At 44.7% G+C, this 72,089-nt stretch overlaps 2 protein-coding genes across 2 annotated transcripts; both read left to right on the top strand.

The window, feature by feature from the left end:
* The first annotated feature begins 28,367 nt into the window (after positions 1-28,367).
* On the top strand, positions 28,368-30,537 carry LOC116967741 (probable G-protein coupled receptor 139). Its single transcript, XM_033014349.1, has 2 exons — positions 28,368-28,437; positions 29,636-30,537. The coding sequence occupies exons 1-2, from the start codon at positions 28,368-28,370 to the stop codon at positions 30,535-30,537; spliced, it is 972 nt and encodes a 323-aa protein (XP_032870240.1).
* A 26,115-nt stretch (positions 30,538-56,652) lies between these two features.
* Positions 56,653-59,019, top strand: LOC116967740 (probable G-protein coupled receptor 139). Its single transcript, XM_033014348.1, has 2 exons — positions 56,653-56,722; positions 58,118-59,019. The coding sequence occupies exons 1-2, from the start codon at positions 56,653-56,655 to the stop codon at positions 59,017-59,019; spliced, it is 972 nt and encodes a 323-aa protein (XP_032870239.1).
* Positions 59,020-72,089: the final 13,070 nt, after the last annotated feature.

Genomic DNA, 72,089 nt, shown 5'->3' with positions numbered 1-72,089 from the left:
AAAGCTCAAAAAATGAAGCGGTACAAAAAATGTATTAAGACATATGTGTTGTGTAGTATTGTAACTTACCGTACTTCTAATAAAAATAAAAATAAATAATAATAATAATAAAATTTAGCGCCGACCAGAAACATGGAAACATAGAAACATAGAAAATAAGCACATTGCCTCCTTGAAGGGTTTCATAGAAACATAGAAAATAGGTGCAGGAGTAGGCCATTCAGCCCTTCGAGCCTGCACCGCCATTCAATATGATCATGGCTGATCATCCAACTCAGTATCCCGTACCTGCCTTCTCTCCATACCCCCTGATCCCTTTAGCCACAAGGGCCACATCTAACTCCCTCTTAAATATAGCCAATGAACTGTGGCCTCAACTACCTTCTGCGGCAGATAATTCCACAGATTCACCACTCTCTGTGTGAAAAATGTTTTTCTCATCTCTGTCCTAAAAGACTTCCCTCTTATCCTTAAACTGTGACCCCTTGTTCTGGACTTCCCCAAAATCGGGAATAATCTTCCTGCATCTAGCCTGTCCAACCCCTTAAGAATTTTGTAAGTTTCTATAAGATCCCCCCTCAATCTTCTAAATTCTAGTGAGTACAAGCCGAGTCTATCCAGTCTTTCTTCATATGAAAGTCCTGCCATCCCAGGAATCAGTCTGGTGAACTTTCTCTGTACTCCCTCTATGGCAAGAATGTCTTTCCTCAGATTTGGAGACCAAAACTGTACGCAATACTCGTTAAGACTTTTCATACTTTTCTGGGACGATGTGGAAACATATCCACAATTATTCATCAAAACAACTTTTGGCATCAGCTGGAATAAGGCGCTGGTTTCAATGACTGTAATTAGCGTAAAAACGCAATGATGCCTTCCTGATGTGTTCCCTGGTGAGAGTTATTGGGTATAAATATAACAGACTGTGAATACAGTGTATTTATTGTCCGCTGAAAACCTCTGCACACAATGCACGGACCTCCAAAGATCTTGTTGTTTGCCATCTACTATCCAGTCATTGCAGCCATCGGCATTCCTGGTAACGTATCAACTTTCATTTTCAATCTGCAAAGTGTTGTGAAATACTTGTTCTCTCTTTGGTATTATTAGTTTTGTTTAATTGTAGAATCGTGGCCCATGTTGCTTATGCAGATGCCCCAAAAACCGGCATAGAAACAGGCCCTTCGGCCCAACTTGCCCATGCTGACCAAGATGCCCCATCTACGCTAGTAGTACCACTGGCTTACATTTTGGCCCATATCCCTCTAAACCTTTCCCAAACATGTACCAGAGGATGTAGGTTTAAGGTGAAGGGGAAAAGAAATGAATCATGAAGGAAAAGGTTACCCCTCAGAATCCTATTCATATCTAATAATACCAACATGAGGGGAATAGATCGGGTGGATGCACAGAGTCTCTTGGCCAGAGTAGGGGAATCGAGGACCAGAGGACATAGGTTTAAGATGAAGGGGAAAAGATATGAATAGGATTCTGAGGGGTAACTTTTTCCTTCAAAGGGTGGAGGGTGTATGGAACGAGCTGCCTGAGGAGGTAGTTGATGCTGGGACTATCCCAACGTTTAAGAAACAGTTAGACGGGTACATAGATAGGACAGGATTGGAGGGATATGGACCAAACACAGGCAGGTGGGACTAGTGTAGCTGGGACACCTTGGCCAGTGTGGGCAAGTTGGGCCGAAGGGCCTGTTTCCACTGTATCACTCTATGACTCTAATCTTATTATTCTCCCAGTGTCGTTGATTTATTTTAATTATAAGTTTGTAAGTGAGAGGAGCAGAATTAGGCCCATCATGTCTATTCCACTATTCAATCACGGCTGGTCTCAATCCCATTCTCCTGCCTTCTCCCTATAACCATTGACACCTGGACTAATCAAGAATCTATCTATCTCTGCCTTAAATATATCCACTCACTCTCATTCACTCACTCTCATTCCCTCAAACTCACACTCACTCTCATTCTCTCAAACTCACACTCACTCTCATTCACTCACTCTCATTCACTCACTCTCATTCTCTCACACTCACTCTCATTCCCTCAAACTCACACTCACTCTCATTCTCTCACACACTCACACTCACACTCACTCTCATTCTCATTCTCTCACACACTCACACTCACATTCTCTCACAAACTCACACTCACATTCTCTCACACACTCACACTCACACTCACTAGTATGCCCCGCTGCGTGTGTGGTGTCTTGCAGCTAACGTGGCGGTGATTTGGATCTTGTGCCGCCGCCGGTGTGGGCTATCGGGCTGCATCACCTTGTACCTACTGTCCATGGCAGTGACCGACCTGCTGGTGCTGATCACGGCGGTGGTCCTGAACCGGGTTGTGGCCATGAACTCCCCGGCCAACCCGCTCACCTTCTCCCCGCTGTGCAACGTCAACTTCGTGCTGGTGTACGCGGTGAGGGACTGCTCCGTCTGGACAACCGTGGTCTTCACCTTCGACCGCTTCGTGGCCATTTGTTGCCACAAACTGAAAGCCACGTACTGCAGGGAGCGGATGGCAGCCGCCGTGGTCGCCACTGTCTGTGCTCTCAGCTCATTCAAGAACGCATTCTGGTATTTCATCTTTGAGCCCCTTGCTAAAGGCGAGGCCACACCGTGCAAAATCAAACCCTCCTTTTACACCTCGCCCGCCTGGGTGGCCTTTGACTGGATCGACAGCATCCTAACCCCCTGTCTCCCCTTCGTGTTAATTCTCCTCCTCAATTTCCTGACGGTCCGCCACATTTTAAGGGCGATTTCAACCCGCAGGAGGCTTCGGGGCAACGAGGACAGAGAGGGTCAGAGCGACCCGGAGACTGAGAGCCGCAGGAGGTCCATAGTCCTTCTCTTGAGCATCTCTGGTCTCTTCATCCTCCTGTGGCTCCTGGTGTTCATCACCTTCCTCTACATCCGCATCGCCAGCGTCACCTACTTCTCCGGCTCCAACTTCAATGAGTCCAACTTCCTCCTGGAAGAAAGTGGTTACATGCTACAGTTCCTCTGCTCCTGCGCCAACCCCTTCATCTACGCCGGCACCCAGAATAGGTTCAGGGCAGAGCTGAAACTGGGGTTGAAATATCCACTCTCCCTCATTGGCAAACTGCGGAAATAAACCACTTCGAAAAAGCAAAACGCAAAAGTGCTGGAGGAATCAGCGCTGGAAGTGGCGCAGCGGTCGAGTTGTTGCCTTACTTACGCGACCTTCACAGGCGACTGCCCCCACCCGTGTTAGGTCGTCAAAATGTACAACATGTTGAAAATTCAGCGGCGACCAGAAAGACTACGACTTTGGAGACTTCCCACGACCATAGGAGACCTCTCACAACCATAGGAGACCTCTCATGACCATAGGAGACTTCTCACAACCATAGGAGACCTCTCACAACCATAGGAGACCTCTCATGACCATAGGAGACCTCTCACAACCATAGGAGACCTCTCACGACCATAGGAGACCTCTCATGACCATAGGAGACCTCTCACAGCCATAGGAGACCTCTCACAGCCATAGGAGACCGCTCACAACCATAGGAGACCTTTCACGACCATAGGAGACCTCTCACAACCACAGGAGACCTCTCATGACCATAGGAGACCTCTCACAACCATAGGAGACCTCTCAGGACCATGCAGGCGACCCCCTGGCGATATGTCGCGGGTGACCTCTCACAACCATAGGAGACCTCTCATGACCATACCGCCTGGGTTCGATCCTGACAATGGCTGCTGACTGTACGGAGTTTGTACGTTCTCCCCGACACCTGCGTGGGTTTTCTCCGGAGATCTTCGAATTTCCTCCCACACGCTTGGGTAGTTCACACCCCAGCGATATGAACATTGACTTCTCCAATTTCAGGTAGTCCATGCTTTCTCCCTCTTTCCCCTCCCCTTCCCAGCCCTCCCACATCCCACCATCTCCGCCTCTTCCTTCCTTCTTCCCGCCCCACCACCCTCCACCGACATCAGTCTGAAGAAGGGTGACCTATTTCCTTCGCTCCATAGATGCTGCCCTACCCGCTGAGTTTCTCCAGCATTTTTATCTACCTCCAAAGATGTTACACAGTTTGGTGTAGGTGTAAATTGTCCCTAGTGTGTGTCGGGTAGTGTTAATGTGCGGGGATCGCTGGTCGGCACGGACTCGGTGGGCCGAAGGGACTGTTTCTGTGCTGTATCTCAGAACAGAACTAAAAATGATTCCAGCTAATAAAAATAAAAAGGAATCATAACTTAACCACAGATGCTGCCTGACCTGTTGAGCTCGTGAATTAGTTCGTAAGACAAGTTGGTTTCAACATTCATAGGAAACAAACAAACTTAGTAATCTTGGCCAATTCAGACTTTCTACCTCAGTTCAGTTTAGTTTATTGTCCCGTGTGTCGAGGTACAGTGAAAAGCTTTTAGATACATAGATACATAGAAAATAGGTGCAGGAGTAGGCCATTCGGCCCTTCGAGCCTGCACCGCCATTCAATATGATCATGGCTGATCATCCAACTCAGTATCCCGTACCTGCCTTCTCTCCATACCCCCTGATCCCTTTAGCCACAAGGGCCACATCTAACTCCCTCTTAAATATAGCCAATGAACTGGCCTCAACTACCCTCTGTGGCAGAGAGTTTCGTTGTGTGCTAACCAGTCAGCGGAAAGACAATACATGATTACAATCGAGCCATTCACAGTGTACAGATACATGATAAGGGAATAACATTTAGTGCAAGGTAAAGTCCTATCAAGGATAGTCCGAGGGTCATCAAGGAGGTAGATAATAGTTCAGCACTGCTCCCTGGTTGCTGGAGGAACTATTAAAACTAACAATAATAAAAGGAATAAAAATAATAAAAAGCTCCATAGATGCTGCCTCACCCGCTGAGATTCTCCAGCATTTTTGTCTACCTTCGATTTTTGCAGCATCTGCAGTTCCTTCTTAAACATAATAAAAGGAGTAGTAATTTAAACAAGCATCCCACATTTTAGTTGTAGCAACAATATTGGACAACTCTGGCTTTATAAGTTCTACCTGTCATGTCCCTAGACTACAGAGAGCCACCACCACACACTAGCACTATCCTACACACACTAGGGACAATTCAGAAATGACAGAAGCCAATTAACCTGCAAACCTGCACGTCTTTGGAGTGTGGGAGGAAACCGGAGCACCCGGAGGAAATCCACGCGGTCACAAGGAGAATATGCAAACTCTGTACAGACAGCACCCGTAGTCGGTATAAGGCAGCAACTCTACCTCTTGGAATAGATTAAATGTTTCTTCATGCTCGAAGAGCAGAGAGCAGGAATATACACATCATTTTCTGGTTGGAGACTGGAGTTAGTGTGCAGTGATATGATCTGAATCAATGGATGGGTGGGAAGAAGATGTTTTATATCCATATTTGGCTTGGGTAAATAATTGTAAATTGTCCCTAGTGTGTAGTATAGTGCTCTAGTGTACAGGTTGATCGCTGGTCAGCACGGACTCGGTGGGCCGAAGGGCCTGCTTCCTCGCTATATCTCCAAACTAAACTAACACTAAACAGTAGATAGACACAACAAGCTGGAGTAACTCAGTGGGACAGGCAGCATCTCTGGAGAGAAGGAATGGGTGATGTTTCGTGTTGAGACCCCTCAGTGTCTATCTTCGATTTAAACCAGCATCTATCTGCAGTTCTTTCTTACACATAAAACTAAATAAACAATGTTGGTGGATGTCACAGTGTTTAGGTCCTCGTTGGACTCTCTGGTTTCTGTCTGTGGCTGATGTCAAGTACACTGCTGTCTGCATTAGGAAGTTTAATTTTGCCCATGTGGTGGTCTATCCACAGAGAGTTGCTGGCTGCCTCACAGCGCCAGAGACCCGTGTTCCATCCTGACCACGAGTGCTGTCTGTACGGAGTTTGTACGTTCTCCCCGTGACCTGCGTGGGTTTTCTCCGGGTGCTCCGGTCTCTTCCCACACTCAAAAGACGTGCAGGTTTGTAGGTTAATTGCCTTCTGTAAATTGCCCCCCGATTGAGTAGGATGGAACTAGTGTACGGGTGAATATGCTGGTCGACATGAACTCAGTGTATGACTTTGATTCCTGGTTGCCTGGTTTTGGAGTAGCATGGATAAATGTATCTCTTACAATGTCTTGACTGCTACGTTTGAGCTGAAACATTTATTTTAGTCAAAGCGATTAGAATAATTTAACAGTAAAATGGTCTTGTTCATCTCTAATCGACAGTTTACAATCTTTGTTCTTATTTCAGATTTTCAGCATCTGCGTTAGACACGGAAACAGGCCCTTCGGCCCAATGAGTCTGTGCCGACCAGCGATCACCCCGTACACTCGCACCATCCTATGCACTAGGGACAAACCTACAATTTACAGAAGCCAATTAACCTACAAACCTGCGCGTCTTTGATGTGTGGGAGGAAACCGGAGCACCCGGAGAAAACCCACACGGTCAGAGGGAGACTGTATAAACTCTGCACAGACAGCACCCGTAGTCAGGATTGAACCCGGGTCTCCGGCGCTGTGAGGCAGCAACTCTCCCGCTGTGCCACTGTGCCACCGCTTCTGCTGAATTAATTTTGGTTTGCAGTTTAGGGGCACTGACGGGCCTATAAACAAAAGGTTGAAAGGGTGGGTACACCAACAGATTCAACCACAGCTTCTTCCCTATCAGATTTGTGAATGTTCCTCTCACAGGCCCCCGACCGCAGGAGAACAAAGAAGGGAAGAGACCAAACTTTTTTTTCGCCTTCCATCACAGTGAGGAATGTGGAGGAGTCACTGTGGTGGATGTTTATGTTAAAATGTGTATTGTGTGTCTTGTTGCTTTTTAATGGTATTATTGTATGGCAGATTAAATTTCTCGTATGTTGCAAAATATACTTGGCTAATAAAGTATGATTATGATTATTATGATAAGTTAAAGATGAATTTCCAGGATCTTCCAATCTACCTCATTGTGACCTTGCACTTTTTTAAAATTGCACTTTCTCTGCAGATACAACACAATATTCTGCTCTCCATTACTTTTCTCTTTTTGCACTACCTGATGTACCAATGTATAGTTTGATTGTAATCATGTATGGATGATTTTTATTATAGCACGCAAAATAAAGGTTTTCATTGTATTTCGGCACACCTGAATAACAAACTAATACCAATACTGTTACATCTATAATCTATTGGTTATTCTCACAGTACCAGATCCTCATGGCTCCATCTCGGGCGATGAAGATAAATTGCCTGGACCCAAAGTGTTGCCACACAGGGTGGCACGTTGGCACAGCGGTAGAGCTACTGCCTTACAATGGCCATTCGGCCCATCAAGTCTATTCAATCATGGCCGATCAATTGGATAAATGAGATGGTCACTAGGCAGCAGCTCCCCCCCCGTCCCGACCCCCCGGGAAACTGAAGGGAGCGACAATCAACTGCCACGGATACAAATAATGTCATACACAAGAAAGGGCAAAGATGCTGGTTGACAAAAAGTGAACACTCAGTGCTGGAGTAACACAAAGACGCAGCAGAATTTTGGAAACGTCATCTCGTCACCCATTTCTTTTCTCCAGAGATGCTGCCTGCCCGCTGAGTTAAAGAATGCCCACCATAAACTCACGGGCTACTTACGTTCTTACAACGAGTTTAAAAGTTTAAAATGTTTACTTCAAGAGTAAATTTGACTCGTAGAAATTTTTCATCGTGTTGAAAGATTTTTACGAGTTAACAAGTTTCCCGAGTACCTGCCGTTAGCGTTACGAGTGGCTAAGGAAACCTGAACGGAAACCTCTGGAGACTTTGCGCCCCACCCAAGGTTTCCGTGCGGTTCCCGGAGGTTGCAGGTTGTTGCCAGAGGTTGCAGGTAGTGGAAGCAGGTAGGGAGACTGACAAAAACCTCCGGGTACCGCACGGAAACCTTGGGTAGGGGGCGCAAAGTCTCCAGAGGTTTCCGTTCAGGTTTCCTAAGTGGGACAGGGGCATTAGTTGTCCACGAGTTCCGACGTTCCCGCTACGTTAAGTCTACGTGATTACCACGAGTTTGATTTGTTTTAAAGTCAGGATCACTCGTGGGTGGACTCGCACCGTGAGACAGGGGTTTAAGGCAGCAACTCTACTGCTGCCCTCAACCCTCAAATCCTAGTCTTGTTGTAACGATATCAAGAAATGAGCAGAGCCAAGCACAGGCAAGACACAGGGGTAAACTCAAAAGGCTTTCATTAAAAGCTGGGGTAACTCAACGGGTCAGGCAGCATCTCTGGAGAAAAGGACGTTTCGGGTCGAGACCCTTCCTCAGACTGAGTCAGGGGAAAGGGAAACGAGAGAGATTGACGGTGATGTAGGGAGATGTAGAACAAATGAATGAAAGATATGCAAAAACAGATGGGCTTTCACCTAGCGCACAGTAAACAATGGCCTGCTGCCTTTACCATCATTACTGTTTGCATATCTTTCATTCATTTATTCTATATCTCGCTACTGGAGTTTAGAAGGAAGAGGGGGGATCTTATAGAAACATATAAAATTATAAAAGGACTGGACAAGCTAGATGCAGGAAAAATGTTCCCAATGTTGGGCGAGTCCAGAACCAGAGGCCACACAGTCTTAGAATAAAGGGGAGGCCATTTAAGACTGAGGTGAGAAAAAAATGTTTTCACCCAGAGAGTTGTGAATTTATGGAATTTGTGGAATTCCCTGCCACAGAGGGCAGTGGAGGCCAAATCACTGGATGGATTTAGGAGAGAGTTAGATAGAGCTCTAGGGCGTTGCAGAATCAAGGGATATGGGGAGAAGGCAGGCACGGGTTATTGATAGGGGACGATCAGCCATGGTCACAATGAATGGCGGTGCTGGCTCGAAGGGCCGAATGCCCTCCTCCTGCACCTATTTTCTATGTTTCTATGTTTCTTACATCACCGTCTATATCTCTCGTTTCCCTTTCCCCTGACTCCCCGTCTGAAGAAGGGTCTCGACCCGAAACGTCACCCATTCCTTATCTCCAGAGATGCTGCCTGACCCGCTGAGTTACCCCAGCTTTTAGTGCCATCTCCCAGATCTCATCCTCCAGGTTTTACTTTTCACCCCTCCTCTGCCAATTTCCAATTTAATTCGAATTTTCTAATTAGCACAAGAGGGATTTAACTTCCCTGTTGCAATATATTCCGTTTTTTTAAATGCAATGATTCAGGCAGTGTTGCAACCTCGACACCCCCCCGGAGATCAGCAGTGTGTGTATAAATGAAACGTTCGGTGACTGTGTGAGATCCAAGTGATCGAGTCCAACACAAGGTCTCTCGTCTCCCCACACGGAACATGCATTTCCCAGTTCAATTCGCTGCGAAAGTCTGGTACACAGTCATCGCTTTTCTTGGTGTCCCTGGTAAGTGGCTTTCAGTGAGTCTGTGGATGGGAACAATTTGTGTTTTTTTACATCACCCTGCAGAATCTACATATAATTCTTCGTTTATGTTTCTAGTGAGTTTGTACGAGTCTGTGTGGCTGTGATGCTGTTGCTACCAAGATTTCCATTGTACCTGCACCTCACATACTTGTGCATTGGACTATAAACTCAACTTGTCTTCACAGATGCTGTTTGATCTGCTGAGTACATCCAGCGCTCTGTTTGTGTCCTAGATTGCAGCATCTTCAGTTACTTCAATCTCTTGGACAATATATCATTGAGTAGACAATAGACAATAGACAATAGGTGCAGGAGTAGAGGCCGTTTGGCCCATCGAGCCAGCATCGCCATTCAATGTGATCATGGCTGATCATCCCCAATCAGTACCCCGTTCCTGCCTCCTCCCCATATCCCCTGACTCTGCTAACTTTAAGAGCCCTATCTAGCTCTCTCTTGAAAGCATCCAGAGAACTGGCCTCCACCGCCCTCTGAGGCAGAGAATTCCACAGACTCACCTCTCTCTGTGTGAGAAAAAGTGTTTCCTCATCTCCGTTCTAAATGGCTTACTCCTTATTCTTAAACTGTGGCCCCTGGTTCTGGACTCCCCCAACCATTCATTTTTATTTTTTTTGTTTTTTTTATTAGAAGTTAATACAATACAAAACAATACAGTGGCACCTAATTTTAGGTGCCAACTATGTCATACCGTAATCCATTCCATGTACAACCTCTGGTTTTATGTTATGAGAAGGAAGTAAGCAAGACAAGAAAAAGAAAACAATAGAAAGGGGAATGAGTGGAAAAATAGATGGTAGAGAGTAGAAAAATGTGAAGTGTGGATATAAAAAATAAAAATAAAAAAATAAAATAAAAAAGAAAAGGTGGAAAGTGGAAATAGAAGAGAAGGCCCCTTAAAAGAGAATTTTTCAAATCTATATTCGGAGATGTAGATCTATCCACGTCATGAACTGAAATCAGCAATCCTTATGGTACCGCTGCATCACATGATTCCAAAAAGTCGATGAAAGGAGACCAACTCCTTAAGAATTGGTCATATTTATCTATTAGTCGGAGTCTCATTTCTTCAAGGCGTGCTATGTCCATCATATTCCTAATCCACATTTTAACAATTTAAGTATCAATTTCTTTCCAATTATTAACCCATAATTAAAAAAAACATTTTGGTCTTTATTTAAATTGGTATCTTCTCCTATTATTCCAAATATAATCCATTCCATTTTGGGTTCTATTCTTGACTTGAAGAGCTTTGTAAATATATCAAATATATCACTCCAAAATTTATTCAACTTTGTACATCCTACAAATGAATGTGTTATATTAGCGTTTTGAAACAAACATTTATCGCATCTGGGAGAGACGTTTGGATAAAATTTATTCAACCTCGTTTTTGAATAATATAGTCTATGTAATAATTTGAATTGAATTAAATTATGTCTTGTATTAATAGAACAGTTATGTGTATTCATCAAATACTTTTCCCATCTATCCTTCGAGATCTTTATCATTAGCTCATGTTCCCAATCTTCCCTTAGTGCTTCTGTTGAGGGTGATTCTCTATATAATATATTATTATAAAAGTATGATATTAATTTTTGTGAATCAGCCTTAATATTCATTGCTTCTTCCAAAGGGTCTAAAAAAATAGTTTGAAATCTATGTGTATATTTCTTCATAGTCACATACCTGTATATATTTAAAATATTGATTATCCTTCAATTTAAATTTAAATTTTAATTGTTGAAATGATAACAGTTTACCCAATTCATACATATCCCTTACTTTCCTAATCCCCAGTCTATCCCATTGTTGATATGTGTTGTCGATGAGAGAAGGTTTGAATGCGGGGTTGTTCAATAGTGGGGTTAGTACTGATAAATTATTTAATTTCAAGGATACTTTTATTTGTTTCCAAATTCTTATTATATTGTGAATAATTGGGTTCTTCTTATATATTATACTATTCAATTTTATCGGTGAGAGCAGGATCGTTCCTATATCGTGCGGATAGCACTCCTCTTTCTCCATTCTTATCCACTCCAACTGCTGAGTGGAACTATCCAGCCAGTACATTATGTTCTTAATATGCACTGCCCAGTAGTAATACATAAAATTAGGTAATGATAAACCCCCAACTTCTTTAGATTTGCACAAATGCTTTCGTTGAATTCTATGTGTTCTGTAATCCCATATAAAATTTGTGATAGTGGAATCTAGTTTTTTGAAAAAATATTTTGGAATATATATTGGGATCGCTTGAAACAAATATATTAATTGTGGTAAGAAAGTCATTTTTATAGCGTTAATTCTACCTATCAATGAGAGCGGAAGTGTTTTCCAAAATTTAATCATATCATTCAGTTTATTTAATAGTGGTATAAAATTGGCACTAAATAATGATTTGTGTCTTCTCGTAATTTGAATACCCAGATACTTGAATTTTTCTGTTGCAATTTTGAAGGGGAATTTTAGTAAATGTCTCGAATCCTGTGGTTTTAAAGACATAATTTCGCTTTTATTCCAATTTATTCTATATCCTGAAAAAGAGCCGAATTCCTCAATTAGTGTTAATAAGGTGGGTATACTCGTTTGTGTATTAGTAATATATAAAAGAATATCATCAGCATATAGTGAAATTTTATTCTTTGAATCCTTAGTGTTTTATCCGTGAATATTCGGGTGATTTCGAATCTTTTCGGCCAACGGTTCTATCATAAGGGCAAATAGCAATGGCTATTGGCTAGATTTAATACGTTCATTGGCTAGATTTAAGAGGGAGTTAGATGTGGCCCCTGTGGCTAAAGGGATCAGGTGGTATGGAGAGAGGCAGGTATGGGATATTGATCTGGATGATCAGCCATGATCATATTGAATGGCGGTGCAGGCTCGAAGGGCCGAATGGCCTACTCCTGCACCTATTTTCTATGTTTCTATGATAAGGGAATAACCTCGATTGAAATCATGTATTGTCTTTCGGCTGACTGGATAACACGCAACAAAAGCTTTTCACGTTTCTATGTTTCTATGTGTGACTTCTCCCTCTCTTGTCTTGCTCCACAGTGAACTTGGTGGCGATCGTGATCCTATCCCGTGGCAAGTGTGGCCTCTCCACCTGCACCACCCTCTACCTGGTGGCCATGGCAACAGCGGACCTGTTGACCATCATCACCCAGGTGATACTGATGCGCATCAACATTTATTACTTCCCCTGGAATTTCCTGCGCACCTTCCCCGTGTGCCGGGTGCTGTATGTCCTTCGGCACATGGCCAGGGGCTGCTCTGTCTGGTTCACCGTCACCTTCACCTTTGATCGCTACGTGGCCATTTGTTGCCAGAAGCTAAAGACTCAATACTGCAGCAGGAAAACCGCCACGGTGGTTCTGACAGCAACGGGCATTCTGGTCACAGCAAAGAACATCCCCAAGTACTTCATACTGAAACCCGGGGTCATCATCGACGGCACTCCTTGGCTGTGCATCTTCAAGGCGGGCTATTTCTCCGAGCCTGAATGGGTGGCATTTGACTGGTTTGATTCCATTTCTACCCCATTGCTTCCATTCGGGTTGATCTTGATGTTCAACTTTCTGACAGTCAAGCACATCTTGGTCGCCAGCCGGGTGCGGAAGGCGCTGAGAGGTCAGAGCAGTGGAGACAAAGGCAGTGACCCTGAGATGGAGAGCCGTAGGAGGTCTATAATCTTGCTCTTCACATTGTCTGGCAGCTTCATCCTCTTGTGGCTCTTCTATGTCATAGATTCCTTCTTTTATTCCATTGCAGGGATCGCCACCAGCCAGTATAATGATGCCCAGTACATCTTTCGTTACATCAGTGTTATGCTGTTACACTTGAATTGTTGTACCAACACATTTATCTACGCTGTGACTCAGTCCAACTTCAGAGAACAGGTGAAGACCATGGTGACATATCCTGTAACTTCAATTATTCGATTCATTAAACAAAACAAATAGCTGAACTCTTCCGTTCAAGTGCACAATGTATTGGGCCCGAAGACCAGGTCTCTGGGTCTACCTGTGTCAAACAGATTCCCCATTTAATTGAAGAAAGGCTCGGCTTGTATTCGCTAGAATTTAGAAGATTGAGGGGGGATCTTATAGAAACTTACAAAATTCTTAAGGGGTTGGACAGGCTTGATGCAGGAAGATTGTTCCCGATGTTGGGGAAGTCCAGAACAAGGGGTCACAGCTTAAGGATAAGGGGGAAGTCTTTTAGGACCGAGATGAGATTTTTTTCCCCCACACATTCAGAGTGGCGAATCTGTGGAATTCTCTGCCAGAGAAAATAGTTGAGGCCAGTTCATTGGCTATATTTAAGAGGGAGTTAGATGTGGCCCTTGTGGCTAAAGGGATCAGGGGGTATGGAGAGAAGGCAGGTACAGGATACTGAGTTGGATGATCAGCCATGATCATATTGAATGGCGGTGCAGGCTCGAAAGGCCAAATGGCCTACTCCTGCACATATTTTCTATGTTTCTATGTTAATACAGGAGTCGTACGGTGGAGAAACGGGCCCTTCTGCCCATCTTGTACCATGATATACATCCCTGCCCTTAGAATCTATGCCCCTATTATTGGCTAGCATCCTGCAAGCTCAGACACAACATGTTGGGTCAGGGATCTTCTTCAGGCTTGTGTCTCCACCAACTTTCAAGTTACCTGCAAACTTATTGGTCAAACCTCCAGCGTTCATAGTTACACAGAATCCCGGTGGTCCAACTCATCCACGCCGACCAAGGTGTCTGCTCAAGCTAGTCCCAATTGCCTGCGTTTGGCCGTTGTCCCTTTCGACCTCATCGGGACCTCTGCGACGATCTCGACCTTAGCGGGACCTCCGTGACGATCGGCAGGGTCGAATTTGCCCCCTGTGGCCCAGCCTATTCCCATACCTGACTTAAACACGGGTTTAAGGTGAAGGGGAAAAGATGGAATAGGAATCTGAGGGGTAACTCTTTCACACCAAGAGTGGTGGGTGTATGTAACGAGCTGCCAGAGGAGGTAGTTGAGGCTGGGACTATCCCAACATTTAATAAACAATTAGACAGGTACAGGTACCCTTCATAATGTTTGGGACAAAGACCCATCATTTATTTACTTGCCTCTGTACTCCACAATTTGAGATTTGTAATATTAAAAAAATCACCTGTGGTTAAAGTGCATTTTGTCAGATTATAATAAAGATCATGTTTATACATTTTGGTTTCACCATGTAGAAATTACAGCAGTGAGCTTTTCCTTGGCCTGCCGGTCCCTTTGCGATTCGTAAGCCCACCAGTGCTCTCTTTCTTCTTAATGATGTTCCAAACCGTTGATTTTGGTAAGCCTAAGGTTTGGCTGATGTCTCTAACAGTTTCATTCTTGTTTCTCAGTCTCATAGTGGCTTCTTTGACTTTCATTGGCACAACTTTGGTCCTCATGTTGATAAACAGAATAAAAGTTTCCAAAGGTGATGGAAAGACTGGAGGAAAGACTAGGTGCTGAGAGCTCTATGATACCTGCATTAAAGAGGCAATTAAACACACCTGGGCAATTACAAACACCTATGAAGCCATGTGTCCCAAACATTATGGTGCCCTGAAAAAGGGGGGGACTATGTATAAACACAGCTGTAACTTCTACATGGTGAAACCAAAATGTATACAAATGGCCTTTATTAAAATCTGACAATGCACACTTTAACCACAGGTGGGTTTTTTTCTATTACAAATCTCAAATTGTGGAGTACGGATATAAATAAATAAATGATGGGTCTTTGTCCCAAACATTATGGAGGGCACTGTACATGGATAGGACAGGTTTGGAGGGATATGGACCAAATTTCCCCGCTGGCTGGTCAAAATGAGAGTTCAAAGAATTTTAATTGTGCTTTATTCGATACCACTGCTGCTATAGAGGTGACCAGAGCATTGTAAAAAACAGAGGCAATCCAATCCCATGTCAGAGAACCAAGTGCCAGCTCCATGCAAAGATAGAAACAAGTATTAGTTTGTGCTTCAACTGATCATTAATACCAGCAGGTTTCAAAAACCACAACTTCTCACCTTCCATTTTGATTCATTTTATTCCTATTCCTTAACCATCAATGATTATACACACAACATTAACACACTTATATTTTGTAACAGACTTGAAGATAAATATGAAATTTTGATTTGCCAAGGCTGCTTCTGATGTACTTCAGCCGATATTCGAACCCTCGTTCCCCCTGCGTCACAAGCCAATATACAACTTGACACCAATATCCTATTTTGTGTCACATTTACCTGTAAAGTTGTACATTAACAGCAGCAAGCCGCATCGTTTCGGCTGCGGCATTGCAAGGATTAAGTCAAGACCCCGAAGAGTTTCGAAAGCCACAGGGAGTCACTGACAGAATATCTACAAGGCCAAGTCCCTGGATAAATCAACACAATATAAACCAGAACAAAACAAAGATTATTAATGGTTTTGATATCGATTATTAACTGTTTGTGATGTATCTCTTTTCAAGAGAATATTGGAGACTTCACATTGTTTAAACAAGGAAGCATATGGTTTGGGCTAGCGAGGGGGAAAATGCATCATGATCATGGAAGAGTGTAATATGATCAAGGTCCTAGCCTCTTTGTCAGGGCACCGTTCACTCGTCCCATGTACAGCAGCCAGGATCGGCATCTGGAACTGTTTACAAAGCTTTAGGACTGTCCCAGAGTCTTGCTGGACTAATTATTAATCTCCACTGCTGGGGTCACCTCTGGAAAAGAAAAAGGGCTCTAGGCATTAACACCAGCAATTGCACTTGCTGAGGATGGCTTTAATGGTGCTCCATTCAACACAACTGTTTGCTTCCAGAACCAGGCGATGGGTGGCAATTCCACCCCATATCATAGATCCAAGCCTCAGCTGCTTGCGAGCGCCAACATCAGACCCTTAATACCAGCAAACGGGGGCCATTAGAAGTAAACTGTTTATTAAAACATGGTTTTAAGGGCGGCACGGTGCGCAGCGGTAGAGTTGCTGCCTTACAGCGCCTGAGACCCAGGTTCCATTCTGACATCTGTAAATTGTAAATCTCATATTTCGCTTGGGTAGTTTACACCCCAGCGGTATGAACATTGACTTCCCTAACTTCAGGTAGCCCCTTGCCATCTCTCTCCATCCCCTTCCCCTACCCAGTTCTCCCACCTGTCTTACTGTCTCCGACTACATTCTATCTTTGTCCCGCCCCCTCCCCAGACATCAGTCTGAAGAAGGGTCTCGACCCGAAACGTCGCCAATTCCTTCTCTCCAGAGATGCTGCCTCACCCGCTGAGTTACTCCAGCATGTTGTGTCTACTTTCTGTAAATTGTCCCTAGTGTGTAGGATAGTGCTAGTGTACGGGGTGATCGCTGGTCGGCACGGACTCGTTGGGTTGAAGGGCCTGTTTCCACACTGTATCTACATAAAGTCGAAAGTCTTTGGAAACTTTCAGTTAATGGTCATACAAATATTTTGGAGAGAGGAAGAGAGGAAGGGTGAAATATTGGCCATAATAATATTTTGGAGAGAGGGAGAAATATTGGCTTGGCACAGAAACCTCGGGAATTATATCAACAATATCACCTATAGCAGCAGGCAAGAGTAAATCTTAGGAAAGCAATGTACATGTACGCTAAGGAAGAGGAAGATACACTAGGTGGTGGTGGGAGATGCCTATGGGGTCATTGCATTGAAACTGAGTGCATCTGGTTGAACTTCATTGAGAACTTTGAAACACAGGGTCTTTTCAGCTGGTCTAAAAGACACTTCCAAATGAGCATAAGTCACGGCGTCCTCTCCTCACCTCTTAAACCCACAACTGACCAGCTGATGCAAGCAAGAAGCATGGAGGAAACGGCCAAGTCGACATTGTGCTGTGTGTTTTGAATTCAATCGCATGCGTTGCTGTGAGACCTTTAGCCCACTGCTGGACAGAATGGGAAGTCTGATTACATCCCATCAAGCCCCCATGCCACGTAAGACTCGGATAGAACCAGAGGACACAGGGTTAGGGTAAAGGGGAAGAGATTTGGGTACTTTCTTCACCCAGTGAGTGGAATGCATTGCCTGAGAGATTGGTGGAAGCTGGGTCACTATAATCCCTGAGGCATAGGGGCTTGATGGACCAGATTCTGGGCAATGGGTTAGTATGGATGTGTTGGGCCAAATGTACCCTTTCCAATTATTCTATGATCATATTGAGCAAGGATGCAGAGCGTGACTCAGAGATGTTGGAGGGGCAAGGTTGGTGGCAGAGTGTGTATTATTTCAGAGACATCATGTGTTGGCCTGGACAAACACTGAGGGGCAGATACATTCCAGCACCAATCAAACAGAGGGTTCGAGCGCAAATCCTTCCCCTTGTTTTCCCCTATTCCCTCCACAATGGACACTCTGGTGTTGCACACAAAACTTTGACTCCTGTGTGGCTTAGTTGCAGGAACTCAGTTTAGAGATACAGGCCCTTCGGCCCATTGGGTCAGCACCAACCATCCACACTAGTTCCATGCTACCCCAGTTTCGCATTCACTCCCCACACACACTAGGGACAATTTACAAATAAAGGGCCAATTAACCTACAAACCCGCACGTCTTTGGGATGTGGGAGGAAACCGAAGCACCCGGAGAAAACCCACGCGGTCACGGAGTGCGTGCAAACTCTGCGCAGACAGCAGCTGGGTTCCAGGCAGGGTGGAACTTAGGTGTCTGGCTCTGTGAGGCAGCAGCTCTACCCGCTGCGCCACTGTTGCCGCCCCTCAGCTGCCTGGGTCCCACCCTGTGTGAAAATGGACAGAACGGACCCACTGGAACTTGCCTGCATCCTACAGGGCAGAGGGACACAGGTCCCCTGCCCCACCAACCATCAAAGCCCAGATCACCAAAGTATCGATAATGCTCCTCCTGATGTGATTCACTTCAGACATTACTGGGGGGGACACACACACACACACCTCGGTCTAACTGATTTCTAGGGCTTTATAACCCCCTTTGAGGCCCCTTTAATCCATGAGGTTACTGGGGAGAGCAGAGGATGAAAGAATGGAGCGACTGGGCTTATATTCACTGGAATTGAGAAGGATGAGAGGATATCTAATAGAAACATATAACATTCTTAAGGGTAGATGCAGGGAAAATGTTCCCGATGTTGGGGGAGTCCAGAACCAGGGGTCACACAGTTTAAGAATAAGGGCCATTTAGGACTGAGATGAGGAAAAAAATTTTCACTCAGAGAGTTGTGAATCTGTGGAATTCTCTGCCACAGAAGGCAGTGGAGGCCAATTCACTGGATGTTTTCAAGAGAGAGTTAGATTTAGCTCTTCGGGCTTTCGGAATCAAGGGATATGGGGGGAAAGGCAGGAATGGGGTACTGATTTTGGATGATCAGCCATGATCATATTGAATGGCGGTGCTGGTTCGAAGGGACGAATGTCCTACTCCTGCAGCTATTGTCTACGTTTCAATGTTTCTGCCAACACAAAAGACGGCTGGATGGAAAGAGTGAAACAACATGGTCATAAAGGACCCATCAGCACCTGTGGTCAGGATGGAAAGCGGGATGAGGCTGAAACTGTACTGTGGCGACACCGTGCCACCCAGGAATGAAGTGGTAGGGAAGGGAGGTGGGAAATGATGAGGGTAGACAAGAAATGCTGGAGAAACTCAGCGGGTGAGGCAGCATCTATGGAGAGAAGGAATAGGCGACGTTCTGCCACAGAAAATAGTTGAGGCCAGTTCATTGGCTATATTTAAGAGGGAGTTGGATGTGGCCCTTGTGGCTAAAGGGATCAGGGGGTATGGAGAGAAGGCAGGGGTGGGATACTGAGTTGGATGATCAGCCATGATCATATTGAATGGCGGTGCAGACTCGAAGGGCCGAATGGCCTACTCCTGCACCTATTTTCTATGTTTCTATGAAATAAAAGATAGAGCTCTAGGGGCTAGTGTAATCAAGGGATATGGGGAGAAGGCAGGCACGGGTTATTGATTGGGGCGATCAGCCATGATCACAATGAATAGCGGAGCTGGCTCGAAGGGCCGAATGGCCTCCTCCTGCACCTATTTTCTATGTTTCTATATCGGTGGCTTCCACAGCTGGCTTGACATTCTGATGACATTCTAATGTCATCATGACCTTCAACTAATTGGAATTATTGCTCATTTACATCTTTCTAGGTTACAATATAATATTTCACAAATCCATTGAAAGTGAGTCTTCCCTTTAGAACAAGCTTCCTCATTGAGCATCGAAGCCAGAAAGATGAAAACACTTTGTACAATGAGAATATATATTTTGCAAACGAGTGAGTAACAGACTAATAATTCCCATCAAGGAATTTACAGATGAGTAGGAAGGAACTGCAGATGCTGGTTTTAACCCAAGATGGACACATAAAGTTGGAGAAAAGGGCCTGTCCCACGAGCATGCGGCAAGCGCGACCAAACCGGAAACGGGGGCCGCGCGGAGGTCGAGTGAATGATGTGGAGTTCGAGCGAAGTCCGCGGGAAGTCCACGCGTGATGTACGGCGTCAAGACGCTGCGTACGGCGTCGAGGCGGGTGAGGGTCGGCAGGCCGTTGCCGCGCGGAATTTTTGAACACGGTCAGTTTTTCGGCGCCCCGCGCGATGTCGGGACCAGCTCCGCACAACTCCATACGGCTCCGCCGATCGAAGTGGGACCGGCCCCGCGAGGGCGTACGGCTCAAGCGACCATGTTAGGTCGCGCTTGCTGCATGGAGTGGCGGCGCTGCCCTGGCAGCAGCGGCTCACCTGCAGTCCGTCTGTTTTTGCTTTTTTGTGTTGTTTTTTTTCGTTTTGGTTAGTCTAGTTTTTTGGTTTTTTAGTTTGTGTTTGGGGGGGGGGGGGTTGAAACGGGGCTTGCTGTCTCTCCCTGCGGGGGAATGCGACCTTTTTGTCGTATTCCCCTTCTCTGCCTCCGTCTGCGCTGAGGCCTAATGGCGGAGCTGGCGACCTCGAGGCTCAGGAGGCAGAGCCCGCCAGGACTCACCCTGAGCTCGCTGACGTGACGACGGTCCGGCTCGGGGCTGGAACAGGGCTTCCGTGAGGGGCTGTGACGCTACCGTGAGGACGGCCGGCCCGAGGAAGGAACGGTGCTCCCGTCGGAGTGGCCGAGCTCAGGGAGGTACGGCGTTCCCAGCCCGAGGGAGGAGCGGCGCCCAGTCGGGGCGGCCCAGCCCGAGGGAGGAGCGGCGCCCAGTCGGGGCGGCCCAGCCCAAGGGAGAAGCGGCGCCCAGTCGGGGCGGCCCAGCCTGAAGGAGAAGCGGCGCCCAGTCGGGGCGGCCCAGCCCGAGGGAGGAGCGGCGCCCAGTCGGGGCGGCCCAGCCCGAGGGAGGAGCGGCGCCCAGTCGGGGCGGCCCAGCCCGAGCGAGGAGCGGCGCCCAGCCGGGGCGGCCCAGCCCAAGGGAGAAGCGGCGCCCAGTCGGGGCGGCCCAGCCTGAAGGAGGAGCGGCGCCCAGTCGGGGCGGCCCAGCCCGAGCGAGGAGCGGCGCCCAGCCGGGGCGGCCCAGCCCGAGGGAGGAGCGGCGCCCAGTCGGGGCGGCCCAGCCCGAGGGAGGAGCGGTGCCCATGTCGGGGCGGCCCAGCCCGAGGGAGGAGCGGCGCCCAGTCGGGGCGGCCTGGCGCGAGGCTGAGACGGTAACGGCACTCACGTGAGGGCGATCCGGCTCGGGGCTGGAGCGGTGCTCCGGTGGCTGGGACGGCAGTTCTGGTGGCGGTGGCCTGAGTCCGGGGTTCGGCCGCGAGCCAGCGGCTGCGTCAGCAGGACTGGTGGACGGCAGCTTCGACCACCCCGGGGCCATGGTGTTTGAGCCGCGGGACAGTTGTAACATCGCCCGGTGGGGTATCGCCTCAGCGCAGAGGGAGAAGAGGAGGGAAGAGACTGCAGACCTAAGACTTTTGCCTCCATCACAGTGAGGAGGTGCTAGGTGGACTCACTGTGGTGGATGTTAATATGTGTTTATTGCTGTTTTTTATTGTATTGTATGTATGACTGCAGGCACGAAATTTCGTTCAGACTTCGGTCTGAATGACAATAAAGGAAACCCTGTAACCCCTGTAACCCTGAGTCGCATGCTGGTGGGACAGGCCCTTTACTCAGTGGGTCAGACAGCATCTCTGGAGAGAAGGAACAGGTGACGTTTTGGGTCGATACCCTTCTTCAGTCTAGGGTCCTTCTCTCCAGAGATGCTGTCTGACCTGCTGAGTGACTCAACTTTTTATGTCTATCTTCAAAGAATTTAGAGAGTTTAGAATAGTTTAGAGATTTCACTTAGAGATACAGCATGCAATCTGGCCCTTCAGCCCATCGATCACCCATTCGCCGAGTTCTGGTATCCCGCTTTCTCATCCACTCTCTGCACATGAGGAGAAACCTACAAACACGCACGTCTTTGGGATGTGGGAGGAAACCGAAGCACCCGGGGGAACCCCACACGTTCGCAGCGGGAACATGCAAACTCTACGGGAGAGGGGTGAAGAAGGATTGACCACGGTAGGATGAGTCCTTGATTATGTTGGCTGCTTTTCCGAGGCAGCGTGAAGTACAGATGAAGTCAACGGTGGGGAGTCTGGTCTGTGTGATGGGCTCGGCGACATCTACAACTCATAGAGTCACAGAGTGATACAGTGTAGAAACAGGCCCTTCAGCCCATCTTGCCCACTCCGGCCATCTGTACCAGTCCCACCTGCCTGCACTTGGTCCATATCCCTCCAAACCTATCCTATCCATGTACCTGTCTAACTGTTTCTTAAATGTTGGGATAGTCCCAGCCTCAACTATATGACCCAACTGTCACTGTATGTCATGTTGTTACTTGTGGGCGGAGCACCAAGGCAAATTCCTTGTATGTGAATACCTGGCCAATAAACTTACTTACTTACTTACTTAACTACCTCCTCTGGCAGCTCGTTCCATACACCCACCACCACCTTTTGTGTGGAAAAGGTTACCCCTTGGATTCCTATGAAACTCTCTGCAGTTTCTTGCGGCCGTGGGCAGAGCTGTTCCCAAACCCAGCTGTGATGCAACTTGACAGAATGTTGGGATAATGATGTCCGGATGAGGTAATCTGGAGTCGAACCCGAGTCTCTAGCGTTGCAAAGGGCCTGTCCCACTTTGGCTATGTTTAGGCGACTGCCGGTGACTGTCATGGTTGTAGCAGGTCACCGAAACACCGGCGACTGGACCCCCCCCCCCTTCGACATAAAATTTGAAATAGAATCATTACTTTAACAACAAAAAAATCGAAGTCAGCACCAGCGACAAACTACGTTAACCTGGCTACAACTACGACATCACCTACGTCAGGAGAAGTCAAGCTACGCTCATTGGAGTCAAACCCACTGTCGCCGAAAATGTTTCAACGTGTATTAATGAACCTATTAAAAGGGGCAAGATACTAGCTCAGTTGAAATCATACAACACGGACATTTCGTTTCTACAAGAAACGCATCTTAAACATCAAGATCAGACGAGACTGAGGGCGAACTGGATAGGCCAAACATTTCACTCTCCATTCACTTCCAAATCTAGAGGCACTGCAATCATTATTCGTAAAGGAATACCATTTAAATCAAAGAATATTATATCAGATAAGGAAGGGAGATACCTTATAGTAACAGGAGAGATCAATACTACGCCAATTACGCTGGTAAACATTTATGCGCCCAATTTTGATAATCCTCAATTTTTCAATAACATTTTGAATATAATTGCAGAATTTAATTATCAAAATGTTATAATTGGAGGAGACTTCAACTGTGTTTTAGACCCTTATCTAGATAAATCGATGCAAAAACAAAGAGGTAATATGAAATCTAAAACCAGTGAACTCTTACATACATATATAAAAAACACAAATATAGCAGACGTTTGGAGGATTGCAAACCCGATGGGAAGGGATTATTCGTTTTATTCAATGGTACACAAAACATACTCACGTATAGACTATTTTCTTGTGGATACAAAATTAATTCCGCATACTATGAACCCTAAATACCATATCAATGCGATCTCAGACCACTCTCCGTTAACTTTTGTTTTAAAATTAGAAGGAATGTCTATGAATAAATCGTTCTGGAGGTTTAACTCGGAAATTTTAAAAGACCCACAAGGGAGTATATATCTAAAAAAACAGATGGACCTATTTTTTGAGATAAATGATACACCAGATATATCCCCCACGCTATTATGGGAATCCTTCAAAGCATTTATTAGAGGAGTCATTATTTCATTTCAAGCTTTTCAAAATAAAAAGAATAAGAATGAACAAAGACATTTAGAAGAACAAATAAAACAATTAGATACAGATAATGCTAAAGATCCAACAATGGATAAACATAATAAAATTCTACTATTGAAATTCAAGCTAAACAAATTATTGTCAGAGAAAGTTATAACACTATTTCAAATTACAAAACAAGAACATTTCGAATTCGGGGACAAACCCCACAAACTTCTAGCACGCCAATTGAAAAAACGGGAAAAAGAGAATGCAATACTAAAGATTAAATCAGATAGAGGGGAATTATTAACACTACCCAAGGATATCAATAAAAGATCTGCTCAATTTTACCAGAATCTATACACATCTAAAACGTCAATAGACAATAATAAAGTCTCAGAATTTCTGGATAATTGTAATCTCCCTCAATTAGAACTGAGGGAACAAGAGGAACTGGGAGCACAAATTACTTCTAAGGAGATAGAAGACACAATAAACACACTTAAGAACGGAAAAACACCAGGACCAGACGGATTCAGTAATGAATTCTATAAATCCTTTTACGACATAGTTACTCCACGCTTACAGAAAATGTATACATACGCTTTTAAAGAGCAAAGATTACCTGAAACATTAGCAGAATCAACGATCACATTAATACTTAAAAAAGATAAAAATATAGAAGAACCAGGATCATATAGAGCTATTGCTCTGTTAAATACAGATCAAAAAATAATAGCGAAAACACTAGCCAGAAGACTAAGCAGGTATGTTAGTAGATTAATAAATGAGGATCAAACAGGATTTATACCTAAGAGACACTCATTCAATAATTTGAGACGCTTGCTTAACATAATGCACTCACATAAATCTCATGACCAAGAGTTATCTATCATCTCACTGGACGCAGAAAAAGCGTTTGATCAAGTAGTATGGGATTATATGATTAAAGTATTGCAAAAATTCCAAATGGGAGAGAACTTCATCGCATGGATAAAACTATTATATAACAAACCCACGGCTAGAATACTAACTAATAATATACTATCCACGAAATTTGAATTATCAAGGGGCAATAGACAAGGATGTTCACTATCACCGCTGTTATTTGCTTTGGTAATTGAACCCCTTGCTGAAAAAATAAGAACACACCCGGATATTTTTGATTAGATTATACCTTTAATAATCCTTTACAGGAAATTACAGTGCCACGACAGCTTCAAGACAGACATAACACCACACATTTCCTCAAATGGCTTCCATACTTAACAAGTTAAAATACAAGTTAAAATACAAGTTAAAATACAATTAATTTAAAAAAAAGTGCAGTTATTTATGCGCATTATATAACCTTATAGCAGCTGGTAAACAGGACTTCCTATGTCTCTCAGTTTTGCACATTGGTGCAATCAGCCTCTGACTGAAGATGCTGCTCTTGATCACCTTCAGGGCATGGAGTGGGTGAGTGGGGTTGGTCATTATTGAACCCAGTTTGTTCAGAGTTCTGGCCTCTGCCACCTGCTGGACCGTTCGTTGCTCAGCCCCGACCACTGAGCCGGCCTTCCTGATTAGCTTGTCCAGTCTGTTTTTGTCCGCTATGCGGGCGCCATCTCCCCAACAGGCCACAGCAATAAAACAGAGCACTGGCCACCACTGAATGGTAGACACTGCACAGTAGGGGTTGGCAGATGTTATGGTATTTATGGTTATAATCCAAAACACTCAAATAACATAATATTTTTATACGCCGATGATGTACTATTGTACATCACAAAACCACAAATTAGTATACCAAACATATTAAATTTAATTGAGGACTTTGGATCCTTCTCAGGATATAGAATAAACTGGAACAAAAGTGAAATTATGTTGATAAAACCAAAAGACTCAACACACCTCCGGAAATTCCCCTTTAAAATAGCCACAGAAAAATTCAAATATTTGGGAATTGAAATTACTAGAAACTACCATGATATGTTTAAAGCCAATTATAATCCCTTACTTAAGAAACTAAATAATTTGATTAAATTCTGGAAAACACTTCCGCTGTCCCTAATAGGCAGAATAAACGCTATAAAAATGATATTTTTACCACAAATCCTATACCTATTTCAATCAATACCTATATATCTTCCAAAAAAGTTATTCAAAAAATTGGACTCGGACATTACAAATTTTATATGGGATTATAAATCCCATAGAATACAAAGAACACACCTTAATAAACAAAAAGAGTTGGGTGGTCTAGCGCTCCCTAACTTTATGTATTATAATTGGGCAGTAAATATTAAAAATATGAATCACCTGCTGGACAATTCTGCCCAGCAGGTGGACTGGATTGTAATGGAAAGAGAGGACTGCTCTCCGTGTAATATAGGAGCGACTCTCCTCTCACCAATACATCTGAATAACAAAAATTATAATAAAAATCCAATTATACATAGCACAATTAGAACATGGAAACAAATAAAACAGAATCTAAAATTAAGAAACCTATCTCTTTTAATACCAATAGTTAATAATCCATCGTTTAAACCATCAGTTATAGACAAATCATTTATACAATGGGAAAGAATGGGAATCAAAACGCTCGGAGATCTGTATGAAGTGGGAAAATTACTATCATTTCAACAACTACAACTGAAATATAATTTGAAAAATAATCAATATTTTAAATATCTTCAAATTCGTGATTATCTGAAAAAATACACAAAAGACTATCATAATATGCTTACAGACTTACTGGATGAAGCAATGAAGACAAAGGCGGAATCAGCGAATCTAATATCATACTTATATAATATCATCTTAAACACAGAAATACCCACAACTGATGGAATTAGAAGAGACTGGGAACAAGAATTAGCTATAAAAATTTCAAAAGAGAGCTGGGATAATCATTTACTACAGGTGCATAAATGTTCGATCAACGTACGACATACTCTCATCCAATTCAAAACATTACATAGACTATATTATTCAAAAACTAAAATAAATAAACTCTTCCCTAATGTCTCACCCACCTGTGATAAATGTCTGTGTCAAGAAGCTACCATAGCGCATTCTTTTGTTTTTTGTACAAAAATACAAAAATTCTGGAATGAAATATTTGACATCTTTACAAAATTAATTAAAATAAAACTGGTACCAAAACCAGAATGGATTATTTTTGGAATATCGGAAGGTAACCCTGAACTAAACGTGTTTCAGAAGAATTTACTCAATTACGGGCTAATAATGGGAAAAAAGCTCATACTTAAATTCTGGAAAAATGCGCCTACACCAACAATAAAAATGTGGATATCAAGTATGTTTGAAACATTACATCTGGAAGAGATGAGATTCCTCTTAGCAGGCAAAGCAGACCACTTCCAAAAGACGTGGTCTACGTTTTTGGAACTATTACAAGCATAAGGTGCAATAGTAATTTTAAAAATAAATAAATAAATAAATAAATAAAAGGTACCAGGATCTGGCAACGGGGGGTAAAAAAACCCAAAAACAACAAAAACAGACTTGGTTGGTAGTCCCCTTTCTGCGGAGTTTAATGTTATAATAGAGCGATTGTTTCTCCTTTCTTTTTCCTTCTTTTCTAGGGTCTACTTTCTTTCTTTACTTCCTTCTCTAACTTCTTTTCTAAGGGGCTATCTTTTCTCAACACTCTCCTGCACCTTCACGACTCTTGCGCACTTTCTTTACTTTCTTTACTTCTATCTTTTTCTTAAAGCTCAAAAAATGAAGCGGTACAAAAAATGTATTAAGACATATGTGTTGTGTAGTATTGTAACTTACCGTACTTCTAATAAAAAAATAAATAAATAATAATAATAATAAAATTTAGCGCCGACCAGAAACATGGAAACATAGAAACATAGAAAATAAGCACATTGCCTCCTTGAAGGGTTTCATAGAAACATAGAAAATAGGTGCAGGAGTAGGTCATTCAGCCCTTCGAGCCTGCACCGCCATTCAATGTGATCATGGCTGATCATCCAACTCAGTATCCTGTACCTGCCTTCTCTCCATACCCCCTGATCCCTTTAGCCACAAGGGCCACATCTAACTCCCTCTTAAATATAGCCAATGAACTGGCCTCAACTACCTTCTGCGGCACAGAATTCCACAGATTCACCACTCTCTGTGTGAAAAATGTTTTTCTCATCTCGGTCCTAAAAGACTTCCCTCTTATCCTTAAACTGTGACCCCTTGTTCTGGACTTCCCCAAAATCGGGAACAATCTTCCTGCATCTAGCCTGTCCAACCCCTTAAGAATTTTGTAAGTTTCTATAAGATCCCCCCTCAATCTTCTAAATTCTAGTGAGTACAAGCCGAGTCTATCCAGTCTTTCTTCATATGAAAGTCCTGCCATCCCAGGAATCAGTCTGGTGAACTTTTTCTGTACTCCCTCTATGGCAAGAATGTCTTTCCTCAGATTTGGAGACCAAAACTGTACGCAATACTCGTTAAGTCTTTTCATACTTTTCTGGAACGATGTGGAAACATATCCACAATTATTCATCAAAACAACTTTTGGCATCAGCTGGAATAAGGCGCTGGTTTCAATTACTGTAATTAGCGTAAAAACGCAATGATGCCTTCCTGATGTGTTCCCTGGTGAGAGTTATTGGGTATAAATATAACAGACTGTGAATACAGTGTATTTATTGTCCGCTGAAAACCTCCGCACACAATGCACGGACCTCCAAAGATCTTGTTGTTTGCCATTTACTATCCAGTCATTGCAGCCATCGGCATTCCTGGTAACGTATTAACTTTCATTTTCAATCTGCAAAGTGTTGTGAAATACTTGTTCTCACTTTGGTATTATTAGTTTCTTTTAATTGTAGAATCGTGGCCCATGTTGCTTATGCAGATGACCCTAGAACCGGCATAGAAACAGGCCCTTCGGCCCAACTTGCCCATGCTGACCAAGATGCCCCATCTACGCTAGTAGTACCACTGGCTTACGTTTTGGCCCATATCCCTCTAAACCTTTCCCAAACATGTACCAGAGGATGTAGGTTTAAGGTGAAGGGGAAAAGATATGAATCATGAAGGAAAAGGTTACCCCTCAGAATCCTATTCATATCTAATAATACCAACATGAGGGGAATAGATCGGGTAGATGCACAGAGTCTCTTGGCCAGAGTAGGGGAATCGAGGACCAGAGGACATAGGTTTAAGATGAAGGGGAAAAGATATGAATAGGATTCTGAGGGGTAACTTTTTCCTTCAAAGGGTGGAGGGTGTATGGAACGAGCTGCCTGAGGAGGTAGTTGATGCTGGGACTATCCCAACGTTTAAGAAACAGTTAGACGGGTACATGGATAGGACAGGTTTGGAGGGTTATGGACCAAACACAGGCAGGTGGGACTAGTGTAGCTGGGACACGTTGGCCAGTGTGGGCAAGTTGGGCCGAAGGGCCTGTTTCCACTGTATCACTCTATGACTCTAATCTTATTATTCTCCCAGTATCGTTGATTTATTTTAATTATAAGTTTGTAAGTGAGAGGAGCAGAATTAGGCCCATCATGTCTATTCCACTATTCAATCACGGCTGGTCTCAATCCCATTCTCCTGCCTTCTCCCCATAACCATTGACACCTGGACTAATCAAGAATCTATCTATCTCTGCCTTAAATATATCCACTCACTCTCATTCACTCACTCTCATTCTCTCAAACTCACACTCACTCTCATTCCCTCAAACTCACACTCACTCTAATTCTCTCATACTCACACTCTCATTCTCTCTCACACTCACATTCTCATTCTCTCGCACACTCGCACTCACTCTCATTCTCATTCTCTCACAAACTCACACTCACATTCACTCACACACTCGCACCCACACTCTCACTCTCATTCTCTCACACTCACTCTCATTCTCTCATTCTCTCACACACTCACACTCACACTCACTAGTATGCCCCGCTGCGTGTGTGGTGTGTCTTGCAGCTAACGTGGCGGTGATTTGGATCTTGTGCCGCCGCCGGTGTGGGCTATCGGGCTGCATCACCTTGTACCTACTGTCCATGGCAGTGACCGACCTGCTGGTGCTGATCACGGCGGTGGTCCTGAACCGGGTTGTGGCCATGAACTCCCCGGCCAACCCGCTCACCTTCTCCCCGCTGTGCAACGTCAACTTCGTGCTGGTGTACGCGGTGAGGGACTGCTCCGTCTGGACAACCGTGGTCTTCACCTTCGACCGCTTCGTGGCCATTTGTTGCCACAAACTGAAAGCCACGTACTGCAGGGAGCGGATGGCAGCCGCCGTGGTCGCCACTGTCTGTGCTCTCAGCTCATTCAAGAACGCATTCTGGTATTTCATCTTTGAGCCCCTTGCTAAAGGCGAGGCCACACCGTGCAAAATCAAACCCTCCTTTTACACCTCGCCGGCCTGGGTGGCCTTTGACTGGATCGACAGCATCCTAACCCCCTGTCTCCCCTTCGTGTTAATTCTCCTCCTCAATTTCCTGACGGTCCGCCACATTTTAAGGGCGATTTCAACCCGCAGGAGGCTTCGGGGCAACGAGGACAGAGAGGGTCAGAGCGACCCGGAGACTGAGAGCCGCAGGAGGTCCATAGTCCTTCTCTTGAGCATCTCTGGTCTCTTCATCCTCCTGTGGCTCCTGGTGTTCATCACCTTCCTCTACATCCGCATCGCCAGCGTCACCTACTTCTCCGGCTCCAACTTCAATGAGTCCAACTTCCTCCTGGAAGAAAGTGGCTACATGCTACAGTTCCTCTGCTCCTGCGCCAACCCCTTCATCTACGCCGGCACCCAGAATAGGTTCAGGGCAGAGCTGAAACTGGGGTTGAAATATCCACTCTCCCTCATTGGCAAACTGCGGAAATAAACCACTTCAAAAAAGCAAAACGCAAAAGTGCTGGAGGAATCAGCGCTGGAAGTGGCGCAGCGGTAGAATTGCTGCCTTAGGGCCTGTCCCACTTACGCGACCTTCACAGGCGACTGGCCCCCACCCGTGTTAGGTCGCCAAAATGTTCAACATGTTGAGAATTCAGCGGCGACCAGAAAGACTACGACTTTGGAGACCTCCCACGACCATAGGAGACCTCTCACAACCATAGGAGACCTCTCACGACCATAGGAGACCTCTCACGACCATAGGAGACCTCTCACAACCATAGGAGACATCTCACAACCATAGGAGACCTCTCAGGACCATAGGAGATCTCTCACAGCCATAGGAGACCTCTCACGGCCATAGGAGACCTCTCACAACCATAGGAGACCTCTCACAACCATAGGAGACCTCTCACAACCATAGGAGACCTCTCATGACCATAGGAGACCTCTCACAACCATAGGAGACCTCTCACGACCATAGGAGACCTCTCAGGACCATGCAGGCGACCCCCTGGCGATATGTCGCGGGTGACCTCTCACGAGCATAGGAGACCTCTCATGACCATACCGCCTGGGTTCGATCCCGACTATGGCTGCTGACTGTACGGAGTTTGTACGTTCTCCCCGACACCTGCGTGGGGTTTCTCCGGAGATCTTCGAATTTCCTCCCACACGCTTGGGTAGTTCACACCCCAGCGGTATGAACATTGACTTCTCCAATTTCAGGTAGTCCATGCTTTCTCCCTCTTTCCCCTCCCCTTCCCAGCCCTCCCACATCCCACCATCTCCGCCTCTTCCTTCCTTCTTCCCGCCCCACCACCCTCCACCGACATCAGTCTGAAGAAGGGTGACCTATTTCCTTCGCTCCATAGATGCTGCCCTACCCGCTGAGTTTCTCCAGCATTTTTATCTACCTCCAAAGACGTTACACAGTTTGGTGTAGGTGTAAGTTGTCCCTAGTGTGTGTCGGGTAGTGTTAATGTGCGGGGATCGCTGGTCGGCACGGACTCGGTGGGACGAAGGGACTGTTTCTGTGCTGTATCTCTGAACTGAACTAAAAATTATTCCAGCTAATAAAAATAAAAAGGAATCATAACTTAACCACAGATGCTGCCTGACCTGTTGAGCTCGTGAATTAGTTCGTAAGACAAGTTGGTTTCCACATTCATAGGAAACAAACAAACTTAGTAATCTTGGCCAATTCAGACTTTCTACCTCAGTTCAGTTTAGTTTATTGTCCCGTGTGTCGAGGTACAGTGAAAAGCTTTTAGATACATAGATACATAGAAAATAGGTGCAGGAGTAGGCCATTCGGCCCTTCGAGCCTGCACCGCCATTCAATATGATCATGGCTGATCATCCAACTCAGCATCCCGTACCTGCCTTCTCTCCATACCCCCTGATCCCTTTAGCCACAAGGGCCACATCTAACTCCCTCTTAAATATAGCCAATGAACTGGCCTCAACTACCCTCTGTGGCAGAGAGTTTCGTTGTGTGCTAACCAGTCAGCGGAAAGACAATACATGATTACAATCGAGCCATTCACAGTGTACAGATACATGATAAGGGAATAACGTTTAGTGCAAGGTAAAGTCCTATCAAGGATAGTCCGAGGGTCATCAAGGAGGTAGATAATAGTTCAGCACTGCTCCCTGGTTGCTGGAGGAACTATTAAAACTAACAATAATAAAAAGGAATAAAAATAACAAAAAGCTCCATAGATGCTGCCTCACCCGCTGAGATTCTCCAGCATTTTTGTCTACCTTCGATTTTTGCAGCATCTGCAGTTCCTTCTTAAACATAATAAAAGGAGTAGTAATTTAAACAAGCATCCCACATTTTAGTTGTAGCAACAATATTGGACAACTCTGGCTTTATAAGTTCTACCTGTCATGTCCCTAGACTACAGAGAGCCACCCCCACACACTAGCACTATCCTACACACACTAGGGACAATTCAGAAATGACAGAAGCCAATTAACCTGCAAACCTGCACGTCTTTGGAGTGTGGGAGGAAACCGGAGCACCCGGAGGAAATCCACGCGGTCACAAGGAGAACATTCAAACTCTGTACAGACAGCACCCGTAGTCGGTATAAGGCAGCAACTCTACCTCTTGGAATAGATTAAATGTTTCTTCATGCTCGAAGGGCAGAGAGCAGGAATATACACATCATTTTCTGGTTGGAGACTGGAGTTAGTGTGCAGTGACATGATCTGAATCAATGGATGGGTGGGAAGAAGATGTTTTATATCCATATTTGGCTTGGGTAAATAATTGTAAATTGTCCCTAGTTTGTAGTATAGTGCTCTAGTGTACAGGTTGATCGCTGGTCAGCACGGACTCGGTGGGCCGAAGGGCCTGCTTCCTCGCTATATCTCCAAACTAAACTAACACTAAACAGTAGATAGACACAACAAGCTGGAGTAACTCAGTGGGACAGGCAGCATCTCTGGAGAGAAGGAATGGGTGATGTTTCGTGTTGAGACCCCTCAGTGTCTATCTTCGATTTAAACCAGCATCTATCTGCAGTTCTTTCTTACACATAAAACTAAATAAACAATGTTGGTGGATGTCACAGTGTTTACGTCCTCGTTGGACTCTCTGGTTTCTGTCTGTGGCTGATGTCAAGTACACTGCTGTCTGCATTAGGAAGTTTAATTTTGCCCATGTGGTGGTCTATCCACAGAGAGTTGCTGGCTGCCTCACAGCGCCAGAGACCCGTGTTCCATCCTGACCACGAGTGCTGTTTGAGTTGAAACATTTATTTTAGTCAAAGCGATTAGAATAATTTAACAGTAAAATGGTCTTGTTCATCTCTAATCGACAGTTTACAATCTTTGTTCTTATTTCAGATTTTCAGCATCTGCGTTAGACACGGAAACAGGCCCTTCGGCCCAATGAGTCTGTGCCGACCAGCGATCACCCCGTACAGTCGCACCATCCTATGCACTAGGGACAAACCTACAATTTACAGAAGCCAATTAACCTACAAACCTGCGCGTCTTTGATGTGTGGGAGGAAACCGGAGCACCCGGAGAAAACCCACACGGTCAGAGGGAGAATGTATAAACTCTGCACAGACAGCACCCGTAGTCAGGATTGAACCCGGGTCTCCGGCGCTGTGAGGCAGCAACTCTACCGCTGTGCCACTGTGCCACCGCTTCTGCTGAATTAATTTTGGTTTGCAGTTTATGGGCACTGACGGGCCTATAAACAAAAGATTGAAATTGTGGGTACACCAACAGATTCAACCACAGCTTCTTCCCTATCAGATTTGTGAATGTTCCTCTCAAAGGCCCCCGACTGCGGGAGAACAAAGAAGGGAAGTGACCAAACTTTTTTTTCGCCTTCCATCACAGTGAGGAATGTGGAGGAGTCACTGTGGTGGATGTTTATGTTAAAATGTGTTTTGTGTGTCTTGTTGCTTTTTAATGGTATGAATGTATGGCAGATTAAATTCCTTGTATGTTGCAAAATATACTTGGCTAATAAAGTATGATTATGATTATTATGATAAGTTAAAGATGAATTTCCAGGATCTTCCAATCTACCTCATTGTGACCTTGCACTTTTTTTAAATTGCACTTTCTCTGCAGATACAACACAATATTCTGCTCTCTGTTACTTTTTTCTTTTTGCACTACCTGATGTACCAATGTATAGTTTGATTGTAATCATGTATGGATGATTTTTATTATAGCACGCAAAATAAAGGTTTTCATTGTATTTCGACACACCTAAATAACAAACTAATACCAATATTGTTACATCTATAATCCATTGGTTCTTCTCACAGTACCAGATCCTCATGGCTCCATCTCGGGCGATGAAGATAAACTGCCTGGACCCAAAGTGTTGCCACACAGGGTGGCACATTGGCACAGCGGTAGAGCTACTGTCTTACAATGGCCATTCGGCCCATCATGTCTATTCAATCATGGCCGATCAATTGGATAAATGAGATGGTCACTAGGCAGCATCTCCCCCCCCGTCCCGACCCCCCGGGAAACTGAAGGGAGCGACAATCAACTGCCACGGATACAAATAATGTCATAAGCAAGAAAGGGCAAAGATGCTGGTTGACAAAAAGTGAACACTCAGTGCTGGAGTAACACAAAGACGCAGCAGAATTTTGGAAACGTCATCCCGTCAGCCATTCCTTCTCTCCAGAGATGCTGCCTGCCCACTGAGTTAAAGAATGCCCACCGTGGACTCAAGGGCTACTTACTTTCTTACAACGAGTTTAAAAGTTTAAAATGTTTACTTCAAGAGTAAATTTGACTCGTAGAAATTTTTCATCGTGTTGAAAGATTTTTACAAGTTAACAAGTTTCCCGAGTACCTGCCGTTAGCGTTACGAGTGGCTAAGGAAACCTGAACGGAAACCTCTGGAGACTTTGCGCCCCACCCAAGGTTTCCGTGCGGTTCCCGGAGGTTGCAGGTGGTTGCCGGAGGTTGCAGGTAGTGGAAGCAGGTAGGGAGACTGACAAAAACCTGCGGGAACCGCACGGAAACCTTGGGTAGGGGGCGCAAAGTCTCCAGAGGTTTCCGTTCAGGTTTCCTAAGTGGGACAGGGGCATTAGTTGTCCACGAGTTCCGACGTTCCCGCTACGTTAAGTCAACGTGATTACCACGAGTTTGATTTGTTTTAAAGTCAGGATCACTCGTGGGTGGACTCGCTCCGTGAGACAGGGGTTTAAAAGGCAGCAACTCTACCGCTGCCCTCAACCCTCAAATCCTAGTCTTGTTGTAACGATATCAAGAAATGAGCAGAGCCAAGCACAGGCAAGACACAGGGGTAAACTCAAAAGGCTTTCACTAAAAGCTGGGGTAACTCAACGGGTCAGGCAGCATTTCGGGTCGAGACCCTTCCTCAGACTGAGTCAGGGGAAAGAGAAACAAGAGAGATTGACGGTGATGTAGGGAGATGTAGAACAAATGAATGAAAGATATGCAAAAACAGATGGGCTTTCACCTAGCGCACAGTAAACAATGGCCTGCTGCCTTTACCATCATTACTGTCTGCATATCTTTCATTCATTTGTTCTATATCTCTGGAGTTTAGAAGGATGAGGGGATATCTTATAGAAACATATAAATTTATAAAAGGACTGGACAAGCTAGATGCAGGAAAAATGTTCCCAATGTTGGGCGAGTCCAGAACCAGAGGCCACACAGTCTTAGAATAAAGGGGAGGCCATTTAAGACTGAGGTGAGAAAAAATGTTTGCACCCAGAGAGTTGTGAATTTATGGAATTTGTGGAATTCCCTGCCACAGAGGGCAGTGGAGGCCAAATCACTGGATGGATTTAAGAGAGAGTTAGATAGAGCTCTAGGGCGTTGCAGAATCAAGGGATATGGGGAGAAGGCAGGCACGGGTTATTGATAGGGGACGATCAGCCATGATCACAATGAATGGCGGTGCTGGCTCGAAGGGCCGAATGGCCTCCTCCTGCACCTATTTTCTATGTTTCTATGTTTCTTACATCACCGTCTATATCTCTCGTTTCCCTTTCCCCTGACTCCCCGTCTGAAGAAGGGTCTCGACCCGAAACGTCACCCATTCCTTATCTCCAGAGATGCTGCCTGACCCGCTGAGTTACCCCAGCTTTTAGTGCCATCTCCCAGATCTCATCCTCCAGGTTTTATTTTTCACCCCTCCTCTGCCAATTTCCAATTTAATTCGAATTTTCTAATTAGCACAAGAGGGATTTAACTTCCCTGTTGCAATATATTCAGTTTTTTTAAATGCAATGATTCAGGCAGTGTTGCAACCTCGACACCTCCCCGGAGATCAGCAGTGTGTGTATAAATGAAACGTTCGGAGACTGTGTGAGATCCAAGTGATCGAGTCCAACACAAGGTCTCTTGTCTCCCCACACGGAACATGCATTTCCCAGTTCAATTCGCTGCGAAAGTCTGGTACACAGTCATCGCTTTTCTTGGTGTCCCTGGTAAGTGGCTTTCAGTGAGTCTGTGGATGGGAACAATTTGTGTTTCTTTACATCACCCTGCAGAATCTACATATAATTCTTCGTTTATGTTTCTAGTGAGTTTGTACGAGTCTGTGTGGCTGTGATGCTGTTGCTACCAAGATTTCCATTGTACCTGCACCTCACATACTTGTGCATTGGACTATAAACTCAACTTGTCTTCACAGATGCTGTTTGATCTGCTGAGTACATCCAGCGCTCTGTTTCTGTCCTAGATTGCAGCATCTTCAGTTACTTCAATCTCTTGGACAATATATCATTGAGTAGACAATAGACAATAGACAATAGGTGCAGGAGTAGGCCATTTGGCCCTTCGAGCCAGCATCGCCATTCAATGTGATCATGGCTGATCATCCCCAATCAGTACCCCGTTCCTGCCTCCTCCCCATATCCCCTGACTCTGCTAACTTTAAGAGCCCTATCTAGCTCTCTCTTGAAAGCATCCAGAGAACTGGCCTCCACCGCCCTCTGAGGCAGAGAATTCCACAGACTCACCTCTCTCTGTGAGAAAAAGTGTTTCCTCGTCTCCGTTCTAAATGGCTTACTCCTTATTCTTAAACTGTGGCCCCTGGTTCTGGACTCCCCCAACCATTCATAGCAAAAGGATTTGAGTATAGGAGCAGGGAGGTTCTACTGCAGTTGTACAGGGTCTTGGTGAGACCACACCTGGAGTATTGCATACAGTTTTGATCTCCTAATCTGAGGAAAGGCATCCTTGCCATAGAGGGAGTACAGAGAAGGTTCACCAGACTGATTCCTGGGATGGCAGGACTTTCATATGAAGAAAGACTGGATAGACTCGGCTTGTACACTCTAGAATTTAGAAGATTGAGGGGGGATCTTATAGAAATTTACAACATTCTTAAGGGGTTGGACAGGCTAGATGCAGGAAGATTATTCCCGATGTTGGGGAAGTCCAGAACAAGGGGTCACAGTTTAAGGATAAGAGGGAATTCTTTTAGGACCGAGATGAGAAAATCATTTTTTACACAGAGAGTGGTGAATCTGTGGAATTCTCTGCCACAGAAGGTAGTTGAGGCCACAGTTCATTGGCTAGATTTAAGAGGGAGTTAGATGTGGCCCTTGTGGCTAAAGGGATCAGGTGGTATGGAAAGAGGCAGGTATGGGATATTGATCTGGATGATCAGCCATGATCATATTGAATGGCGGTGCAGGCTCGAAGGCACTCCTGCACCTATTTTCTATGTTTCTATGATAAGGGAATAACCTCGATTGAAATCATGTATTGTCTTTCGGCTGACTGGATAACACGCAACAAAAGCTTTTCACGTTTGTGTGTTTCTATGTGTGACTCCTCCCTCTCTTGTCTTGCTCCACAGTGAACTTGGTGGCGATCGTGATCCTGTCCCGTGGCAAGTGTGGCCTCTCCACCTGCACCACCCTCTACCTGGTGGCCATGGCAACAGCGGACCTGTTGACCATCATCACCCAGGTGATACTGCGGCGCATCAACATTTATTACTTCCCCTGGAATTTCCTGCGAACCTTCCCCGTGTGCCGGGTGCTGTATGTCCTTCGGCACATGGCCAGGGGCTGCTCTGTCTGGTTCACCGTCACCTTCACCTTTGATCGCTACGTGGCCATTTGTTGCCAGAAGCTAAAGACTCAATACTGCAGCAGGAAAACCGCCACGGTGGTTCTGACAGCAACCGGCATTCTGGTCACCGCAAAGAACATCCCCAAGTACTTCATACTGAAACCCTGGGTCATCATCGAAGGCACTCCTTGGCTGTGCATCTTCAAGGCGGGCTATTTCTCCGAGCCTGAATGGGTGGCATTTGACTGGTTTGATTCCATTTCTACCCCATTGCTTCCATTCGGGTTGATCTTGATGTTCAACTTTCTGACAGTCAAGCACATCTTGGTCGCCAGCCGGGTGCGGAAGGCGCTGAGAGGTCAGAGCAGTGGAGACAAAGGCAGTGACCCTGAGATGGAGAGCCGTAGGAGGTCTATAATCTTGCTCTTCACATTGTCTGGCAGCTTCATCCTCTTGTGGCTCTTCTATGTCATAGATTCCTTCTTTTATTCCATTGCAGGGATCGCCACCAGCCAGTATAATGATGCCCAGTACATCTTTCGCCACATCAGTATTATGCTGTTACACTTGAATTGTTGTACCAACACATTTATCTACGCTGTGACTCAGTCCAACTTCAGAGAACAGGTGAAGACCATGGTGACATATCCTGTAACTTCAATTATTCGATTCATTAAACAAAAAAATAGCTGAACTCTTCCGTTCAAGTGCACAATGTATTGGGCCCGAAGACCAGGTCTCTGGGTCTAACTGTGTCAAACTGATTCCCCATTTAATTGAAGAAAGGCTCGGCTTGTACTTGCTAGAATTTAGAAGATTGAGGGGGGATCTTATAGAAACTTACAAAATTCTTAAGGGGTTGGACAGGCTAGATGCAGGAAGATTGTTCCCGATGTTGGGGAAGTCCAGAACAAGGGGTCACAGCTTAAGGATAAGGGGGAAATCTTTTAGGACCAAGATGAGATGTTTTTTCCCCACACATTCAGAGTGGCGAATCTGTGGAATTCTCTGCCAGAGAAAGTAGTTGAGGCCAGTTCATTGGCTATATTTAAGAGGGAGTTAGATGTGGCCCTTGTGGCTAAAGGGATCAGGGGGTATGGAGAGAAGGCAGGTACAGGATACTGAGTTGGATGATCAGCCATGATCATATTGAATGGCGGTGCAGGCTCGAAAGGCCAAATGGCCTACTCCTGCACCTATTTTCTATGTTTCTATGTTAATACAGGAGTCGTACGGCGGAGAAACGGGCCCTTCTGCCCATCTTGTACCATGATATACATCCCTGCCCTTAAAATCTATGCCCCTATTATTGGCTAGCATCCTGCAAGCTCAGACACAACATGTTGGGTCAGGGATCTTCTTCAGGCTTGTGTCTCCACCAACTTTCAAGTTACCTGCAAACTTATTGATCAAACCTCCAGCGTTCATAGTTACACAGAATCCCGGTGGTCCAACTCATCCACGCCGACCAAGGTGTCTGCTCAAGGTAGTCCCAATTGCCTGCGTTTGGCCGTTGTCCCTCTCGACCTCATCGGGACCTCTGCAACGATCTCGACCTTAGCGGGACCTCCGTGACGATCGGCAGGGTCGAATTTGCCACCTGTGGCCCAGCCTATTCCCATACCGGACTTAAACACGGGTTTAAGGTGAAGGGGAAAAGATGGAATAGGAATCTGAGGGGTAACTTTTTCACACCAAGGGTGGTGGGTGTATGTAACAAGCTGCCAGAGGAGGTAGTTGAGGCTGGGACTATCCCAACATTTAAGAAACAGTTAGACAGGTACAGGTACCCTTCATAATGTTTGGGACAAAGACCCATCATTTATTTACTTGCCTCTGTACTCCACAATTTGAGATTTGTAATATTTAAAAAATCACCTGTGGTTAAAGTGCATTTTGTCAGATTATAATAAAGATCATGTTTATACATTTTGGTTTCACCATGTAGAAATTACAGCAGTGAGCTTTTCCTTGGCCTGCCGGTCCCTTTGCGATTCGTAAGCCCACCAGTGCTCTCTTTCTTCTTAATGATGTTCCAAACCGTTGATTTTGGTAAGCCTAAGGTTTGGCTGATGTTTCTAACAGTTTTATTCTTGTTTCTCAGTCTCATAGTGGCTTCTTTGACTTTCATTGGCACAACTTTGGTCCTCATGTTGATAAACAGAATAAAAGTTTGCAAAGGTGATGGAAAGACTGGAGGAAAGACTAGGTGCTGAGAGCTCTATGATACCTGCATTAAAGAGGTAATTAAACACACCTGGGCAATTACAAACACCTATGAAGCCATGTGTCCCAAACATTATGGTGCCCTGAAAAAGGGGGGGACTATGTATAAACACAGCTGTAACTTCTACATGGTGAAACCAAAATGTATACAAATGGCCTTTATTAAAATCTGACAATGCACACTTTAACCACAGGTGGGTTTTTTTCTATTACAAATCTCAAATTGTGGAGTACGGATATAAATAAATAAATGATGGGTCTTTGTCCCAAACATTATGGAGGGCACTGTATCACAGGTTTGGAGGGATATGGACCAAATGTACCCACTGGCTGGTCAAAATGAGAGTTCAAAGAGTTTTAATTGTGCTTTATTCGATACCACTGCTGCTATAGAGGTGACCAGAGCATTGTAAAAAACAGAGGCAATCCAATCCCATGTCAGAGAACCAAGTGCCAGCTCCATGCAAATATAGAAACAAGTATTAGATTGTGCTTCATCTGACCATTAATACCAGCAGGTTTCAAAAACCACAACTTCTCAACATCCATTTTGATTCATTTTATTCCTATTCCTTAACCATCAATGATTATACACACAACATTAACACACTTATATTTTGTAACAGACTTGAAGATAAATATGAAATTTTGATTTGCCAAGGCTGCTTCTGATGTACTTCAGCCGATATTCGAACCCTCGTTCCCCCCGCGTCACAAGCCAATATACAACTTGACACCAATATCCTATTTTGTGTCACATTTACCTGTAAAGTTGTACATTAACAGCAGCAAGCCGCACCGTTTCGGCTGCGGCATTGCAAGGATTAAGTCAAGACCCCGAAGAGTTTCGAAAGCCCCAGGGAGTCACTGACAGAATATCTACAAGGCCAAGTTCCTGGATAAATCAACACAATATAAACCAGAACAAAACAAAGATTATTAATGGTTTTGATATCGATAATTAACTGTTTGTGATGTATCTCTTTTCAAGAGAATATTGGAGACTTCACATTGTTTAAACAAGGAAGCATATGGTTTGGGCTAGCGAGGGGGAAAATGCATCATGATCATGGAACAGTGTAATATGAACAAGGTCCTAGCCTCTTTGTCAGGGCACCGTTCACTCGTCCCATGTACAGCAGCCAGGATCGGCATCTGGAACTGTTTACAAAGCTTTAGGACTGTCCCAGAGTCTTGTTGGACTAATTATTAATCTCCACTGCTGGGGTCACCTCTGGAAAAGAAAAAGGGCTCTAGGCATTAACACCAGCAATTGCACTTGCTGAGGATGGCTTTAATGGTGCTCCATTCAACACAACTGTTTGCTTCCAGAACCAGGCGATGGGTGGCAATTCCACCCCATATCATAGATCCAAGCCGCAGCTGCTTGCGAGCGCCAACATCAGACCCTTAATACCAGCAAACGGGGGCCATTAGAAGTAAACTGTTTATTAAAACATGGTTTTAAGGGCAGCACGGTGCGCAGCGGTAGAGTTGCTGCCTTACAGCGCCTGAGACCCAGGTTCGATTCTGACATCTGTAAATTGTAAATCTCATATTTCGCTTGGGTAGTTTACACCCCAGCGGTATGAACATTGACTTCCCTAACTTCAGGTAGCCCCTTGCCATCTCTCTCCATCCCCTTCCCCTACCCAGTTCTCCCACCAGTCTTACTGTCTCCGACTACATTCTATCTTTGTCCCGCCCCCTACCCAGACATCAGTCTGAAGAAGGGTCTCGACCCGAAACGTCGCCAATTCCTTCTCTCCAGAGATGCTGCCTCACCCGCTGAGTTACTCCAGCATGTTGTGTCTACTTTCTGTAAATTGTCCCTAGTGTGTAGGATAGTGCTAGTGTACGGGGTGATCGCTGGTCGGCACGGACTCGTTGGGTTGAAGGGCCTGTTTCCACACTGTATCTACATAAAGTCGAAAGTCTTTGGAAACTTTCAGTTAATGGTCATACAAATATTTTGGAGAGAGGAAGAGAGGAAGGGTGAAATATTGGCCATAAAAATATTTTGGAGAGAGGGAGAAATATTGGCATGGCACAGAAACCTCGGGAATTATATCAACAACATCACCTATAGCAGCAGGCAAGAGTAAATCTTAGGAAAGCAATGTACATGTACGCTAAGGAAGAGGAAGATACACTAGGTGGTGGTGGGAGATGCCTATGGGGTCATTGCATTGAAACTGAGTGCATCTGGTTGAACTTCATTGAGAACTTTGAAACACAGGGTCTTTTCAGCTGGTCTAAAAGACACTTCCAAATGAGCATAAGTCACTGTGTCCTCTCCTCACCTCTTAAACCCACAACTGACCAACTGATGCAAGCAAGAAGCATGGAGGAAACGGCCAAGTAGACATTGTGCTGTGTGTTTTGAATTCAATCGCATGCGTTGCTGTGAGACCTTTAGCCCACTGCTGGACAGAATGGGAAGTCTGCTTACATCCCATCAAGCCCCCATGCCACGTAAGACTCGGATAGAACCAGAGGACACAGGGTTAGGGTAAAGGGGAAGAGATTTGGGTACTTTCTTCACCCAGTGAGTGGAATGCATTGCCTGAGAGATTGGTGGAAGCTGGGTCACTATAATCCCTGAGGCATAGGGGCTTGATGGACCAGATTCTGGGCAATGTGTTAGTATGGATGTGTTGTGCCAAATGTACCCTTTCCAATTATTCTATGATCATATTGAGCAAGGATGCAGAGCGTGACTCCGAGATGTTGGAGGGGCAAGGTTGGTGGCAGAGTGTGTATTATTTCAGAGACATCATGTGTTGGCCTGGACAAACACTGAGGGGCAGATACGTTCCAGCACCAATCAAACAGAGGGTTCGATCGCAAATTCTTCCCCTTGTTTTCCCCTATTGCCTCCACAATGGACACTCTGGTGTTGCACACAAAACTTTGACTCCTGTGTGGCATAGTTGCAGGAACTCAGTTTAGACATACAGGCCCTTCGGCCCATCGGGTCAGCACCAACCATTCACACTAGTTCCATGCTACCCCAGTTTCTCATTCACTCCCCACACACACTAGGGACAATTTACAAATAAAAGGCCAATTAACCTACAAACCCGCACGTCTTTGGGATGTGGGAGGAAACCGAAGCGCCCGGAGAAAACCCACGCGGTCACGGAGTGCGTGCAAACTCTGCGCAGACAGCAGCTGGGTTCCAGGCAGGGTGGAACTTAGGTGTCTGGCTCTGTGAGGCAGCAGCTCTACCCGCTGCGCCAATGTTGCCGCCCCTCAGGTGCCTGGGTCCCACCGTGTGTGAAAATGGACAGAACGGACACACTGGAACTTGCCTGCATCCTACAGGGCAGAGGGACACAGGTCCCCTGCCCCACCAACCATCAAAGCCCAGATCACCAAAGTATCGATAGTGCTCCTCCTGATGTGATTCACTTCAGACATTACTGGGGGGGACACACACACAAACACCTTGGTCTAACTGATTTCTAGGGCTTTATAACCTCCTTTGAGGCCCCTTTAATCCATGAGGTTACTGGGGACAGGAGATGATGAAAGAATGTATCGACTGGGCTTATATTCACTGGAATTTAGAAGGATGAGAGGATATCTAATAGAAACATATAACATTCTTAAGGGTAGACGCAGGGAAAATGTTCCCGATGTTGGGGGAGTCCAGAACCAGAGGTCACACAGTTTAAGAATAAGGGGTAGGCCATTTAGGACTGAGATGAGGAAAAACTTTTTCACTCAGGGAGTTGTGAATCTGTGGAATTCTCTGCCACAGAAGGCAGTGGAGGCCAATTCACTGGATGTTTTCAAGAGAGAGTTAGATTTAGCTCTTAGGGCTTTCGGAATCAAGGGATATGGGGGAAAAAGCAGGAACGTGGTACTGATTTTGGATGATCAGCCATGATCATATTGAATGGCGGTGCTGGTTCGAAGGGACGAATGTCCTAATCCTGCAGCTATTGTCTACGTTTCAATGTTTCTGCCAACACAAAAGACGGCTGGATGGAAAGAGTGAAACAACATGGTCATAAAGGACCCATCAGCACCTGTGGTCAGGATGGAAAGTGGGATGAGGCTGAAACTGTACTGTGGCGACACCGTGCCACCCAGGAATGAAGTGGTAGGGAAGGGAGGTGGGAAATGATGAGGGTAGACAAGAAATGCTGGAGAAACTCAGCGGGTGAGGCAGCATCTATGGAGAGAAGGAATAGGCGATGTTGCGGGTCGAGACCCTAAACGTCACCTATTCCTTCTCTCCATAGATGCTGCCTCACCTGCTGAGTTTCTCCAGCATTTTTTGTCTATCTTCGATTTTTCCAGCATCTGCAGTTCAGAGGGGAATGAGGAATTCACTGCCATTAGATTCCTCCAAAACCCAGCGACCAGCAACACAGACCACCAAGACCTGGGCAACTATAGAGAGAGGAGAGCGTCACCATAGTTAGCATTAGTTTTGGAAATCGAAGGGTTAACAGGAAGCAACTTTGTGGACTCAGGATTAAAGTTAGTGGTGTGTGCGGGACTGAAGGGCGGGCGGGCGGGGCTGGGAATCGACACCATGGCATCTACTTCTCATAATGGTCCATGGGATAATGCTCGCCGTACATCTTCAGGTGCCTCTGCAGCGCCTCCTGCTGTTTCTGCAGCAAGACCGGCATTTCTTCGTACACGTCCGTGAATAAATAGTCCACCTTGGGCTTCAGCTCACGTTCGGCCTCCTCAAAGGCTTCCATCACCTGGCAATGAGACGGCAGGTCATAAGTGATAGGAGCGGAATTAGGCCGTTCGGCCCATCAAGTCTACCTTGGGCTTCAGCATCACGCCATTCGGCTTCCTCAATCAGGCTTCCATCACCTGGCATATGAGACGGCAGGTCATGGAAGTCCACAGATAGAAGCGGACATTAGACTCTGCATGAGCCCTCACAGCTGTCTGTTTCTGTCCGATTGCAGTCCATTACTGATCTCTTCGTTCCCTCTGAGACAATGGACAATAGACAATAGGTGCAGGAGTAGGCCATTTGGCCCATCGAGCCAGCATCGCCATTCAATGTGATCATGGCTGATCATCCCCAATCAGTACCCCGTTCCAGCCTTCTCCCCATATCCCCTGACTGCTAACTTTAAGAGCCCTATCTAGCTCTCTCTTGAAAGCATCCAGAGAACTGGCCTCCACCGCCCTCTGAGGCAGAGAATTCCACAGACTCACCTCTCTCTGTGAGAAAAAGTGTTTCCTCGTCTCCGTTCTAAATGGCTTACTCCTTATTCTTAAACTGTGGCCCCTGGTTCTGGACTCCCCCAACCATTCATTTTTATTTATTTATTTATTTTTTTGGTTTATTTTATTAGAAGTTAATACAATACAAAACAATACAGTGGCACCTAATTTTAGGTGCCAACTATGTCATACCGTAATCCATTCCATGTACAACCTCTGGTTTTATGTTATGAGAAGGAAGTAAGCAAGACAAGAAAAAGAAAACAATAGAAAGGGGAAAGAGTGGAAAAATAGATGGTAGAGAGTAGAAAAATGTGAAGTGTGGATATAAAAAATAAAAATAAAAAAATAAAATAAAAAAGAAAAGGTGGAAAGTAGAAATAGAAGAGAAGGCCCCTTAAAAGAGAATTTTTCAAATCTATATTCGGAGATGTAGATCTATCCACGTCATGATCTGAAATCAGCAATCCTTATGGTACCGCTGCATCACATGATTCCAAAAAGTCGATGAAAGGAGACCAACTCCTTAAGAATTGGTCATATTTATCTATTAGTCGGAGTCTCATTTCTTCAAGGCGTGCTATGTCCATCATATTCCTAATCCACATTTTAACAATTTAAGTATCAATTATTAACCCATAATTAAAAAAAACATTTTGGTCTTTATTTAAATTGGTATCTTCTCCTATTATTCCAAATATAATCCATTCCATTTTGGGTTCTATTCTTGACTTGAAGAGCTTTGTAAATATATCAAATATATCACTCCAAAATTTATTCAACTTTGTACATCCTACAAATGAATGTGTTATATTAGCGTTTTGAAACAAACATTTATCGCATCTGGGAGAGACGTTTGGATAAAATTTATTCAACCTCGTTTTTGAATAATATAGTCTATGTAATAATTTGAATTGAATTAAATTATGTCTTGTATTAATAGAACAGTTATGTGTATTCATCAAATACTTTTCCCATCTATCCTTCGAGATCTTTATCATTAGCTCATGTTCCCAATCTTCCCTTAGTGCTTCTGTTGAGGGTGATTCTCTATATAATATATTATTATAAAAGTATGATATTAATTTTTGTGAATCAGCCTTAATATTCATTGCTTCTTCTAAAGGGTCTAAAAATATAGTTTGAAATCTATGTGTATATTTCTTCATAAAGTCACATACCTGTATATATTTAAAATATTGATTATCCTTCAATTTAAATTTAAATTTTAATTGTTGAAATGATAACAGTTTACCCAATTCATACATATCCCTTACTTTCCTAATCCCCAGTCTATCCCATTGTTGATATGTGTTGTCGATGAGAGAAGGTTTGAATGTGGGGTTGTTCAATAGTGGGGTTAGTACTGATAAATTATTTAATTTCAAGGATACTTTTATTTGTTTCCAAATTCTTATTATATTGTGAATAATTGGGTTCTTCTTATATATTATACTATTCAATTTTATCGGTGAGAGCAGGATCGTTCCTATATCGTGCGGATAGCACTCCTCTTTCTCCATTCTTATCCACTCCAACTGCTGAGTGGAACTATCCAGCCAGTACATTATGTTCTTAATATGCACTGCCCAGTAGCAATACATAAAATTAGGTAATGATAAACCCCCAACTTCTTTAGATTTGCACAAATGCTTTTGTTGAATTCTATGTGTTCTGTAATCCCATATAAAATTTGTGATAGTGGAATCTAGTTTTTTTTTTTTTAATTTTGGAATATATATTGGGATCGCTTGAAACAAATATATTAATTATGGTAAGAAAGTCATTTTTATAGCGTTAATTCTACCTATCAATGAGAGCGGAAGTGTTTTCCAAAATTTAATCATATCATTCAGTTTATTTAATAGTGGTATAAAATTGGCACTAAATAATGATTTGTGTCTTCTCGTAATTTGAATACCCAGATACTTGAATTTTTCTGTTGCAATTTTGAAGGGGAATTTTAGTAAATGTCTCGAATCCTGTGGTTTTAAAGACATAATTTCGCTTTTATTCCAATTTATTCTATATCCTGAAAAAGAGCCGAATTCCTCAATTTGTGTTAATAAGGTGGGTATACTCGTTTGTGTATTAGTAATATATAAAAGAATATCATCAGCATATAGTGAAATTTTATTCTTTGAATCCTTAGTGTTTATCCGTGAATATTCGGGTGATTTCTAATCTTTTCGGCCAACGGTTCTATCATAAGGGCAAATAGCAATGGCTATTGGCTAGATTTAATACGTTCATTGGCTAGATTTAAGAGGGAGTTAGATGTGGCCCCTGTGGCTAAAGGGATCAGGTGGTATGGAGAGAGGCAGGTATGGGATATTGATCTGGATGATCAGCCATGATCATATTGAATGGCGGTGCAGGCTCGAAGGGCCGAATGGCCTACTCCTGCACCTATTTTCTATGTTTCTATGATAAGGGAATAACCTCGATTGAGATCATGTATTGTCTTTCGGCTGACTGGATAACACGCAACAAAAGCTTTTCACGTTTCTATGTTTCTATGTGTGACTCCTCCCTCTCTTGTCTTGCTCCACAGTGAACTTGGTGGCGATCGTGATCCTATCCCGTGGCAAGTGTGGCCTCTCCACCTGCACCACCCTCTACCTGGTGGCCATGGCAACAGCGGACCTGTTGACCATCATCACCCAGGTGATACTGATGCGCATCAACATTTATTACTTCCCCTGGAATTTCCTGCGCACCTTACCCATGTGCCAGGTGATGTATGTCCTTCGGCACATGGCCAGGGGCTGCTCTGTCTGGTTCACCGTCACCTTCACCTTTGATCGCTACGTGGCCATTTGTTGCCAGAAGCTAAAGACTCAATACTGCAGCAGGAAAACCGCCACGGTGGTTCTGACAGCAACGGGCATTCTGGTCACAGCAAAGAACATCCCCAAGTACTTCATACTGGAACCTTGGGTCATCATCGACGGCACTCGTTGACTGTGCTTCTTGAAGGCGAGCTATTTCTCCGAGCCTGAATGGGTGGCATTTGACTGGTTTGATTCCATTTCTACCCCATTGCTTCCATTCGGGTTGATCTTGATGTTCAACTTTCTGTTAGTCAAGCACATCTTGGTCGCCAGCCGGGTGCGGAAGGCGCTGAGAGGTCAGAGCAGTGGAGACAAAGGCAGTGACCCTGAGATGGAGAGCCGTAGGAGGTCTATAATCTTGCTCTTCACATTGTCTGGCAGCTTCATCCTCTTGTGGCTCTTCTATGTCATAGATTCCTTCTTTTATTCCATTGCAGGGATCGCCACCAGCCAGTATAATGATGCCCAGTACATCTTTCGCTACATCAGTGTTATGCTGTTACACTTGAATTGTTGTACCAACACATTTATCTACGCTGTGACTCAGTCCAACTTCAGAGAACAGGTGAAGACCATGGTGACATATCCTGTAACTTCAATTATTCGATTCATTAAACAAAAACAATAGCTGAACTCTTCTGTTCAAGTGCACAATGTATTGGGCCCGAAGACCAGGTCTCTGGGTCTACCTGTGTCAAACAGATTCCCCATTTAATTGAAGAAAGGCTCGGCTTGTACTCGCTAAAATTTAGAAGATTGAGGGGGGATCTTATAGAAACTTATAAACTTCTTAAGGGGTTGGACAGGCTAGATGCAGGAAGATTGTTCCCGATGTTGGGGAAGTCCAGAACAAGGGGTCACAGCTTAAGGATAAGGGGGAAATCTTTTAGGACCGAGATGAGATTTTTTTTCCCCACATATTCAGAGTGGCGAATCTGTGGAATTCTCTGCCACAGAAATTAGTTGAGGCCAGTTCATTGGCTATATTTAAGAGGGAGTTAGATGTGGCACTTGTGGCTAAAGGGATCAGGGGGTATGGAGAGAAGGCAGGTACAGGATACTGAGTTGGATGATCAGCCATGATCATATTGAATGGCGGTGCAGACTCGAAGGGCCGAATGGCCTACTCCTGCACCTATTTTCTATGTTTCTATGAAATAAAAGATTGAGCTCTAGGGGCTAGTGGAATCAAGGGATATGGGGAGAAGGCAGGCACGGGTTATTGATTGGGGCGATCAGCCATGATCACAATGAATAGCGGAGCTGGCTCGAAGGGCCGAATGGCCTCCTCCTGCACCTATTTTCTATGTTTCTATATCGGTGGCTTCCACAGCTGGCTTGACATTCTGATGACATTCTAATGTCATCATGACCTTCAACTAATTGGAATTATTGCTCATTTACATCTTTCTAGGTTACAATATAATATTTCACAAATCCATTGAAAGTGAGTCTTCCCTTTAGAACAAGCTTCCTCATTGAGCATCGAAGCCAGAAAGATGAAAACACTTTGTACAATGAGAATATATATTTTGAGATTACGAGTGAGTAACAGACTAATAATTCCCATCAAGGAATTTACAGATGAGTAGGAAGGAACTGCAGATGCTGGTTTTAACCCAAGATGGACACATAAAGTTGTAGTAAAGGGCCTGTCCCACGAGCATGCGGCAAGTGCGACCAAACCGGAAACGGGGGCCGCGCGGAGGTCGAGTGAATGACGTGGAGTTCGAGCGAAGTCCGCGGGAAGTCCACGCGTGATGTACGGCGTCAAGACGTTGCGTACGGCGTCGAGGCGGGTGAGGGTCGGCAGGCCGTTGCCGCGCGGAATTTTTGAACACGGTCAGTTTTTCGGAGCCCCGCGCGATGTCGGGACCAGCTCCGCACAACTCCATACGGCTCCGCCGATCGAAGTGGGACCGGCCCCGCGAGGGCGTACGGCTCAAGCGACCACGTTAGGTCGCGCTTGCTGCATGGAGTCGCATGCTGGTGGGACAGGCCCTTTACTCAGTGGGTCAGACAGCATCTCTGGAGAGAAGGAACAGGTGACGTTTTGGGTCGAAACCCTTCTTCAGTCTAGGGTCCTTCTCTCCAGAGATGCTGTCTGACCTGCTGAGTGACTCAACTTTTTATGTCTATCTTCAAAGAATTTAGAGAGTTTAGAATAGTTTAGAGATTTCGCTTAGAGATACAGCATGCAATCTGGCCCTTCAGCCCATCGATCACCCATTCGCCGAGTTCTGGTATCCCGCTTTCTCATCCACTCTCTGCACATGAGGAGAAACCTACAAACCCGCACGTCTTTGTGATGTGGGAGGAAACCGAAGCACCCGGGGGAACCCCACATGTTCACAGGGGGAACATGGAAACTCCACGGGAGAGGGGTGAAGAAGGATTGACCACGGTAGGATGAGTCCTTGATTATGTTGGCTGCTTTTCCGAGGCAGCGTGAAGTACAGATGAAGTCAACGGTGGGGAGTCTGGTCTGTGTGATGGGCTCGGCGACATCTACAACTCATAGAGTCACAGAGTGATACAGTGTAGAAACAGGCCCTTCAGCCCATCTTGCCCACTCCGGCCATCTGTACCAGTCCCACCTGCCTGCACTTGGTCCATATCCCTCCAAACCTATCCTATCCATGTACCTGTCTAACTGTTTCTTAAATGTTGGGATAGTCCCAGCCTCAACTATATGACCCAACTGTCACTGTATGTCATGTTGTTACTTGTGGGCGGAGCACCAAGGCAAATTCCTTGTATGTGAATACCTGGCCAATAAACTTACTTACTTACTTACTTAACTACCTCCTCTGGCAGCTCGTTCCATACACCCACCACCACCTTTTGTGTGGAAAAGGTTACCCCTTGGATTCCTATGAAACTCTCTGCAGTTTCTTGCGGTCGTGGGCAGAGCTGTTCCCAAACCCAGCTGTGATGCAACACGACAGAATGTTGGGATAATGATGTCCGGATGAAGTAATCTGGAGTCGAACCCGAGTCTCTAGCGGTGCAAAGGGCCTGTCCCACTTTGGCTATTTTTAGGCGACTGCCGGTGACTGTCATGGTTGTAGCAGGTCACCGAAAAACCCGCGACTGGACCCCGCCCCCCCCTTCGACATAAAATTTGAAATAGAATCATTACTTTAACAACAAAAAAATCGAAGTCAGCACCAGCGACAAACTACGTTAACCTGGCTACAACTACGACATCACCTACGTCAGGAGAAGTCAAGCTACGCTCATTGGAGTCAAACCCACTGTCGCCAAAAATGTTTCAACGTGTATTAATGAACCTATTAAAAGGGGCAAGATACTAGCTCAGTTGAAATCATACAACACGGACATTTCGTTTCTACAAGAAACGCATCTTAAACATCAAGATCAGACGAGACTGAGGGCGAACTGGATAGGCCAAACATTTCACTCTCCATTCACTTCCAAATCTAGGCACTGCAATCATTATTCGTAAAGGAATACCATTTAAATCAAAGAATATTATATCAGATAAGGAAGGGAGATACCTTATAGTAACAGGAGAGATCAATACTACGCCAATTACGCTGGTAAACATTTATGCGCCCAATTTTGATCATCCTCAATTTTTCAATAAAATTTTGAATATAATTGCAGAATTTAATTATCAAAATGTTATAATTGGAGGAGACTTCAACTGTGTTTTAGACCCTTATCTAGATAAATCGATGCAAAAACAAAGAGGTAATATGAAATCTAAAACCAGTGAACTCTTACATACATATATAAAAAACACAAATATAGCAGACGTTTGGAGGATTGCAAACCCGATGGGAAGGGATTATTCGTTTTATTCAACGGTACATAAAACATACTCACGTATAGACTATTTCCTAGTGGATACAAAATTAATTCCGCATATTATGAACCCTAAATACCACATCAATGCGATCTCAGACCACTCTCCGTTAACTTTTGTTTTAAAATTAGAAGGAATGTCTATGAATAAATCGTTCTGGAGGTTTAACTCGCAAATTTTAAAAGACCCACAAGGGAGTATATATCTAAAAAAACAGATGGACCTATTTTTTGAGATAAATGATACAACAGATATATCCCCCACGCTATTATGGGAATCCTTCAAAGCATTTATTAGTCATTATTTCATTTCAAGCTTTTCAAAATAAAAAGAATAAGAATGAACAAAGACATTTAGAAGAACAAATAAAACAATTAGATACAGATAATGCTAAAGATCCAACTATGGATAAACATAATAAAATTCTACTATTGAAATTCAAGCTAAACAAATTATTGTCAGAGAAAGTTATAACACTATTTCAAATTACAAAACAAGAACATTTCGAATTCGGGGACAAACCCCACAAACTTCTAGCACGCCAATTGAAAAAACGGGAAAAAGAGAATGCAATACTAAAGATTAAATCAGATAGAGGGGAATTATTAACACTACCCAAGGATATCAATAAAAGATTTGCTCAATTTTACCAGAATCTATACACATCTAAAACGTCAATAGACAATAATAAAGTTTCAGAATTTCTGGATAATTGTAACCTCCCTCAATTAAAATTGAGGGAACAAGAGGAACTGGGAGCACAAATTACTTCTAAGGAGATAGAAGACACAATAAACACACTTAAGAACGGAAAAACACCAGGACCAGACGGATTCAGTAATGAATTCTATAAATCCTTTTACGACATAGTTACTCCACGCTTACAGAAAATGTATACATACGCTTTTAAAGAGCAAAGATTACCTGAAACATTAGCAGAATCAACGATCACATTAATACTTAAAAAAGATAAAAATATAGAAGAACCAGGATCATATAGAGCTATTGCTCTGTTAAATACAGATCAAAAAATAATAGCGAAAACACTAGCCAGAAGACTAAGCAGGTATGTTAGTAGATTAATAAATGAGGATCAAACAGGATTTATACCTAAGAGACATTCATTCAATAATTTGAGACGCTTGCTTAACATAATGCACTCACATAAATCTCATGACCAAGAGTTATCTATCATTTCACTGGACGCAGAAAAAGCGTTTGATCAAGTAGTATGGGATTATATGATTAAAGTATTGCAAAAATTCCAAATGGGAGAGAACTTCATCGCATGGATAAAATGATTATATAACAAACCCACGGCTAGAATACTAACTAATAATATACTACCCACGAAATTTGAATTATCAAGGGGCAATAGACAAGGATGTTCACTATCACCGCTGTTATTTGCTTTGGTAATTGAACCCCTTGCTGAAAAAATAAGAACACACCCGGATATTTATGGTTATAATCCAAAACACTCAAATAACATAATATCTTTATACGCCGATGATGTACTATTGTACATCACAAAACCACAAATTAGTATACCAAACATATTAAATTTAATTGAGGACTTTGGATCCTTCTCAGGATATAGAATAAACTGGAACAAAAGTGAAATTATGTCGATAAAACCAAAAGACTCAACACACCTCCGGAAATTCCCCTTTAAAATAGCCACAGAAAAATTCAAATATTTGGGAATTGAAATTACTAGAAACTACCATGATATGTTTAAAGCCAATTATAATCCCTTACTTAAGAAACTAAATAATTTGATTAAATTCTGGAAAACACTTCCGATGTCCCTAATAGGCAGAATAAACGCTATAAAAATGATCTTTTTACCACAAATCCTATACCTATTTCAATCAATACCTATATATCTTCCAAAAAAGTTTTTCAAAAAATTGGACTCAGACATTACAAATTTTATATGGGATTATAAATCCCATAGAATACAAAGAGCACACCTTAATAAACGAAAAGAGTTGGGTGGTCTAGCGCTCCCTAACTTTATGTATTATAATTGGGCAGTAAATATTAAAAATATGATTCACCTGCTGGACAATTCTGCCCAGCAGGTGGACTGGATTGTAATGGAAAGAGAGGACTGCTCTCCGTGTAATATAGGAGCGACTCTCCTCTCACCAATACATCTGAATAACAAAAATTATAATAAAAATCCAATTATACATAGCGCAATTAGAACATGGAAACAAATAAAACAGTATCTAAAATTAAGAAACCTATCTCTTTTAATACCAATAGTTAATAATCCATCGTTTAAACCATCAATTATAGACAAATCATTTATACAATGGGAAAGAATGGGAATCAAAACGCTCGGAGATCTGTATAAATTGGGAAAATTACTATCATTTCAACAACTACAACTGAAATATAATTTGAAAAATAATCAATATTTTAAATATCTTCAAATTCGTGATTATCTGAAAAAATACACAAAAGACTATCATAATATGCCTACAGACTTACTGGATGAAGCAATGAAGACAAAGGCGGAATCAGCGAATCTAATATCGTACTTATATAACATCATCTTAAACATAGAAATACCCACAACTGATGGAATTAGAAGAGACTGGGAACAAGAATTAGCTATAAAAATTTCAAAAGAGAGCTGGGATAATCATTTACTACAGGTGCATAAAAGTTCGATTAACGTACGACATACTCTCATCCAATTCAAAACATTACATAGACTATATTATTCAAAAACTAAAATAAATAAACTCTTCCCTAATGTTTCACCAATCTGTGATAAATGTCTGTGTCAAGAAGCTACCATAGTGCATTCTTTTGTTTTTTGTACAAAAATACAAAAATTCTGGAATGAAATATTTGACATCTTTACAAAATTAATTAAAATAAAACTGGTACCAAAACCAGAATGGATTATTTTTGGAATATCGGAAGGTAACCCTGAACTAAACGTGTTTCAGAAGAATTTACTCAATTACGGGCTAATAATGGGAAAAAAGCTCATACTTAAATTCTGGAAAAATGCGCCTACACCAACAATAAAAATGTGGACATCAAATATGTTTGAAACACTACATCTGGAAGAGATGAGATTCCTCTTAGCAGGCAAAGCAGACCAATTCCAAAAGACGTGGTCTACGTTTTTGGAACTATTACAAGCATAAGGTGCAATAGTAATTTTAAAAATAAATAAATAAATAAATAAATAAAAGGTACCAGGATCTGGCAACGGGGGGTAAAAAACCCCAAAAACAACAAAAACAGACTTGGTTGGTAGTCCCCTTTCTGCGGAGTTTAATGTTATAATAGAGCGATTGTTTCTCCTTTCTTTTTCCTTCTTTTCTAGGGTCTACTTTCTTTCTTTACTTCCTTCTCTAACTTCTTTTCTAAGGGGCTTTCTTTTCTCAACACTCTCCTGTACCTTCACGACTCTTGCGCACTTTCCTTACTTTCTTTACTTCTATCTTTTTCTTAAAGCTCAAAAAATGAAGCGGTACAAAAAATGTATTAAGACATATGTGTTGTGTAGTATTGTAACTTACCGTACTTCTAATAAAAATAAAAATAAAAAATAATAATAATAAAATTTAGCGCCGACCAGAAACATGGAAACATAGAAACATAGAAAATAAGCACATCGCCTCCTTGAAGGGTTTCATAGAAACATAGAAAATAGGTGCAGGAGTAGGCCATTCAGCCCTTCGAGCCTGCACCGCCATTCAATATGATCATGGCTGATCATCCAACTCAGTATCCTGTACCTGCCTTCTCTCCATACCCCCTGATCCCTTTAGCCACAAGGGCCACATCTAACTCCCTCTTAAATATAGCCAATGAACTGGCCTCAACTACCTTCTGCGGCAGAGAATTCCACAGATTCACTACTCTCTGTGTGAAAAATGTTTTTCTCATCTCGGTCCTAAAAGACTTCCCTCTTATCCTTAAACTGTGACCCCTTGTTCTGGACTTCCCCAAAATCGGGAACAATCTTCCTGCATCTAGCCTGTCCAACACCTTAAGAATTTTGTAAGTTTTCTATAAGATCCCCCCTCAATCTTCTAAATTCTAGCGAGTACAAGCCGAGTCTATCCAGTCTTTCTTCATATGAAAGTCCTGCCATCCCAGGAATCAGTCTGGTGAACTTTCTCTGTACTCCCTCTATGGCAAGAATGTCTTTCCTCAGATTTGGAGACCAAAACTGTACGCAATACTCGTTAAGTCTTTTCATACTTTTCTGGGACGATGTGGAAACATATCCACAATTATTCATCAAAACAACTTTTGGCATCAGCTGGAATAAGGCGCTGGTTTCAATGACTGTAATTAGCGTAAAAACGCAATGATGCCTTCCTGATGTGTTCCCTGGTGAGTGATATTGGGTATAAATATAACAGACTGTGAATACAGTGTATTTATTGTCCGCTGAAAACCTCCGCACACAATGCACGGACCTCCAAAGATCTTGTTGTTTGCCATCTACTATCCAGTCCTTGCAGCCATCGGCATTCCTGGTAACGTATCAACTTTCATTTTCAATCTGCAAAGTGTTGTGAAATACTTGTTCTCACTTTGGTATTATTAGTTTCTTTTAATTGTAGAATCGTGGCCCATGTTGCTTATGCAGATGACCCTAGAACCGGCATAGAAACAGGCCCTTCGGCCCAACTTGCCCATGCTGACCAAGATGCCCCATCTACGCTAGTAGTACCACTGGCTTACGTTTTGGCCCATATCCCTCTAAACCTTTCCCAAACATGTACCAGAGGATGTAGGTTTAAGGTGAAGGGGAAAAGATATGAATCATGAAGGAAAAGGTTACCCCTCAGAATCCTATTCATATCTAATAATACCAACATGAGGGGAATAGATCGGGTAGATGCACAGAGTCTCTTGGCCAGAGTAGGGGAATCGAGGACCAGAGGACATAGGTTTAAGATGAAGGGGAAAAGATATGAATAGGATTCTGAGGGTTAACTTTTTCCTTCAAAGGGTGGAGGGTGTATGGAACGAGCTGCCTGAGGAGGTAGTTGATGCTGGGACTATCCCAACGTTTAAAAACAGTTAGACGGGTACATGGATAGGACAGGATTGGAGGGTTATGGACCAAACACAGGCAGGTGGGACTAGTGTAGCTGGGACACGTTGGCCAGTGTGGGCAAGTTGGGCCGAATGGCCTGTTTCCACTGTATCACTCTATGACTCTAATCTTATTATTCTCCCAGTATCGTTGATTTATTTTAATTATAAGTTTGTAAGTGAGAGGAGCAGAATTAGGCCCATCATGTCTATTCCACTATTCAATCATGGCTGGTCTCAATCCCATTCTCCTGCCTTCTCCCTATAATCATTGACACCTGGACTAATCAAGAATCTATCTATCTCTGCCTTAAATATATCCACTCACACTCATTCACTCACTCTCATTCTCTCAAACTCACACTCACTCTCATTCTCTCAAACTCACACTCACTCTCATTCCCTCAAACTCACACTCACTCTCATTCTCTCAAACTCACACTCACTCTCACTCTCATTCCCTCAAACTCACACTCACTCTCACTCTCAAACTCACGCTCACTCTCATTCTCTCACACTCACTCTCACTCTCATTCCCTCAAACTCACACTCACTCTAATTCTCTCACACTCACTCTCATTCCCTCAAACTCACACTCACTCTCATTCTCTCATACTCACATTCTCTCACACACTCACACTCGCACTCACACACCCTCATTCTCTCACACACTCACACTCACACTCACACTCACACTCACACTCACTCTCATTCTCATTCTCTCACACACTCACACTCACATTCTCTCACAAACTCACACTCACATTCTCTCACACACTCACACTCACACTCACTAGTATGCCCCGCTGCGTGTGTGTGGTGTCTTGCAGCTAACGTGGCGGTGATTTGGATCTTGTGCCGCCGCCGGTGTGGGCTATCGGGCTGCATCACCTTGTACCTACTGTCCATGGCAGTGACCGACCTGCTGGTGCTGATCACGGCGGTGGTCCTGAACCGGGTTGTGGCCATGAACTCCCCGGCCAACCCGCTCACCTTCTCCCCGCTGTGCAACGTCAACTTCGTGCTGGTGTACGCGGTGAGGGACTGCTCCGTCTGGACAACCGTGGTCTTCACTTTCGACCGCTTCGTGGCCATTTGTTGCCACAAACTGAAAGCCACGTACTGCAGGGAGCGGATGGCAGCCGCCGTGGTCGCCACTGTCTGTGCTCTCAGCTCATTCAAGAACGCATTCTGGTATTTCATCTTTGAGCCCCTTGCTAAAGGCGAGGCCACACCGTGCAAAATCAAACCCTCCTTTTACACCTCGCCCGCCTGGGTGGCCTTTGACTGGATCGATAGCATCCTAACCCCCTGTCTCCCCTTCGTGTTAATTCTCCTCCTCAATTTCCTGACGGTCCGCCACATTTTAAGGGCGATTTCAACCCGCAGGAGGCTTCGGGGCAACGAGGACAGAGAGGGTCAGAGCGACCCGGAGACTGAGAGCCGCAGGAGGTCCATAGTCCTTCTCTTGAGCATCTCTGGTCTCTTCATCCTCCTGTGGCTCCTGGTGTTCATCACCTTCCTCTACATCCGTATCGCCAGCGTCACCTACTTCTCCGGCTCCAACTTCAATGAGTCCAACTTCCTCCTGGAAGAAAGTGGCTACATGCTGCAGTTCCTCTGCTCCTGCGCCAACCCCTTCATCTACGCCGGCACCCAGAATAGGTTCAGGGCAGAGCTGAAACTGGGGTTGAAATATCCACTCTCCCTCATTGGCAAACTGCGGAAATAAACCACTTCAAAAAAGCAAAACGCAAAAGTGCTGGAGGAATCAGCGCTGGAAGTGGCGCAGCGGTCGAGTTGTTGCCTTAGGGCCTGTCCCACTTACGCGACCTTCACAGGCGACTGCCCCCACCCGTGTTAAGTCGCCGAAATGTTCAACATGATGACCATTCAGCGGCAACCAGAAAGACTCTAAGATTTTTTGGAGACCTCTCACGACCATAGGAGACCTCTCACGACCATAGGAGACCTCTCACAACCATAGGAGACCTCTCACGACCATATGAGACCTCTCACAACCATAGGAGACCTCTCACAACCATAGGAGACCTCTCAGGATCATAGGAGACCTCTCACAGCCATAGGAGACCTCTCACGGCCATAGGAGACCTCTCACGACCATAGGAGACCTCTCACAACCATAGGAGACCTCTCACAACCATAGGAGACCTCTCATGACCATAGGAGACCTCTCACAACCATAGGAGACCTCTCACGACCATAGGAGACCTCTCAGGACCATGCAGGCGACCCCCTGGCGATATGTCGCGGGTGACCTCTCACGAGCATAGGAGACCTCTCATGACCATACCGCCTGGGTTCGATCCCGACTATGGCTGCTGACTGTACGGAGTTTGTACGTTCTCCCCGACACCTGCGTGGGGTTTCTCCGGAGATCTTCGAATTTCCTCCCACACGCTTGGGTAGTTCACACCCCAGCGGTATGAACATTGACTTCTCCAATTTCAGGTAGTCCATGCTTTCTCCCTCTTTCCCCTCCCCTTCCCAGCCCTCCCACATCCCACCATCTCCGCCTCTTCCTTCCTTCTTCCCGCCCCACCACCCTCCACCGACATCAGTCTGAAGAAGGGTCACCTATTTCCTTCGCTCCATAGATGCTGCCCTACCCGCTGAGTTTCTCCAGCATTTTTATCTACCTCCAAAGACGTTACACAGTTTGGTGTAGGTGTAAATTGTCCCTAGTGTGTGTCGGGTAGTGTTAATGTGCGGGGATCGCTGGTCGGCACGGACTCGGTGGGCCGAAGGGGCTGTTTCTGTGCTGTATCTCTGAACTGAACTAAAAATTATTCCAGCTAATAAAAATAAAAAGGAATCATAACTTAACCACAGATGCTGCCTGACCTGTTGAGCTCGTGAATTAGTTCGTAAGACAAGTTGGTTTCAACATTCATAGGAAACAAACAAACTTAGTAATCTTGGCCAATTCAGACTTTCTACCTCAGTTCAGTTTAGTTTATTGTCCCGTGTGTCGAGGTACAGTGAAAAGCTTTTAGATACATAGATACATAGAAAATAGGTGCAGGAGTAGGCCATTCGGCCCTTCGAGCCTGCACCGCCATTCAATATGATCATGGCTGATCATCCAACTCAGTATCCCGTACCTGCCTTCTCTCCATACCCCCTGATCCCTTTAGCCACAAGGGCCACATCTAACTCCCTCTTAAATATAGCCAATGAACTGGCCTCAACTACCCTCTGTGGCAGAGAGTTTCGTTGTGTGCTAACCAGTCAGCGGAAAGACAATACATGATTACAATCGAGCCATTCACAGTGTACAGATACATGATAAGGGAATAACGTTTAGTGCAAGGTAAAGTCCTATCAAGGATAGTCCGAGGGTCATCAAGGAGGTAGATAATAGTTCAGCACTGCTCCCTGGTTGCTGGAGGAACTATTAAAACTAACAATAATAAAAGGAATAAAAATAATAAAAAGCTCCATAGATGCTGCCTCACCCGCTGAGATTCTCCAGCATTTTTGTCTACCTTCGATTTTTCCAGCATCTGCAGTTCCTTCTTAAACATAATAAAAGGAGTAGTAATTTAAACAAGCATCCCACATTTTAGTTGTAGCAACAATATTGGACAACTCTGGCTTTATAAGTTCTACCTGTCATGTCCCTAGACTACAGAGAGCCACCATCGCACACTAGCACTATCCTACACACACTAGGGACAATTCAGAAATGACAGAAGCCAATTAACCTGCAAACCTGCACGTCTTTGGAGTGTGGGAGGAAACCGGAGCACCCGGAGGAAATCCACGCGGTCACAAGGAGAACATTCAAACTCTGTACAGACAGCACCCGTAGTCGGTATAAGGCAGCAACTCTACCTCTTGGAATAGATTAAATGTCTCTTCATGCTCGAAGGGCAGAGAGCAGGAATATACACATCATTTTCTGGTTGGAGACTGGAGTTAGTGTGCAGTGACATGATCTGAATCAATGGATGGGTGGGAAGAAGATGTTTTATATCCATATTTGGCTTGGGTAAATAATTGTAAATTGTCCCTAGTTTGTAGTATAGTGCTCTAGTGTACAGGTTGATCGCTGGTCAGCACGGACTCGGTGGGCCGAAGGGCCTGCTTCCTCGCTATATCTCCAAACTAAACTAACACTAAACAGTAGATAGACACAACAAGCTGGAGTAACTCAGTGGGACAGGCAGCATCTCTGGAGAGAAGGAATGGGTGACGTTTCGTGTTGAGACCCCTCAGTGTCTATCTTCGATTTAAACCAGCATCGATCTGCAGTTCTTTCTTACACATAAAACTAAATAAACAATGTTGGTGGATGTCACAGTGTTTACGTCCTCATTGGACTCTCTGGTTTCTGTCTGTGGCTGATGTCAAGTACACTGCTGTCTGCATTAGGAAGTTTAATTTTGCCCATGTGGTGGTCTATCCACAGAGAGTTGCTGGCTGCCTCACAGCGCCAGAGACCCGGGTTCCATCCTGATCACGAGTGCTGTCTGTACGGAGTTTGTACGTTCTCCCCGTGATCTGCGTGGGTTTTCTCCGGGTGCTCCGGTCTCTTCCCACACTCAAAAGACGTGCAGGTTTGTAGGTTAATTGCCTTCTGTAAATTGCCCCCCTATTGAGTAGGATGGAACTAGTGTACGGGTGAATATGCTGGTCGACATAAACTCAGTGTACGACTTTGATTCCTGGTTGTCTGGTTTTGGAGTAGCATGGATAAATGTATCTCTTATAATGTCTTGACTGCTACGTTTGAGTTGAAACATTTATTTTAGTCAAAGCGATTAGAATAATTTAACAGTAAAATGGTCTTGTTCATCTCTAATCGACAGTTTACAATCTTTGTTCTTATTTCAGATTTTCGGCATCTGCGTTAGACACGGAAACAGGCCCTTCGGCCCAATGAGTCTGTGCCGACCAGCGATCACCCCGTACACTCGCACCATCCTATGCACTAGGGACAAACCTACAATTTACAGAAGCCAATTAACCTACAAACCTGCGCGTCTTTGATGTGTGGGAGGAAACCGGAGCACCCGGAGAAAACCCACACGGTCAGAGGGAGACTGTATAAACTCTGCACAGACAGCACCCGTAGTCAGGATTGAACCCGGGTCTCCGGCGCTGTGAGGCAGCAACTCTACCGCTGTGCCACTGTGCCACCGCTTCTGCTGAATTAATTTTGGTTTGCAGTTTAGGGGCACTGACGGGCCTATAAACAAAAGGTTGAAAGGGTGGGTACACCAACAGATTCAACCACAGCTTCTTCCCTATCAGATTTGTGAATGTTCCTCTCAAAGGCCCCCGACTGCGGGAGAACAAAGAAGGGAAGAGACCAAACTTTTTTTTCGCCTTCCATCACAGTGAGGAATGTGGAGGAGTCACTGTGGTGGATGTTTATGTTAAAATGTGTTTTGTGTGTCTTGTTGCTTTTTAATGGTATAACTGTATGGCAGATTAAATTCCTCGTATGTTGCAAAATATACTTGGCTAATAAAGTATGATTATGATTATTATGATAAGTTAAAGATGAATTTCCAGGATCTTCCAATCTACCTCATTGTGACCTTGCACTTTTTTTAAATTGCACTTTCTCTGCAGATACAACACAATATTCTGCTTTCTGTTACTTTTCTCTTTTTGCACTACCTGATGTACTAATGTATAGTTTGATTGTAATCATGTATGGATGATTTTTATTATAGCACGCAAAATAAAGGTTTTCGTTGTATTTCGGCACACCTGAATAACAAACTAATACAAATATTGTTACATCTATAATCCATTGGTTCTTCTCACAGTACCAGATCCTCATGGCTCCATCTCGGGCGATGAAGATAAACTGCCTGGACCCAAAGTGTTGCCACACAGGGCGGATCTTTGGCACAGCGGTAGAGCTACTGTCTTACAATGGCCATTCGGCCCATCATGTCTATTCAATCATGGCCGATCAATTGGATAAATGAGATGGTCACTAGGCAGCATCTCCCCCCCCCGTCCCGACCCCCCGGGAAACTGAAGGGAGCGACAATCAACTGCCACGGATACAAATAATGTCATACGCAAGAAAGGGCAGATGCTGGTTGACAAAAAGTGAACACTCAGTGCTGGAGTAACACAAAGACGCAGCAGAATTTTGGAAACGTCATCCCGTCAGCCATTCCTTCTCTCCAGAGATGCTGCCTGCCCACTGAGTTAAAGAATGCCCACCGTGGACTCAAGGGCTACTTACGTTCTTACAACGAGTTTAAAAGTTTAAAATGTTTACTTCAAGAGTAAATTTGACTCGTAGAAATTTTTCATCGTGTTGAAAGATTTTTACAAGTTAACAAGTTTCCCGAGTACCTGCCGTTAGCGTTACGAGTGGCTAAGGAAACCTGAACGGAAACCTCTGGAGACTTTGCGCCCCACCCAAGGTTTCCGTGCGGTTCCCGGAGGTTGCAGGTGGTTGCCAGAGGTTGCAGGTAGTGGAAGCAGGTAGGGAGACTGACAAAAACCTTCGGGAACCGCACGGAAACCTTGGGTGGGGCGCAAAGTCTCCAGAGGTTTCCGTTCAGGTTTCCTAAGTGGGACAGGGGCATTAGTTGTCCACGAGTTCCGACGTTCCCGCTACGTTAAGTCTATGTGATTACCACGAGTTTGATTTGTTTTAAAGTCAGGATCACTCGTGGGTGGACTCGCACCGTGAGACAGGGGTTTAAGGCAGCAACTCTACTGCTGCCCTCAACCCTCAAATCCTAGTCTTGTTGTAACGATATCAAGAAATGAGCAGAGCCAAGCACAGGCAAGACACAGGGGTAAACTCAAAAGGCTTTCACTAAAAGCTGGGGTAACTCAATGGGTCAGGCAGCATTTCGGGTCGAGACCCTTCCTCAGACTGAGTCAGGGGAAAGGGATACAAGAGAGATTGACGGTGATGTAGGGAGATGTAGAACAAATGAATGAAAGATATGCAAAAACAGATGGGCTTTCACCTAGCACACAGTAAACAATGGCCTGCTGCCTTTACCATCATTACTGCTTGCATATCTTTCATTCATTTGTTCTATATCTCGCTACTGGAGTTTAGAAGGATGAGGGGAGATCTTATAGAAACATATAAAATTATAAAAGGACTGGCCAAGCTAGATGCAGGAAAAATGTTCCCAATGTTAGGCGAGTCCAGAACCAGAGGCCACACAGTCTTAGAATAAAGGGGAGGCCATTTAAGACTGAGGTGAGAAAAAAATGTTTTCACCCAGAGAGTTGTGAATTTATGGAATTTGTGGAATTCCCTGCCACAGAGGGCAGTGGAGGCCAAATCACTGGATGGATTTAAGAGAGAGTTAGATAGAGCTCTAGGGCGTTGCAGAATCAAGGGATATGGGGAGAAGGCAGGCACGGGTTATTGATAGGGGACGATCAGCCATGGTCACAATGAATGGCGGTGCTGGCTCGAAGGGCCGAATGGACTCCTCCTGCACCTATTTTCTATGTTTCTATGTTTCTGACATCACCGTCTATATCTCTCGTTTCCCTTTCCCCTGACTCCCCGTCTGAAGAAGGGTCTCAAACCGAAACATCACCCATTCCTTATCTCCAGAGATGCTGCCTGACCCGCTGAATTACCCCAGCTTTTAGTGCCATCTCCCAGATCTCATCCTCCAGGTTTTACTTTTCACCCCTCCTCTGCCAATTTCCAATTTAATTCGAATTTTCTAATTAGCACAAGAGGGATTTAACTTCCCTGTTGCAATATATTCCGTTTTTTTAAATGCAATGATTCAGGCAGTGTTGCAACCTCGACACCTCCCCGGAGATCAGCAGTGTGTGTATAAATGAAACGTTCGGTGACTGTGTGAGATCCAAGTGATCGAGTCCAACACAAGGTCTCTCGTCTCCCCACACGGAACATGCATTTCCCAGTTCAATTCGCTGCGAAAGTCTGGTACACAGTCATCGCTTTTCTTGGTGTCCCTGGTAAGTGGCTTTCAGTGAGTCTGTGGATGGGAACAATTTGTGTTTCTTTACATCACCCTGCAGAATCTACATATAATTCTTCGTTTATGTTTCTAGTGAGTTTGTACGAGTCTGTGTGGCTGTGATGCTGTTGCTACCAAGATTTCCATTGTACCTGCACCTCACATACTTGTGCATTGGACTATAAACTCAACTTGTCTTCACAGATGCTGTTTGATCTGCTGAGTACATCCAGCGCTCTGTTTCTGTCCTAGATTGCAGCATCTTCAGTTACTTCAATCTCTTGGACAATATATCATTGAGTAGACAATGGACAATAGACAATAGGTGCAGGAGTAGGCCATTTGTCCCATCGAGCCAGCATCGCCATTCAATGTGATCATGGCTGATCATCCCCAATCAGTACCCCGTTCCAGCCTTCTCCCCATATCCCCTGACTCTGCTAACTTTAAGAGCCCTATCTAGCTCTCTCTTGAAAGCATCCAGAGAATTGGCCTCCACCGCCCTCTGAGGCAGAGAATTCCACAGACTCACCTCTCTCTGTGAGAAAAAGTGTTTCCTCGTCTCCGTTCTAAATGGCTTACTCCTTATTCTTAAACTGTGGCCCCTGGTTCTGGACTCCCCCAACCATTCATAGCAAAAGGATTTGAGTATAGGAGCAGGGAGGTTCTACTGCAGTTGTACAGGGTCTTGGTGAGACCACACCTGGAGTATTGCGTACAGTTTTGATCTCCTAATCTGAGGAAAGACATCCTTGCCATAGAGGGAGTACAGAGAAGGTTCACCAGACTGATTCCTGGGATGGCAGGACTTTCATATGAAGAAAGACTGGATAGACTCGGCTTGTACACTCTAGAATTTAGAAGATTGAGGGGGGATCTTATAGAAATTTACAAAATTCTTGAGGGGTTGGACAGGCTAGATGCAGGAAGATTATTCCCGATATTGGGGAAGTCCAGAACAAGGGGTCACAGTTTAAGGATAAGAGGGAATTCTTTTAGGACCGAGATGAGATTTTTCTGACAGCAACCGGCATTCTGGTCACAGCAAAGAACATCCCCAAGTACTTCATACTGAAACCCTGGGTCATCATCGACGGCACTCCTTGGCTGTGCATCTTCAAGGCGGGCTATTTCTCCGAGCCTGAATGGGTGGCATTTGACTGGTTTGATTCCATTTCTACCCCATTGCTTCCATTCGGGTTGATCTTGATGTTCAACTTTCTGTTAGTCAAGCACATCTTGGTCGCCAGCCGGGTGCGGAAGGCGCTGAGAGGTCAGAGCAGTGGAGACAAAGGCAGTGACCCTGAGATGGAGAGCCGTAGGAGGTCTATAATCTTGCTCTTCACATTGTCTGGCAGCTTCATCCTCTTGTGGCTCTTCTATGTCATAGATTCCTTCTTTTATTCCATTGCAGGGATCGCCACCAGCCAGTATAATGATGCCCAGTACATCTTTCGCTACATCAGTGTTATGCTGTTACACTTGAATTGTTGTACCAACACATTTATCTACGCTGTGACTCAGTCCAACTTCAGAGAACAGGTGAAGACCATGGTGACATATCCTGTAACTTCAATTATTCGATTCATTAAACAAAACAAATAGCTGAACTCTTCCATTCAAGTGCACAATGTATTGGGCCCGAAGACCAGGTCTCTGGGTCTACCTGTGTCAAACAGATTCCCCATTTAATTGAAGAAAGGCTCAGCTTTTGTCCCCTAATCTGAGGAAAGACATTCTTGCCATAGAAGGGAATACAGAGAAGGTTCACCAGACTGATTCCTGGGATGGCAGGACTTTCATATGAAGACTGGATAGACTCGGCTTGTACTCGCTAGAATTTAGAAGATTGAGGGGGGATCTTATAGAAACTTACAAAATTCTTAAGGGGTTGGACAGGCTAGATGCAGGAAGATTGTTCCCGATGTTGGGGAAGTCCAGAACAAGGGGTCACAGTGATGAAGCTGAATTTTAGGTAAATCCTTTTTCTGACAGGCAACTATGTTATAAAAAAAATGGGGATGAAGGGAAATTTGATGAAGAAATGAGGAAAGAGCTAGGGAGACTGAAAAGTCACGGGGAGTCTGACTAATCATGATCTGGATCAATGTCCAATTAGGGTTAGGTAACCAGGATTTTGGTAAACAGAAGTCTTGTCAGAAAAAGGGAAAGTAAATTACAAAGAGACGTCTTTGAAGATAAAATATTATATACTGCTGGTAAAACAATGTTTTTGTATATGTACTGCTTGTAAAACAATGTTTTTTATGTGGAATGTGTGAAATTCGAAGCAATGAGCAAAGTTGTGTGTCGCTTTAAGAAGTTTGTCCTTTAAAATGCAAATGGGACAGACAGTTTATGGTGTGCTCCATTAAGGAACAGGCATGAATGGGGGGCGGAGCTATACTCGAATGATAAAGTGTTGGTTGATTATAAATCTTTTGAACCAAGTTTTTTAAAAAAAAGACTCTTCCCGATTAAAGTGTTAAATGAGATTGGAAATGTCAAAATTACAGAGAAAAAGAAAATGTATTATTGATTACTGATTCTGAGTGAGTTCTTTTGGGAAAGATTGTTTTGATATGATAACAGAGGTTGTCTTTTAAAATGCAAATGAAGCAAGATTACTGTTTTCAAGCAAACAAAAAGATTTTGAAGCATGGGCTGTGTGAGGGAAATTAGGTAGATGAAAAATTGTCTTATGACTTACAAAAGGGGGTTTGAGGGACTCACAATGAGGGATAAAAGATGAAAAGATAAAGTAGATTGGGGAAGAGAACATATTTGGAGAATTGAATATTTAGGTGGGGAGAGCCTCTTCTGATATAATCGGATTAAAGAATAAATTCACAGGGAAGTGTTAAGAAGGAACTGGAGATTCTGGAGGATCAAATGTAGACAAAAGTGCTGGAGAAACTCAGCTGGGGAACAAGATTCACAACTTTTTATTGATACAGGAAAAGCTGCTGTGTCCACCCCCTGGAGAGTGGGGGGAAGCCACTTACAGGCCCTGGGCAATTAACTAATTATGTATGGTCGGCAATTAACCCATGTCTTGCCAGATCTACATTACCAGGTTGGAGGAGTTTTTGCTGGAAACCAGTGACCAAGGCCATAAAAGCTATACGATGATGGTGCTGGGACAAGAAGAATTGAGACTGTGTTGAAAAGAACAACCAAGTGTTGCTAACAACATGAACTGCTGTAAAGATTGTAGATCATCGTCGCTGGATACATTTGATTGACTGTGAACAGTTTGTGGAAACAAGGACGATGGGCTATTGATACTCCCTTTATTCTGGGGTGGCCCAGCCCACATGGACTGAACTTTCTTCAGAATGGCAAGCTTGCGGACTAACCCACATTTAAAGGATGGTACACACCTCCTTTTAAACAAGATTGAAGTCAAACATGACAAGCGCAGCAAAGATACCCTGCCTACAGACAGTAAGAGGTCTGCAAAGGCCAGTTAAATCTACCTGTTTTTGCCACAACCAAGGCACTGGTGTATTTTTAGGAAACAGTATATTTGGGACAGGCATTGTTATGTTGCAAATGCATTGCCACACAAGAGAAGCATGAACCAGTTACACCAGCACACGGGGAATTCCAAGCGAAGCCGAATAAAGGCTGAGCAATTTTTATGATCCTTTTCCTGTCCTATGTATCTTAGTGTCACGTCCGGGGGAGGTTGGTGGCCATTTAAAATGTTTGGAGGGACTTGTGGAACGATTGTCCACTATGAAATGATTGTGTTACTAGTGTACTATTAATTTGTCTGATGAGATGCTTATGGTCTTTCGTATGTACTCAGCAAGGACTGTAGTTGTTATCAAAAATTTGATAAAAGGATGGAATGATGAAGCTGAATTTTAGTTAAAATATAAGAAGATATTAAATTGGCTTCTGGGCTAGCTTACAGCTTATATTTAGTCTCAAATTAGGCTTGCCTCAGGTTTCGGGTGTGTGGGATAATAAATCCTATAACATTGTCTCCCAAGTGAGGAAGTGACAGAGAAAGAAACAGCTAGTCACATCTTTGAAGTAAGATGCCATAAACCAAATGGCCAATGTTTATGAGGGACCAAATGACAGCAAGGAAGCAGCGAAAGATCTAGGGTGATCTCTGGGAAGATAAAATGGCATTATCCAAATAGCCAATGTTTATGAAGGACGAGAGAGGAACAGGGAAGTGGAAAGATAAAATGTCGTAAACCAAATGGCCAATGTTATCTTGTAACATGTAAACAAAAGGCCTTTGATGTGATGCATTCTGTGGAAACCTTTCCCTGTACCTCTGACCATGACTAATGTCTGAAGTGCTAAGGGGACAAAAAAACCCTATTTAAGGCAATGTAATTCTGTTGTTCAGTGAGGTGAACGGAGGACGGTCAAGTGTCTGTAATGGTCACTTGACTGGAGTTCTCCCTCCCTCCCATCGGCCGATGTTAAGTAAAGTTGTGAACTGGTCTACCAAACAGTTTGTGTGGTGTCTGTTTATTAAGAAGCGAACCTGGTTTAGTGGTTTAGTGGTTTAGTGGTTTAGTAGTTATAAAAGTAGCTTTTTCAACAGCTTAAGGATAAGGGGGAAATCATTTAGGACCGAGATGAGATTTCTTTCCCCCACACATTCAGAGTGGCGAATCTGTGGAATTCTCTGCCACAGAAAATAGTTGAGGCCAGTTCATTGGCTATATTTAAGAGGGAGTTAGATGTGGCACTTGTGGCTAAAGGGATCAGGGGGTATGGAGAGAAGGCAGGTACAGGATACTGAGTTGGATGATCAGCCATGATCATATTGAATGGCGGTGCAGGCTCGAAGGGCCGAATGGCCTACTCCTGCACCTATTTTCTATGTTTCTATGAAATAAAAGATAGAGCTCTAGGGGCTAGTGGAATCAAGGGATATGGGGAGAAGGCAGGCACGGGTTATTGATTGGGGCGATCAGCCATGATCACAATGAATAGCGGAGCTGGCTCGAAGGGCCGAATGGCCTCCTCCTGCACCTATTTTCTATGTTTCTATATCGGTGGCTTCCACAGCTGGCTTGACATTCTGATGACATTCTAATGTCATCATGACCTTCAACTAATTGGAATTATTGCTCATTTACATCTTTCTAGGTTACAATATAATATTTCACAAATCCATTGAAAGTGAGTCTTCCCTTTAGAACAAGCTTTCTCATTGAACATCGAAGCCAGAAAGATGAAAACACTTTGTACAATGAGAATATATATTTTGCAAACGAGTGAGTAACAGACTAATAATTCCCATCAAGGAATTTACAGATGAGTAGGAAGGAACAGTAGATGCTGGTTTAAACCCAAGATGGACACATAAAGTTGTAGTAAAGGGCCTGTCCCACGAGCATGCGGCAAGCGCGACCAAACCGGAAACGGGGCCGCGCGGAGGTCGAGTGAATGATGTGGAGTTCGAGCGAAGTCCGCGGGAAGTCCACGCGTGATGTACGGCGTCAAGACGTTGCGTACGGCGTCGAGGCGGGTGAGGGCCGGCGAGCCGTTGCCGCGCGGAATTTTTGAACACGGTCATTTTTTCGGCGCCCCGCGCGATGTCAGGACCAGCTCCGCACAACTCCATACGGCTCCGCCGATCGAAGTGGGACCGGCCCCGCGAGGGCGTACGGCTCAAGCGACCATGTTAGGTCGCGCTTGCTGCATGGAGTGGCGGCGCTGCCCTGGCAGCAGCGGCTCACCTGCAGTCCGTCTGTTTTTGCTTTTTTGTGTTGTTTTTTTTCGTTTTGGTTAGTCTAGTTTTTTGGTTTTTTAGTTTGTGTTTGGGGGGGGGGGGGGGGTTGAAACGGGGCTTGCTGTCTCTCCCTGCGGGGGAATGCGACCTTTTTGTCGTATTCCCCTTCTCTGCCTCCGTCTGCGCTGAGGCCTAATGGCGGAGCTGGCGACCTCGAGGCTCAGGAGGCAGAGCCCGCCAGGACTCACCCTGAGCTCGCTGACGTGACGACGGTCCGGCTCGGGGCTGGAACAGGGCTTCCGTGAGGGGCTGTGACGCTACCGTGAGGACGGCCGGCCCGAGGAAGGAACGGTGCTCCCGTCGGAGTGGCCGAGCTCAGGGAGGTACGGCGTTCCCAGCCCGAGGGAGGAGCGGCGCCCAGTCGGGGCGGCCCAGCCCGAGGGAGGAGCGGCGCCCAGTCGGGGCGGCCCAGCCCGAGCGAGGAGCGGCGCCCAGCCGGGGCGGCCCAGCCCGAGGGAGGAGCGGCGCCCAGTCGGGGCGGCCCAGCCCGAGGGAGAAGCGGCGCCCAGTCGGGGCGGCCCAGCCCGAAGGAGGAGCGGCGCCCAGTCGGGGCGGCCCAGCCCGAGCGAGGAGCGGCGCCCAGCCGGGGCGGCCCAGCCCGAGGGAGGAGCGGCGCCCAGTCGGGGCGGCCCAGCCCGAGGGAGGAGCGGTGCCCATGTCGGGGCGGCCCAGCCCGAGGGAGGAGCGGCGCCCAGTCGGGGCGGCCTGGCGCGAGGCTGAGACGGTAACGGCACTCATGTGAGGGCGATCCGGCTCGGGGCTGGAGCGGTGCTCCGGTGGCTGGGACGGCAGTTCTGGTGGCGGTGGCCTGAGTCCGGGGTTCGGCCGCGAGCCAGCGGCTGCGTCAGCAGGACTGGTGGGCGGCAGCTTCGACCACCCCGGGGCCGCGGTGTTTGAGCCGCGGGACAGTTGTAACATCGCCCGGTGGGGTATCGCCTCAGCGCAGAGGGAGAAGAGGAGGGAAGAGACTGCAGCCCTAAGACTTTTGCCTCCATCACAGTGAGGAGGTGCTAGGTGGACTCACTGTGGTGGATGTTAATATGTGTTTATTGCTGTTTTTTATTGTAT

This window comes from Amblyraja radiata, chromosome 41, assembly GCF_010909765.2.
Source record: "Amblyraja radiata isolate CabotCenter1 chromosome 41, sAmbRad1.1.pri, whole genome shotgun sequence".
In the NCBI taxonomy this organism is placed as follows: Eukaryota; Metazoa; Chordata; class Chondrichthyes; order Rajiformes; family Rajidae; genus Amblyraja; species Amblyraja radiata.
The sequence above is the reverse complement of the archived record's forward strand: the minus strand, read 5'-3'. Positions and strand labels throughout refer to the sequence as shown.

What these genes read in the sequence shown, in the direction of transcription:
- LOC116967740 (XM_033014348.1), top strand. Translation starts at nt 56,653, where the DNA reads ATGCACGGACCTCCAAAGATCTTGTTGTTTGCCATCTACTATCCAGTC. An exon ending in TGCAGCCATCGGCATTCCTG is followed by an intron (nt 56,723 to 58,117) that starts GTAACGTATCAA and finishes GGTGTCTTGCAG; the next exon opens with CTAACGTGGCGGTGATTTGG.
- LOC116967741 (XM_033014349.1), top strand. Translation starts at nt 28,368, where the DNA reads ATGCACGGACCTCCAAAGATCTTGTTGTTTGCCATTTACTATCCAGTC. An exon ending in TGCAGCCATCGGCATTCCTG is followed by an intron (nt 28,438 to 29,635) that starts GTAACGTATTAA and finishes TGTGTCTTGCAG; the next exon opens with CTAACGTGGCGGTGATTTGG.